The following is a 71,867-nucleotide window of genomic DNA, read 5'->3' as shown; positions in this document are numbered from 1 at the left end:
ATACCGTGACAAAGACGCGTCTGACACGCTGAGAAATGTGGAGTTATGTCCCAGGTGATCACACTCCTGAGAGGGATGACCTCCCCCAAACAACAGTCGCATCTCATTAAATAGTATTATTACATATAGGTGCTGCAATGCATGCTGTTTACAGGAAATGTCAGCGCTGTCTTGCTAATGACATTAAGGCTTTGTAGGCGGTGGCTAATTTAGGACAAAGGCAGTTTAGGACGAAGGGCTGAGTAGATCTCCCGCTGTGGCTACACCCTGTACTCTGGGTCAGGGCACGCTGTCCCATAAGCCACTGCTCACAATGCATCAAACCAGATAATAGAGCGACGTTACAGACCTTGTTTTTTTTTTCTTTTAAATAAGAGGGCACTGATAAGAAATAACTGCCTTTAGTTTAGTTTAATTATGCCTGAAGTTAGCATCAGTGGGCAGGGTCTACTTCCTGGACTATTTTGCTCCATGACAGTCATGATCACAACTTCTCCAAGGAAAGACCTTCGTGACAGGTGGTCTAACAAGTAGCTTTCATTTCAGGGATACACACTTCCTTACTGTGCTGGTAAATCCCTGCGAGGCCTGCTGTGGAGACGTTTAAGCCTTTCAATAGTGCACAGCCTCATCCCTTAAGTAACGCTAAAGGATTGTTTGGCATCTGAAGATGTGATAGTGTGAAAAGTGGGTTAGACTAAGACAAGCAGTCTACCAGGAAGCTACGTCATATGAAACGTTTGCAAATGTGAAACGGCAATAAAATGTGCAGCGACGTTGGTTCAGATGAATGTGAAAAAGCACTCCACAGTCTGATTCTTTAGTAACAAATTCTTTTTTATTACAACATTTCACGGTTTTCCATTTCTGGTAATGGTTTGTGGCAGAGTAACATGACTGCTGGAACTCCAAAGAATTTTGATCTACTGTTGAAAGCAAACACATGGAATCAATTACCGGTGTATTATCTTTTCTTTTTTTTTTTTACCTTTTCCTCATTTGAGACAATTCAGAGACAGATTGCAACACAAAAGCTATCCCGAATCACTCTGACAAAAGGGTGTTACAATTTAACCGTAAATAAGGTCCATTTGAGCATCTCGCAGAACTAGATGGAATCCGTTACACTTTTTATCCTCGTGTACATACAAAAGAAAAAAAAACATGGTGGCAGACAACAGTATCAATTTTTGGGGCATTTACATTTGGCCAGCGTACAAACAAAGTTGTGCATTTCCGAAAATTAGAAGACGAAAAAACAATAAAAACAAAAAAAAGCTTGACGCCTCAGCTTTGGCGCAAAAGCAGCCACACAGGAAGTTGGGTGTCGGTGGTGAGACGTTGACGAGCTTCCACGCAGGCCACGCCCCGTTCCCTTAGGCCTCTCTGCTGCACGTCTATGTTGGTAGCTGAGGTGGTGTTGAAGAGGAGACGTGCACCTTCTGCAGCCCCCTCCGCCTCAGACAAATCCTCCTCATCTCCCCCCGACGCACGGGACGAGCATGAAGGTGCTTCAGGTGGTGTTCGCTGAGGGGACGGGGCCCGACCGCCCGGGGTGAAGGCGTCATCCGTCCACAGGCTGTGCAGCGTGGTTATTGTTGTCGTTTCATAATTTCGGTTACAAAGTTATACAGCTAAAAGAAGTGACTGAAAACAAGGCAATGCGGGAGGAGGAGGAGGAGGAGGTGGGGGGGTGGGGTTGTACAGTGCATGATGGGAGGGAGGGGCTTCACGACTCCGTTGCCTTCTCCTGTTCGATGGCTGTGGAGGAGGAGAGAGGGAAGGAGATGTTAGAAAAACCTACTGTGCCGAGCTCCTTTTTCTACACAGGTGTTGGTAAACAGGAAAAATGTGACATAATGCAGCCCCCTCCACCCTCCACCCCCACCCCGTCCCACCGCCCCTGACTGCAGGAATTTGAGCCTTACTTTCTTTTGTAGGCAGGGGATTCTTCTCCTGCGTCTCTGTCTTCTTCAGCTTGGTCTTGTCGAAGGTGGTCACTTCTGAAATGTCGGGTTTGTCACTCATTGTTGCAGATGGTCTGTGAGATCCGAGAGAGAGCAGACACTTAAAAACATGCCAAATAAAATGTGTTAAAGCTGCAACAACCGGCCAGGCTCAGCGGTTACATAAAGATGCAGCAATAATGTGTATTTAGAAGGCTTCTACAGTGTTCATGTATTAAAAGAGCCCTGGAGCATGCGCTTCACACAGACTTTTTATCAGTGGAAGGGCGTTGCCTAAAACCTCAGCGGCCAGAAATCAGTTGTTCAGTTTAACTACATGCGCAACCGCAGACTACTTTTCCCTCTAATGTGCGCGGATGCGTCCTGCCTCCTTTTGTTCGCCTGCGGCTCTGCCCTGCGTGATGTGACTGCCATCCATGCCGTTATTCAACACGCAGCCCGGGATGTTACACACAGGGGGGGGGGGGCAGGCTGCTCCAGACAATGCAGCCAGTCCGAGGCGTCCAAACCCGACATTTACATAACAATAGGAGTTCCCATGCTGGGCAGCGCGAGACAGAAAGAAATATGAAAAAAATGATGCAAATGTGCAGATATTCTTTAAAAATAACATTGGAGGAATAAATCTGGAGGCAGCATATTGATTTATGAGTCCACGCGGGGGCTTTCCACATGGAGGCTGTGCAACATCCGCAAATTCACTTGTCACGTACTTCTCCCCTGGGGTGCAATCTGAAGGAACCACCGCCCAGATTGGCGCTGTGCACATTCATCTTGCTCTTTAAAATCCAAGTTCAACTCCACAATTTCAAAATAGACTCAGAAACAGGGCGTGCTCGGAGGCTAACAAAGCGCGTTAACGCATCCTGAAAATAACGGAACCAGGCGCAGGAAGCTCGACCACAAACGGCAACAAAGGAAACAGATATGAAGACAAAGACATGCCTCACATGCTTCCCCTGCTGTCACTCTACACCCTGATATGAGCTTTTCAAACACTAAAACGAGCTGCTTTCACTTAAATGCCCACATTATCCTCTCTTTTGTCCCTGGTAGTCTGTTTGGCACATCTTCATCAGCGCCTGGATCACACTCCTCACATTCACCTCAGTTCTTCTCTCTAGCTGCAGTCAAGAAAGCTGAATAAAGTCAGTGAAATGATTTGTTGAATGGGGCTTACCAGAGAGGCGGCTGTTGGCTGGAAGGTCTCTGTTCAGTGCGTTGCAGCAGTAGTGGCGCGTCTTTGCGCAAGCATTAGATATAGTCAGAAATATGCTAATGACATCTGACATCACCAGTCCCCGTCCTCCGTGTCCCCCTGCTGGAGAGGCCCAAACCCTGCACCCTCATGCTGAAACCAAACACTGAACCCCCTGAAAGGAGCCTCATATTATCACCTCCCGGAGGAGAGAAAGCACAATAAATCCATGTTCTGTGTTTCTATGCTCTACAGTATCCATGTGGTGCTGAGTGGTTCACTCCACCTCCGCTGTTATCACTGTTTTATGTCAGCATGGTGTCCCTCCACCTCTGTTTACCACCACTACAGCTGTTTTACTTAAAAGACACCATCAGTTCAACTGCATTTCATCTAAAAACCACTCTGTAGTGACTTCAATGGCACATTGTTCCTCCTCATTACTTTTATCTGTCTGCAGCAGCTCTGGCTGCTCAGTAATGCAGAAAGGGCTCCCCCTGGTGGCGGGTTAACATGCAACATCATGAGAGCGTCAACATTTCATCCCTGAATATCTCAGATTCTCCAAGTACTTCATCATTTTACATTTTTACTACCCACAAGCTCTCAAGAATGTACATTTTCTTTCAGTTTCAGGCAAGGTGTTCATGACCTTTGACCTCAGATGAGCGAATGGCATCAATAAAACCATGACGTAAGAGGTCACAAACAAAGCACTGTTTTCGTTTTTTATGTAAAAATTTATTCTAAAAAGTTACTCCAGCTGTCAGATAAATACAGTGGGAAAAGTAGAAGTGTGAAGCAGCAGAAAATGGAAATATTCAAGTAAAGTACAAGTACCTGAAAACTTAGTTATGTACAATTTTTATATTTTACTTTAAAAGTCCACTTCCTGGAATTTTTCCAGAGGTTTCAGCCACATCTTTTATTTTGTTTAGTTTTGTTCCAGAGCCATCTGGATTTATTCATTTATTCATCATGTACCTAATAAAGGAAACTCCACTAATTTAAGGCATAAACATCACTAGTCATAATTAATGCTAATCAACCTGTAAAAACAGCTGTGTAACGTCGTCTGTGGCTCCGGAGCCGCTTTCTGAAGGAAATAACCCTGATGATGTCACAGTGATGTCATCGAGTTGGGCTCAGACACTAAACATTTTCAAAGACAGTCCATGTGACAGACTGGGGATGTAGAGTTTGAAGGATGTTGGCATTGACCTTGTGCAGAGATGTTATTCAGTTGCATTATGGGAAGTGTAGGACGCAGCATTATTGGCGACACAAGGAAAGCAAAGGCAGTGCATCTGTACGCCATTGTCAAAGCTTTATTGTCAAAGAAACAGCTTGAAGTGTTACATATATATATATAAAAAAAAAAATATCACACTTTTCCACCCAACTTTTTTTAATCCACCAACAGGCAAACAGTGAAACCTGCCTCATTCGAACGCAAGTGACCCATTACAGCTGTGATGACAATTACACCATTTCTGTGACAAATCACGTTTTAAATCTTAACACTATCATTAAGCTTCAGGCTCAATTTGCTTTCATGACCTTTTGGAACATGGGTGAAGCACCCACTACACCTCGTATCAGACACTTCCAATCAACAACAGACCCGTCAGAGTTTGGAGAGCAGTCACTTGATTTCATAGCTTTTTTAGCACAATTATAAGTAGTGAAGGAGAGGGTTGACAGCAGCTTCGTGTGGGAGACACTGCAGAGGTAAGACACATCAGCACATTCATGAGGCTCATTAGAAAAACCCTGAAAAAGTGAGTAAACTAAATGTTCCCTATTTTTACTCAACACGTTTCCACTTGGTGCAGCTTTTAAAACTACTGTATGTGGCCTGATGATAGCGGTAAGCATAAACTATTACAGTCAATACAGCATTAGCTAGTTAAGGGTTAGGCTATATTATCTTTTAGCAGCTGTTAAAGCAAACACTTGAGGGGGAAAGGTGCACATCTTTTCACATTTTTTACCATCTTTTATTACTTTGTGAAGCAGAACGGGTCAAAATATTTCTAATCATATAAACTAGTGGAATGCTTAATTTAAAGAGTATGTGGTACAAATAATGTTAATGGACCCTTTGGTTAAAGTGAAGGCCAGGCCTCAGGAGTTCAAGGTTGGCAAGACTGAAACTGAAAAAAGAGAAGAAGAAAAAAAGAGAGATACTCATAAATACAAAGTTGGTCTTCAGAGAAGGAAGTGATCTTCGCTCTGTCTCCTGGGTGAAAATGTCAGAGAAAATGTGTGGACGTGACCTTTAAGCAGTCACATGGGGTTGGCCAAAGAAAACCATCGGGCTCTTTTTTTTTTCCCGAGCCTTTCTGGAGAATATGTGGCAAAAAGTGCCAGCCGAGTGGCCTGACGAGGGGGAGAGGGGGGGCCGCCCCCTCTCGTTCTTTACAAAGGTACGTGGCTGAAGAGGTAGGACACTGACTCGCCGTTGTGGGTTCTCCTGATCGCCTCCGCCAGGATCATGGAGATGTCGATGACCTGGAGCAAACAAGTCAACAACAATTAAACAAAAAAGGGAACTAGTTTCAACCCTGTAGAAACGAATACTTAAACCACTTGATGTCACTATTGTTGTCATGGTTACATTTTGTATGTAAAGTACATTTAAGACTATAATCGTTATGGGAGACAAACTACAAAGTACCGGCCATTCACAGTGATACATCAAATAAACACGTAGCTGCTGAAGTGTTTTACAGCCCTGAAAACGAACGCATGGCACATATTCAAGTGTGTTTCTGTGAGACGTTCACCTGTATTTTCGGGCACGCCTTCATCTTCTCTTCCTGTGGGATGGTGTTGGTCACCACCACGGCCTCGAACGGGGCGCTGTTGATGCGAGAGATGGCCGGACCGGAGAAAATGCCGTGCGTGAGGATGGCGTAGACCTTCACGGCACCAGCATCGATCAGCCTGAAGGAGAAACAACAAACATGTAAAATTAATGTATTTTCTTTCTTCTTTTCAAGCTTTCTTTCTTTAATGGATGAAAAGATGTTACCCAAAGTCTGCACACAATTTAAATTCAGATAAACGCTCGTCTCCTTCACAACTGAACAGACTGACAGGATTGAAATGACACTGACTTGTCGGCAGCGTGGCAGATGGTGCCACAGGTGTCGGCCATGTCGTCCACCAGGATGGCCACGCGGTCCTTGACGTCACCCACCAGCACCATGCGGTCCACTTCGTTAGCCTTCTTCCTCTCTTTGTGGATGAGGGCAAAGTCCACGTTCAGACGGTCCGCGATGGACGTCACGCTGGACAGAGGACAGGTGGAGAGACCCAGTCAGTATGCAGAGCCATTTAACACCTCATCTCCTGGAATCGAGTAATCTCACAGCATCTTACCGTTTTGCTCCGCCGGCATCTGGAGACACAATGATACAGTTTTTCCACTCTGGAATATTTTCTCTGATCCACTGCAGAACAGCGGGCTCTGCATAAAGGTTGTCTACAGCGATGTCGAAAAAGCCCTTTAACAAAAACAACAGAGGCTGATGAACTAAACAAAACTAGACACCTTAAACAATATGAAAACATTACACCGCCTTCAGGTTGAGATTACTTTTCCTATTTGAAACAAATCACGACTAACTTCAATTATGAGTACAGTCCCTTTATTCCTTCATCAAAGGATCCTGGTCTGTGGTGTTCATTAAAACAGAAGCTATCTTAGCAACGTTGTACTAACCTGGATCTGTGAGGCGTGGAGGTCCATGGTGATGATGTGGTCGGCGCCGGCCACAGACAACATGTTTGCCACCAGCTTGGCTGATATGGGTGCTCGACTCTGGGACAAGCATCAAGACACAGTCGCTTGAGTTGAGTAAGTAAGAAGAAAATGTTAACTTAAGAAGTTTTCCTTTTTCTTTTTTTAATGCGTCCTTTTTGTGTCAACTTGTAGTGCATATCAACTGATTTAAACTCTCCGTCACTTAAGGTCTCTAAAATTCGTCTATATACGACATTGAAAAGTAAAAACACCGCCAGGCTGCTCTGTCCTACTCAAGGACATTTTGTCAGGACTTGTAGCCGCTGGCCAAACTTTACCTGCGACCTTTCCATTACGGTCAGCCACTCTAAAAAAAAAAATCTAGGCCTCGCTGTCGCCGCAGGCTAAAGCAAACACAGCGTAGATGTACACGTCAGGCACCGGACTTCAGGCCGTGTTGACAAAACACTCGACTACCTGGAGACGACGGCGGAGCTTTGCTTGAGAAAATTGAGGCCGACGAGACGCTCACTGCAACAGGATAAACGGAGGAGGTGTGAACCGAGTCAAGAGATCAGACTTAACGTGATTAGATCAATTATTTGAAACACATGCAGCTCAGTAAAAAGTCATTGTGCACTCCAACAAATACGTTTAAAAAAAATCTTTTTTGAACCGTTTTACAGTAAATTGAAAGGACGTGAGGGCCATTTTATGCTCATTTTCCAGTTTGAAATCCCACATTTGTTTAGTGAAAGACTATAATCAAACAATAATGACTCTACAGCTTGAGATAAACCGTCCTGCAGGAGGCCTGGCTGTCTGAAAACTCCCCCGTAACCCTCAACATGTGGATGAGGTAAACCCAAGTGTTCACAGAGCTTTGACCCTCACATGTTACACTCTCATGTGAGTAAAAAAACGTATTGCATAACAGGCGCTTGTGTGCAGGCAGAGAGAAAGCAAAGAGGAGTAACAGGAGAGGAGGATAATAATTCCCTCCAGGTGCTCACTGGTTGAAAACCGCAGCTCTCTCGTTGCTCCTCGTGGACCTGACCTGTTGTCGTAGTTACACAAAAACAGAGGCAACACGAGATAATGATTTACAAGATAAGCAGGTTTGCGTGAACCAGTTTCTCGGCCTGCTGGAATGTCTGATGTGTCAATTTCAGATTATCCGACAGCAGCAAAAGGCTCAAATTGTGCAGTAACACGTGACTGAATGCTCTCATCAATACCTGCAGCGCTGCGGGGGAAATACTAACTTTCATCACTCATTTTAAGGTGGAGCCACTTTACTTTAATCCCTCTCCTATTTAGCATTTATAAGCAGTATATAAACATTTAATACATGAGCTATAACAAACTGTAATGTAGATGTAAGGACATTTTAAGTGTTAATTAATGTCATTATCTGTTTATACAGCAACCCACAGGAGTTATAGTTGACAAATACATGAATACACTTATATCTGCTTACAAGTAAAATACTGTGTGTTATATATCATTTATTACATGTTTACATACCATTTTATAAATGCTAATAGGGGAGGTAAATACTAGCATACTTGTAGTGTGTGTTGTAGTGTGTGTGTGTGTGTGTGTGTGTGTGTGTCTGTCTCTACCTTGTCCTTCTTGTCCTGCCGGGCGTAGGGGAAGCAGGGGATGACGGCGGTGACGCGGGACGAGGAGGCAATCTTGCAGGCATTGATCATAATTAGCAGCTCCATTAGGTTGTCGTTAATTTCGCCACAGCCGCTCTGCACGATGTACACGTCCTCGCCGCGCACGCTTTCCCCGATTTCCACACTGTTTGGACAACAAGACGGGAAACGTGTCAGCTTTGGAGCTCGGACTCAAGAGCAAAGTGACTTGAGTGAGTCATGAGTGACTTCAACAAACCTTCATTGACAAGCAACAACAGAAAGACCATCATATTGAAATCGCTTTCTAACATTTTGCAATAATCCTGTCCAGATTCAAACGTCATGCCGTTTATCTTATGATCATTAAGCTCCAATGATACATTCATGAGCAGTGAGTGTTCACCCACTCAGCTTTGACTCTCTACAAAGTTATGTATGACAGTGCTGCCTTGAACTTTAAGAAACAAGTTTGGGCCGAGTCCCTCTGCTCATCTGAGGATTAGAGATGCCACGGTGAGGAATAATTCTGACGTACTGATGACATGCTTAATATTTTACAAATTAAGAGTTTATTTGATGAACGAGGGTGGTTATATGCAAAAATGAACTAAATGGGTTTTGTTTCAATTTTTTAAAAAAGCAAAACAACGGTGGGCAAGTAAAGTAATCTGTGTATAATCGGTGTATGCCCGAACACCATGCAACACCGGTGACACTATCACAACAAGCCTCACACACACAGTCAACCTGCCACAGACAGCATGTGTGTGAGAAACATTCCTCTGTGGGGCATGACCAGGTCCCTCCAGCCCCGAGTCATGTGATCACTGGACATGTACAGTTGTAAAGAGTGAGAGTCGGCCGGTCACAAGGGGCCTGTGTTTTTTTTTTTTTTAAAGAGAGGCCAGCTCTTACATATCAGCCTGGACCTGCCAGTAAAGGTAGGGAATCGCTGTGAATAAAGGCTGCCACAAAAAGACAAATATAATCAACTAATAGTTTCAGCTCCATCCACAACAACCAAACAACAAATACCAAGACAACACCTTTAAATAGCTTACTTTGAGTGCTTCCTTTTAAAAACACAAGCAGCCGCACAAGAACTCTGCCATAATAAAATAGTTTAAAATTATTATATAAATCAGGGACTCTCTGTTTGGTCAGTACCAAGAAAGTATTAAGGTTCAATACCTAGCCCTAACATCAGCTAACATTTTATTATAGAGCTGAAATGATTAGTCAATTAATCGATCTACAAAATCTGCAAACATTTTCATAACCTATTTATTTAATTATAATACATTTTAATTTAGACAAATGGTCGGATAAAACAAGCAATCTGAAGACATCACCTAAGTTTTGTGTATAATTAATAAACTTAATGATTAATCGAGAAAATAATCTGCATATCAAACTAAAAATAAAAGTTAATTGCCGCTGATTCATATGAGCACAGACTGTATTACATTATTACATAGTATATATTGCTCTGTAAATCAGTAATGGAAGTCTGCTGGTAACCTCAAACACTTCCTTCATGCCAGAGGAGAGAAGACCACAGCTCTGCATCGACTTCGACACAGAAATCTGGCAGAAACAGCAAAAATGTGCAAACTGTATGTTCAGGCATTCAGGATGAACAGCCACCACCTCGAGCAAAACATTTCCTGCCACAGATGCTAAAATTAAACAGCAGTCGAGGTGGCACAATGCTGGAAGGTGACTTCTTCCATACATAGAAAGACAAACAGAGGAGCCACATCATGGACATATCAACAATGCATCCTGAATATACTGTTTATCAGAGTGTTTTCAACCGTCCTGTTCTTTGATTATAATGTTGCATATAAACAATAAATTTGTATCACCGCCTTAAACTAGAGCAATTATGCTCAGACACATTACAAGTCAGTGTCAATAAAAAAAAGTATATTATAAAAGTAGTATTTGGACGCACAAAGTCTTCCCGCGGTTTAATTCCCAAGAATCCACTCCATCTGCGTTGGTCTTTGACCAAGTCACCTGGCACAACCTGTGTCGGAGCTGTGAGAAGAGCTGTCATTAGCGTACCGCTCTCACCTCCCCGTTTGTCTGCGAGGATGAGAAAATAATCTTTGTTTTGCACTTTGTGTCGTCCAAACAGCTGTGTTCCCTAGAGAGAAGCCTCAGCACGGATAATCAGAGTTTTCCCTGGATTTTAGAGTTGTGGGTGGAAACATCACCAGCAGAGAGGGTCTTACAGGGGATAAAGGGGGTCAGGACACCTTTTCCAGCTCCGACCCTGATTAATCAAGGAAACTGTAGCGTTGCAGCACACTCTTTAGTTCTCATGAAAAGAAAAGATTACCAAACATATGCTGTTCGGTGGATGCTTTTATCCAGAGTGCATTACAATGCAGTGAGTGACCCCAGCGGGAATAAAAACCAACTCAAGTTAATGCTGTGTTCACTGAGCCACAGGATCACAAAACACATTAATGCAGCGCATGGCTTCCTATTACTGAATGAAAAGAGAATAAAATGCACTTAGAGGAGATGGTTGGAAAGCCGAATGGCCACAAATACATTAAAGTATATGCTGAGTTTAAAGCTGCATCGGACAAACAGTGTTGTGGTGGGTTCAGGTCAAAAAAGACAAGCAAACAGGTCATGAAGTCAAAAGGTCATCATGCAGGAGGGTTCAAACAAGTTGCACGACCTTAGCAAACTCTGTTTGAGGCGATAAAGTAATAAAAGTCCCTCATAATGCTAATATTAAACGAGGCTGGCTGCTAGCGTGCAGACAGTGATTCGACTAATGGTCAACTTGGCTTTGGAAATGAGTTCAAATGAACTGCATGTGATTTAAGCACTGGGGAGGTAACTAACTTTCCGATCAAATCAGGCAGTCATAAGAGCTACCTATCAGTAACTTTATTCTTATCTAACTGGAGAGCTGCTGCAAGTTATCTTCTTAGTTTAGAGACAACATCTGGCATTTAATACCTCTGTTTAAGTGACTGCTGTGGTTGTAGTTGTTTGTTTTGTTGTGTCAAACCCTGTCATATGCTTGTAAGCCATATTATTGTTTGCTAACGTAAATTAATGTTAAACGACAGTAAGCTAACCAGCATCCATTATCGGACACGGTATTCCCCGATTGTCGTGCTATTTTTACGGCAGAAACTGGACAACAATGGTGTCTGAACCAGTGTTTAAGTAGATGTACCAATGTCTGTATCAATTTTTAATCACATCCACAGGTTTCAGGGCTGAAGCTAGCTAACAGTACCCAGCTAGCTAGGTGAAGGCGTTAAGGTGTCACGTCAAATTTGGTAGACCCGTAACAACCTGTTCCCACTTCAAAACGAGCAGCTTTATAGCTCAGATTTAACATTTTAACGGAGCAATAAAACAAGCACCCCTTCCTTATCGTGTGTGGGGTTATTCTACATAGTTTAGACTCACAGAATGGGCTCGGGGGAACACTTTGCAACACGTACGAAATTTGGCCCGACACCTCAAGTGCCTCCTCCGTAATCACCCATCACACGGGAAACAGACGCACCGTTAGCGTCGTTAGCAAGATACGCAGCGAACAAAACATAACGTTGCGTAACTTCACAGCTACTCTGGTTCTGCCAGTTTGGGTCGGTTTAAACGGTTACACAAACCAGGCACGTGTGCTAATCAAAAACTCAATGAAAATAATAATGGGCTAGCAAAGCCGTCCGATAAAGGACACACTGGAGTTAGCTTGCTATAAGCTTGCTAGCCTGGTGTGTTTACATGTGGCTAGCTAGTCACGTGTAGCTGCCCGCTGAATAGTAAACTATTGTTAGCTTCAAGCTAACCTACCCACATGTGATACCGAGGCTGAAGCAACACGAACAGCTATCCGCTCTACCGACAAAAAATCTGCAGCTAATGCTTTAAACGTGAAGCTGTCAAAAGCCGAGCGAACAATAAGCGTCGTATACAGATTAAAAATCTACTCGCCATGTCTCCTGGTTGCTGAACTTCTTCGTTATCACTTTCCCCAGCTCCAGTCCCAGCCGATCAGCCACTTTCTGGGACAGGTCGTGGTGGGAGCTCCCGCTAAAAAGCACGATGTTAGGCATGTCCGAAAACCCGCTGCAGCTTTGTCGAGAAAAGACAAGAAAGAAGAGTAAAGAAAACACGAGAGGCTTCCCCACTTAAGGGTTATGAAAATGGGAAAATTAGCTTGCTAATGTTGTAGCCTTGGCATTGCACTGGTGCAGCAGTGGGGACAGTGGGCAGAGAGGAAATATCAGGTCAGTATTTGCATGGTAAAAGGGAAGTGCCCTCCCCTCATTGGACAGTGTAGTAGTCCACTGACACATGTACACTTATTACGCTGCTGCTTTGTTTACTAAACACACAAACGCACATTTCTGAGATTAACACACGATTCATCTATTTTAAATAAAACCCCACTTATATAAATGTGCTTTTGATTGACTCTTTTATATATTTTATGTAATTGTACCTGATGATGCTCTATTTTATTCTTTTATGTTGTATTTTTTTGTATTGTAAGTCTTATTTTACTTCACTATTTTTGTTTTTGTAAAGCACTTTGTATTGCTATGTGCGCCATATAAATAGTTTATTACTGTTTTAATATTATATGAGCAACGATTGGCTTGTTAAAAACCCCCCAAAGTAATTTAGTGAATATTGTTATTAATTACTCATTAGACAACTATTATTAGAGAAACAGGCATATATTAGCTTTCTTTTTTAAATTGGTCCATTCATTAATTCTCATAATATTGTCATCTTTTATTCATGTGACCCTGTACATGTGATGCCAATATTTTCGTCTTCTATGTATTCTTCTTCCCCCTCCCCCTTTCAGTGTAATTATATCCTTTTATTTCTTTAGGCATTTTTTAATTGAAAAAAACCCCCAACAAATTCTTTCTTTCCAGCTTCTTAAAAAACACTTTTGCTGGTTTTCTGAGTCTTCTATGATGATAAACGAAATATCTTTGGGTTTTGGACAGTTGGTCGAACAAAACAAGCTGTTTGACTATTTCAACTTTGGCTTCTGGAGGTAATAATGGGAATTTTTATGCCATTTTGTGACATTTTAGAGACCAAAGAATTCTTCATTTGAGGAGGAAGGAGGTCACCTGATAGCTGCTGCTTTGGACTTTGACTAAATCCAGTGTGCACACTTGTGATATTGGGTCTTGTAATTAGATTTTCCACTCAGCGAGAAGTCAGCTGAGACTTGGTGCCTCTCGTATGTCTTCGTTTCAGTGGTGACATACTTTGCACTATCATTGCTGTCATGTGCTGGGTGGATAATGTACTTTCTCTTATTCTCAGCTGTTCTGTCTTCCTAAATACATTTCAGGAATTCAACTACAAGCAGCACTATTGATTATTTACACTTGGGTTGCGCTAACATGGACTTTGAGTATTCATTTGATAAAAGCAAAAATGCAGCAAAAAAAAAAAGCTTCCTCAGGTTTTCTGTCGCTCTGATAATCTGATTTTGCATCATCAGTTAGATAATCTGAAGTTCTGCCATCCTGTCAGGGATTAAGAAGAGATAACACACTTTAAATGTCTTCACAAGCGATAAGAAAATCTATTAATAGTGAGTGTATCTGGTGAATTGATTTTGTCCAGACGGCTTGTTATTGATGTGAAGAATACCTGCAATAGCACCAAAGGTTCCCCAATCCTGACCTTTTTTTAATCCAATAAAGAGAAACCACACAACCGCAGATTCTTGTATTTTTCAGAAATATATTTTATAGATGATGTCAGAGATGAAATGTCCAAAGCGTAGGTCCCAAAGAAAGATAACATTTTTCATCAATAGAGACAAACAACAAACAAAAAATAACTTTTTTTATCCATTTACATGTAAACCGAGAATTGCTCTTGAGCCACAGTGGTTATATATATAGAACTGGCCGAGGTGGATGTGACAATCAAAACGACGATGCCCTTTTTCAAAACCTTTTCTCAGCCGATATCTGTCATTTCTCTACCGTTACAGTGCCCGTTCAAAGATCTTTGAAAGAGGAACATTCTTTGGGAGAGTCTTTTTAAGGTATGAATGTAGCAGGTTTGGCAGAGCGTGTTTCTCTTTAGCACAGTCCGTACATGTTGTAAGTGCTGAATCATGTTAAAATCACTTATTGGAAACGATATTCAATAAGAACAATATCAAATGTTTCTCAGTGGAGTCATTTGGACAAAGTCTTTTGAATTGTTTGCACACCAGAGAGGAAGAAAACCGTCCTGCCTGGTGCTCTTGGGAGTTGCCATGGGAGGTTTTTTCTTTTTTAAGTCCTCCAGTGTTCTTCTTCTATTGTGCAAATACATTTTTGTTACATAGACAAGCAGGCATGCTGACTCACAAACCATGCAAAGAGTTAAAGTTGGCGCGAGCAGACGGCGGAAAAAGAAAGAGTAGTATTAAAAGTTTCTACAAAAAAATAAAAAAGAAAGACAAATTAAACGAGTAACAAGTGGAATGTTTTGTTAGACATGGAAAAATATCAACTTAATCTCAAATTGTACAAATTTCTAAAATGATATCAACTTAAAATAAACATGATAGTCGTCTTTAATCAGGTGTTCAACAAAGCAGCTGACAGATGGGGGTTAATTTAACTGTAATTTGATCTACTACTGGTGTCAGATCAGTTGAATTTGAGCAGGGAAAGGGAAGAAGGAGACACTGATGTTGCGGACAGTCAAACATGATAGTGCAACACATGCTCAGAGAGAGAGATTTAAAAATGATCGGCTGATGTTTTCCATCCAAAACTAGTTTAAATTCCACTTTTCTTTTGACATCTGTGTCCCCTCCTTTTCTTTTCCCACCCAGTTAAACTCAGCTAGCTACATAAAACGGCCTCTCAACCTCTTTTTGGGTGTGCTGTCACAGTCGAAAGGTAAGTGCATATCACCCATGCGACAAGAGGAGGATGTATCAATTAGGCAACAAAGTGATCAGATGTTTTACTCTGGAGTTGTGAGAAAGTCAATTGCAGTGCCGCGTGAAAACAGTGCAGTCGATGACGTGTTAAATATGCTGCTTTTTTTAAAAGTTCATGGAGTAATATCATACACCATACTGTTTTTCGCTCACAATATCATAGCTGTCATTAGTTAGAGTACATTTATAAATTTTCCATATACAAATCTCCTATAAACAGTACATGTTATAAATACACAATTGATGAAAATGCAGAAAGGCCGAGAGAGCCGTAGAAAGAAAGAAAGGAAGGAAGGAAGTGTTGCTCCTTATTTTTGATAAATACAAGAAAGAAAGAAAGAAAGAAAGAAAGTTTTGACCAAGAGGTGACAAGAGTACTAAGTATGTGAATGGCAGCCCTATAACTATCCAGAAAACGGATAAAAACACAGAACAAAATCTATGGATGAAAAAAGTTAGAAAAATAATCTTATACAATAAAAAATAAAAAGTGGACACGCTTACCAAACACATTTCTGATATTGAAAAATTGACAACTTGATGTGGAAATCATACATGTAGATACAAACAGGCAATACTCAGATTACTGCCTCTCAAAATATATTCAATTCAATATACATGACTAATGTTGAGCTCACACTAGCAACCAAGGTAGCTGCCAACCGGCGAAGCATGGGTGCCCGACTGGCACAGAAATGCTCACTTGATCTGTGAAGGATTAAATCAGTAAACATTGAACTGGGTGTTGGGAGCCTTATCTGAAAGGGCCAATACAAGAAATGTTTGTCGCCTTGCCAGTTAAGTGGAGTGAAAGTACTACTGTATATGCAAACTCATGCTTTGGCTTTTCTTGCTTGGCTTTCTCTTTTGGATAACATTCAAAAATCTTGCAAAAATGTCTGGTCTCTCTGCTCAAACGCATGCTTTACAAAGCGATGACTTCAGTTAAAGGGAAGCTACATCAAAGGCTAAACCTTTTTGAGAGTTTTCAATCTTAATTTCCTTGTTTGAAGGTCTCCATGTTTGCACCGATTTTTCTACTGAAGCTGGCAACTACCTTTACAAAGCGTTTTTTCTTTTTTACAGAAAAATAGATCCATCCAAAAGTAAAGTAACTCTTCAAGAGAGGCTGTGAGAGACATAAATGTTGTCTTCGTCACGTTCCAAGTAAACATGCTGAAAGATTGTTTGCTTTATTTTTGTCATTCTCGTCCCCGAGAGGGCCGGAAAACTCTCCGTCTCCCTCCCTCGCGCCGACTCCTCAGCGAGAAAAAAATCTTTTAGACTTAAGGCAATCTTGTCCTGAACAATCCTGAAATCCAGCGGACCCTCACCAAGGCACTCCTCTCACTCGTCAACCTTCAACAACAGGCTGCTCCGGCGAGGCGACAGTCTCGTCATCAAATCTTTGTAAAAGCCTACTCAAACTTCGGCCAAGCAAAGTCCACAGTGAACGCATCTTGTAAAATATTCTCAGTTGCCGCGACGCCCTTGTTTTGCAGGGAAAAATAGTTGAGAAAAGAGAAAAGAAAAGTCCCGAGCTGCGTTTGACAGCTGGGATCGTCTGCTGTCCCTGGTGTCCATACTGTCTGTGTTCAGAAGGCAGCTGTGTAAAGCACCGTATGTTTCTGCAGTGTTATCACACCTTTCTACGGCGAGACCTGATCTCGCCCCAGCTCCAAATACACTCGCCCGCTGCCTTGGTCACTTGGTTAGCTGCTGTGGGCTAACGTGTGGGTGCGAAGACTGACAGAAAAAAAGTGTGTCTCTGAGAGTGTCTCTGAGCGAGCGCCGCCAAGCAACGCTGTTATGTTTAATTATTTTTTTCCCCAATTCAGTCCTCTGTCTCCTGATTGGCTCCCTACTCTTGAGGCTGAGCCCACCCCCTCTCCCTCGTTTTGGCCGAGGGGCCGCCAATCAAGGTGACTGACGTGGTGAGTGGGGTTAGGGGGACTAAATGAAGGGATCAGTCGAGACTCTTTGCAGCTCAAAGAGGCGTTCTCCGGAGAGGTCAATGGTAACAGTGCGACACCCTCATGTTTCCCTCCGTTACAGTGGTTCCTCCTCTTCCATGGGTTCCTCCTCCGGCCTATGAAGACATACAAATAATATATTTAAAACATGTTATTTTCACCTTTTTAACTAATAAATCCCTAATGGATGATTGCTATAGACTTGACTTTAATCAGATATATAGATGCAAACTGTCAGCAGTGATTTGGGATCCTTTACCTTTGATCCATGGCGTTGGTGTTGGCCACAGAGAGAGAGGCCATGGCACTGACGGCCTCAGCCTCCTCCGAGTCTCCTCGTTTGGCCTCCAGCAGGGAAAGTCCCAGCCGCGGCGAGTAGCGGTGCACCGAGCGCCAGTACTTACCTGAGAGCAGGAGAGGAATAAGAAATAAGAGACAGCAGATGTGACATGTTCAAAATGTCACAGACAGACATATAGTAGATTTGCACCTTAAGAGATAATTGTCTCTTTGGGATTGTTTAACCAGAGCAAAGAAAAATTGACAATAGATTTTGTGTGTTGTAATGTCTTGTACTGTTTAAAGTGTATTCATTATCTTGTCAAGTTTCCTGACCGTTTAACAGTGACACTGAAGTATATTGTTTTTGTTTTACAGTTGGAAAAATGCAAAAAGCTTTCTATAATCCTTCGTTGCGTCCATCTGTGTGTGTTAGTGGTGTGAGTTTGTGTAACTGAACTCACTGTGAGTCTCTAAAACTTTCTCCAGAGAGCGAACAGCGTTGGGGTTGGGCCTCTGCTCGAGGACGGCCTTCGGCAGAGCGTCCAGCTGCACGGGACAAAAACACACACAGAAAATGTAAACACGAGTATGGAACTGGCTGCATTTACAACTTTCCACAAGGGGTTGACCTGGAAACGATGTGCCATGTAACATCAGTTCATTCCACTCCCAGTCCATATTCCAACTTGACTGGACCTCAGATGAGTGACACTATCAATGCCTGATGAATCCACCCAAAATTCACCACAAAACACTGTTTATCAAGGCTTCCTCATGTTAATTCCACGACTGCTTTCATGTTTTATAAGAGGTTTCATTAAAGTCACACATGTGGAAGAAGAAGGAGATGAACTTACAGCTCAGGTTATGATACATTTGCATGGAATTAGTGCAGCTTTGTCCTCAAACTAATATATTTAGTTTTTATGCATTACATTGCCAAGACATCGGATTAAAACAGGATTAAAATGAATGAAACCTGTAGTTATTAAAATGAATTCACATCCACAGGTAGATCTGAAATAATGGAATAGCAGAACCTAAAGCCTCATTCAATACTTAACATGCCGCCTCTTTGATACAACATGAGGGCCATTAATTAGGATTCAGATCCTGTGTGTTGTCAGAGTGACCTCCTTACCTCCTGGCCTAGCAGGGCGGCCACGCAGGCCTCAGAGGCGTCGCAGATGGCGGTGAGGTCGTGACCCCCCTCCAGAGCCAGGACCACCCGGCCTCCAGCGAGGGTCATCAGCTGCCTGGTCAGATAGCCAAAACCTGAAGAAAAGGTTACAGACAGGGGGTGAAGGAATGTAAATGAATCTGTGGTGTGCAGCAGTTGAATTTAATTTACATTTAAATAGTTTGTCAGAAAGAAACAATGTTCTACTTTGTCAATGACCAACAAAAGCGCACATGTCTGCGTGAGATAAGAAACACACTTCAGATAATCTTGTACTCACATTTGGACGTCAAAGTGTAGCCGCCCAGTGGTGGAGGGTGTCCCTCCACAGCGTCGAAGCCAGAGGAGACCAGCACGATGTCCGGAGCAAACTCATTGGCTATGGGCATCACAACTGACCTGAGAGTGGGAGGGTGGATTATAAAGATTATACAGAATAACGCCCAATGTTTCAATGTGAATGTGGAAGATACTCAAACAGCACAAACTATTAAATCAGTCATTTAATTAACCTGCAAACTTTTCCTCCTTAATCCACTTCAAACAATTAATGAATCGTTTTGTTCTATTAATCCTTTATCTCATTTTCAAGCATAAAAAACAAACTAATTATGTAACGTTTGTTGCTTTTATCTGTCCTATGAGCTCATACATTCAATATCTTTTGGGTTTTATAAGGTTGTTCGGAGAAAACAAGATATTTTATGGCATCACTTTGAGCTTTAGGAAATTGTGATGGGCTTTTTTCACTGTTTCCAGACATTTTATAGACAATTAATCAGTTAATTGAGAAGAAATTATATATAATAAACGTTAGTTTTGCAGCCCTAGAAACGGAGAACAAACTAACATTTCCTATAGGATTTTCTTTCCTTTCAACACTTAGATTAGATTTAATTTATTTAGTGTGATTTGATGATGTTGTATCTGGTACCTGAAGGCAGCCAGGTACTCCACGTCTCCCATGGGAGGATCGAGGCCTCCGGTGAAGGCAACATTGACGTTGAACCCGACTCCGGGCCCACTGCCCACCTGCAGAGAGAAGCACATGTGTGACTCACATTCATGCTCCCCCTCTCACATTAAGACATTAACATTACTTGATCATTAAAAAGTGCTTTAGTAGGAGAACACACGAAGTAAAACAAATTACACACTATGACCTTCATTGTTATTTATTTTTCACTGAACAGAAGAAATCCAAATTCTGTCATGTATGAAAACTGATTCCTGTGCAAACTGTCTCCCACGATGCACTGGGAATGTTTTGTTCAAATCTGGTGACATTTAATTAGGTTACACGCTCACCTCGTCAGGTGCTCCACTTCCAGGGAAGAAGTTGCCGTCGTCATAGCGATGAATAGACAGGTAAAGGACGTTGGGGTCGTCGTAGAAGGCTTGCTGGGTGCCATTGCCATGGTGAACGTCCTGAGGTTAGAGGGCACACACATGATATCATCACAAAGTCCTCTTTAAATCCTGCTCAAACTAATTACATGACGTTCCTGCTACATGATGGAGACGTGGTCACTAAAGAGACTGACCCAGTCCACGATGAGGATCTTGTTGACGTTGAGTCTCTGCTGCAGCAGTTTGGCTGCGATGGCCACAGAGTTGAAGTAGCAGAAACCCCTGAAACAGCAGCAAAGAGAGGGAGGGCTGAGTCGTCCTGCTTGTCATGACATTCAGCAGAGCCAAAGCACTTTCCTGCTCCATCTTCATGTTTTTATAGCACATTTTAAACACGTTGTGAGGAGGATATGAAAAATAAATAAAGCCGTCTTGAAACAGCTGGCAGATTAAAGGCACTTTATGTGCAAATAAACTCAATGGTTTATGTAATTTCTATTCCAGATGAGCCTGTTCCAACGCTGGTATTTGTATATGCATAGATTAAGTGTCTCCAGCTGAGTGTGGTGACGGCTGTGGCCTTACATGGGAGTGCTTTCCTCTGCGTGGTGTCCAGGAGGGCGGACCACAGCGAAACCATTCTGGAGAGACGGACAGGAGCGACAGGAGTCTGTTAGCCACAGCGCTACTGATCACCACTCAGTGTTTCCTCTGTGTTCACTAAGTAGTGGCGAGCCACCGCTAAAACACTGAAATTTAGCCAAATACACACTCGGAACACAAAGAGGGGTGGCTGTAATGTTTAGAAATGCAGCTTCTGAATGGGAAACAATCCAAGATAAAGCACTTAAAGTGTTACAGTCTTACTGTGAGCTGTAGTGTGGTTATCCTGACCAGCAGGTTAGGGTTACAACACTCAGTTTAACATAACATTTCAGTGACTTTTAAGGTCTTTTGTTAGTAAAAGAATCTACAAATCTAATCTAATAAATCGAATAAACTGATACAGTACTCGACAGATAAATGGAAAAATAGTTGCAGTCTTAGACTGAAGAAGACAATAAATCCTGCTGGAATCATATGAAATGTCCTACTTTTAAACAAATCGACTTCAGGTAATGTAGTTAGATATACATTTTCAAAGCCTGTGGGAACCCCATAATGTCTTTAAGATGATGAAGAAGTGTCTCTTTCTTCTTGTCGATGTGAGAAAGAAAGATAAGAGGAGGTGAGAGTGAATGAGTGTGTTCACAGTTACCTTCAGCTCTCCAGTAGCCACTTTGAAAACAAGCTCCACCACCGAGCCGGCAGCGAGACGAGCTGCACTGGAGGAGTGCACCTCGTTCCAAATGGTGTCGCTGTCCACCTAGAAACACAACACACAGCGTCTCAGAGCTAAATCCACAATATGGAAAGAAAGAGAGTGAAAAGTCACTGATACGAAGTGTAGAGTTTTGTGTCTGAGCATTTAAACCAACTAATAAAGCTGCAGGTTTGCTGCTCTCTTTGTTTTACAACACTGTGTCTATGTTTGAAAGGTGCAATACAAAGAAACCTGCCATGTCTTTCCACAATGATAATGACTTCTGTAAATCGGATCATTTTTTAAACATTATTAGATTATTATTAGATAGATTGCATCATTTCAGACACAACATTGTATCCTGGTGTTTTAATTCATCCTATGAATGTGAGTGTTACTTACCCCCACCCCTCCACACGGTAGCCGTACGAACATGGGAGTGATTGAACCTGGAAATAAACATTAAATTAAGAACACAGTAAGAGAGTAAATATCAGCAGTGAAGTTATTCTAATGCTGTGTACGTGTGTGTGTGTGTGTGTGTGTGTGTGTGTGTGTGTGTGTGTGTGTGAGCTTACAATCAAGTTTCTGTCGGAGTGGGTTGGTTCCGTACAGCAGGACGTGGGCTTCAGAGTGAACCGTCTGCAGCTCTTCCAGAGTGGCCTTCCTCCCACGGATACACTACACACACACACACACACACACACACAGGGATACAACTCTCTTATATTCAGTTCACAACTTTGTGTGAAGTTCACTGTGCGGTCTTTTCCACTTGTAACATACCTCACACTGCGCTCTGAGTCCGGTCTCCTGCAGCCGAGACCAAATGCTCTGAATCCGGCCTGCGTGCTCCGGGTGACTGTTGGTGTTTCCACACATACACTGGTGCTTCTGCATTAGAGAGTCGTACACCAGGCCTGAGGAAACACACAGAAACACACACTCATGAACAATTCAACGATTAATCAACTAGTCAATTGACAGAAAATGTTTCTGCGACTATTTTTATAATCGATTATTCGTCATTTTCTCTTGCAAAAATGCCAAATATTATTATATATTAAATATTTCCAGTAAAAATACAGCTTTATTTTCTGTTTTGCTTCACAATCTACAGAATCTGATAGCTATTTGTTAAAGGTTCAAATTTGAGGAGAAGAAACATGCAGCAGAAGAAGAAGCTTCTTCCTGTTTCTAGTTAGCTCTCACATTGTTTCTGAATACACATTAATATCAAAACAGTGACTGAAATTAAACTTTACAGCCTGATATTCTCATTCTGATGCTTCTTTCCCAAAATTTTCACTGCAGTTTGGAACTGAGTGGGAGTAAAGTAGGCCAAACTGTTAAAGATAAAAATATCTTCAGCTATGGTGCATAAACGCAAAAACTGCCACAATATGGTGATAACACTTCAATACGAATACAATAGTCTGTTGCTGCGAGGAGCTTCATTCTTCTCAGCTCCCTTTGTCATTCTCATCTTTGTTTAAAGAGTCAGATGTCTGAGAGGAAGAGAAAGTGGGAGAGAAAAGGTTTTGGCAAGATGAGCTCCTCTCGCTCGATTATTACTGCTACCAGATGGAGGCCGGAACCATTACACCGTTTTCTGGCCAAATCACCTGCTTTTTGGATGGAACTTTCTCTTTTCACTCCCCTGTGCATTAGGAAGGAAGCGAAAATCAAAGCCAAAAACTTCTTAACTGAATGCTTGAGGCAGACCAGGGTGAGGCTACAATTGTGGAAATAAAAAATACTGGCAGCTTGGCAGCGGTAAAAGATTTGAAAGTTACACATGAATTGGTGCAACGGCTGACAGAAAACAGACTCAAAAACTATGAGCTACAGCGAAGTAGATGAGAGGAAAACATCAATGGCAGAGGGTGGCGATGCCGACCTGTGGTGAAACGAGGTTTGACGGGAGGATCGGGGGCTGGGACGCTGATTGGGAAGGAGGAAGCTGAGGCCGGAGACGACTGGGCCCTGGACAGCGGGCGGTGTCCTGGGAAGGAGATTGACAAGCCGGCAGCCTCCATGGAGGCCTGATAGTTTCTCAGCTGATGAATCCGCTGCTGCTCCAACAACAGGGCCTGCTACTCTCACACACACACACACACACACACACACACACACACACACACACAAACACAGAGAAAACAGATAAATAAAGATGAATCCTACAGTTGTCTCGGTGATTGTTTAGTGACAATTGCTTCTACATTTTCCATATTGCAAGTACAACTTATGGCCAAAAGATGGCAGCCAAAACAAATGATACAGCTTTGATTTACCCTCAGCTTTTAATTACAGAGATGTCATAGGAAAAAAAGCACTTTCACAGCCCAAATTACATGTTTGTGTCTGTTTTTTGGAGTCTTCTCCTCTCCAGGACTTCCCCAGGAACACCTACAATACATCACTGCCAAGTAGAGTCAAAATCAATTCTCCGAAACTTCATATTGATTGTCTCGGCCTACGTTGTTTTACAGCTGAAGACTTTGTTCCCCCTTCCTCTACCTGTCTGAAGAGCAGCTCCTGCTCCGCCTGCCTCTCCCGCTCCCTCTCCATGTGCTGCTGCAGCACCTCCTCCTGCAGCTCCTGCTGGTCGGGGGGCTCCTGCTTGATGGTGATCCCCGGCAACAGAGCGCCTCCGTCCTGGTGCTCCCTCAGCTCCTCCTCCGTCTCCTCGGGGTGGCTCTGGTGCTGACGGCCCACGGGGGACTCGCTGGGCTTGGCCATCATCTGTGGGAAAACACAGGGGGGGAAGGAGGGAGGGAGGAGGGTGATGATGCTGCGATGTGAAATTTATTTCACAATCAAACAGCAGGATGTGACAAATCCCCTCCAACGTGTGAGGCTGCATTCAGACAAACGGGCACGCTCTCCCCCTGAATCAAATTCCTGGCAAATCGCTCCTTTCTCTGGAGCATTCTTCTTTTAACAAGCTTAATTTGGATTACTCAGTCAGATTGGTGTCTTGCTCATTTCAAATCTATCCGTTGTAATTGAATGTGAGTGGCCGCTCTGCCGACTGTACTCAGGGGCAAAATGTGTCTCGTCGAACAGAAACATTCCCCACTCCCCGTTGAGCTGCTTTTCATCGACTCATTCTGGGGCCTGCTGTTAACCGAGTAGTGATTCAGTTGTCTATTCATTCACTTTCGCTGACGTGAACCATTCAGCGTGCCATTCAAGGCTGCAGAGTACTCACCTCCACAGTGTGTGTCAGTGTTTATGATGTGAAGAGCGAGAAAGAGAAGTGTTTGCTGGAAGTCGAGAGACAGAGAGAGAGAGAGAGAGAGAGAAAGAGATAGAGAGAGAGAGAGAGAGAGAGAGAGAGGGCTACAGCTACAGGTGTGTGTGTGTGTGTGTGTGTGTGTGTGTGTGTGTTTCCCAGAGCTGTAAGCTCGTGGGTCCCCTGGCACAAAGCTGACACAGCATTGACGTCAGAGCATTCACCAGCTCTCATCCACCCTACCCCTCCTCCTCCTCTTGTTCTTGTCTTCTTTGCGACTAAACAAACTTCTCTACCCCCCCACCCCCATTTTTCACCTCTTCCCTCGACCCCGCCGCCCTCCCTCTGCTCTACTTTCCCAGAAACCTCCTCTTTATCTGGTCCTTTCCATACCGATCACAAATGCAGTGAGTATCTGTTGATACACCAGGAATCTTAAATTAATCTGAGTATCAGCTATCCTAAGTATTAAGTACATTATTTGTTCTTGTATCACAATCTTTGAATTGATCACATTTAGGGCTGCAACTAATGATCTGTTGATTCATTTTTAGACTAGTTTTAGACTTTTTAGAATCTATCAAGATTCTGTCCAAACCCCCTGTAAAACCACAGCTTCTCGTTTCAAGTTAGACAACATAGATACATGATGTTACTTAGTACTTTACAGGTGCTGGTAGGGAGATTTCATCACCTTCGGACAGAGCCAGGCTAGCTGTTCATATTTATCGTACAGACATGAGAGTGGTGTCAATCTTCTCATCTAACTCTCTGCAAGAAAGCGAATAAACAAATTCCCCAAAAATGTTGAACTAGTCCTTTAAATCGGAGACTGTCTTGACAGAAGAAACAGTCAGATCGGTGCATTCCCTCGTTTGACAGTCTAAAATTTTGTTCAATTCATAATAATATAATATAAACATGGAAACAGAGAATGCTTTTCATTTTTGCTTGATTAATGACTTAAACAATTGCTCACTTGATCAGAATTGTTTTCTGTCAATCAAGTATGTAATGAATTGACTAAATTGACAAAACTACTCACATTATAGAATTTAGGGGAAAAAAACTCCCTCTTGTATTTTCATTCATTTAAGAAAATAAAACTATGTTGAGTGGACATTTTCATTTTTGTCCTGACAAAACTCCTGCAGAATCCATCCTTGGCGTGCCAGAGGCTGTTATAGAGATGTTTGTGTGAAAAGCTGCCACTGGAGAGCTCTGAAACATATGGAGGGAGTGAGAGAGAGCAGAGCAGAGTAGGGGAGGCGGAGGAGGAGGAGAGGAAATCCCTTGTTTCATCCACCCACCTCTCCTCCAGCGAGTACTCTGCTCGAATAGGTAAAGCCATCCAGAGCAGCGGCTGCTCGCTTCCTCCCTGACCATATAAGTAAAAGGCTTCCGCTCTGTTGCCATGGCAGCGCATAGTTACCTCGCAGTCCGTGGCAACTGTCTCGGCCACAATCACAGAGACGTGGATACAAACATTCACACAAACACTCTGTTATACATGTTAACCCATACCTGCCTCCGCCTACTCATACACAAAAATACTACAGAAAGAGAAAGAAATCAAGGACTTCACACAATGCTAACATGTGATTGGCTGCGTTACTGACTGCCGCCTACACAAACAACTACACTACAGCTCCTGAGCTGGCCCACGCTGGCTTATAGCCCTAATTAATTATCAGTTCATTTGAATGTGATCTGTGGCCATCACCTGGCTTCATCAGTACAGAGAGCAAACTGCTTATAACGTGTTGTATAACAATAATAATGATAACATGTACAACTTGCTGTACAAAAAAAAGCATAATTTGCATTCAAAATCAAGTGTCTCCACCCCTCACCTTGTTGAGGTGGAGCTGCTGCTGCTGGAACTGCTGCTTGTGCTTCTCCAGGAACTGCTGGTGCTGCTGCTGGACCACCAGCTGCTGCAGGGCCAGGGCTTGGGCATGAGCCTGTGCGGCGCTCCCCTGGGGCAGAGGGGCCGACTGGGTCCGCCCCAGGGGCCGGTGCTGCCGCTGCAGCTTGGCCATGGATGCTGCTGACGACATAGACAGGCCACTCACACCTTGGACACAAACAAGGAATACTTTAGTTCGTGAAACCCAAGAGTGCAAACTCATATCCATTAGGAGAGCTTTCTTCATAAGTCGTCTGGGAGAGAGCTCACTTCTCCATGAAACAAGAACAGAGAATGCATTGTTTCTGTGTGCTTGAAGATGTATGTTCGACACAAAGGCTTTCATTTTCTGCACTTCGTCTGTGCTATATAGTGACAGTACTGTTTAAACACAAAGCATCCCACGTCATATCAGGAAGCATCCCACGTCATATAAGGAACCTCACTGACCGCTCAGCTCCGTTTTAACTGTAAGATGTTATCTGGCGTTTCAGATTGGGTAAGGTAGATCTTGCTAAACTGGTGGTGTCATGCAGCTGTTTAGGAAAGCTTAAGTGCTCAATGGTGAGTGTTTTGATGATGACTTGACTTGCTGCCACTCCAAAAACCCTGACCTTATCAAGTATTTAGACTAGGTGTCATAATGATGCATGGGTCTGTGTCTACAAGGCCTATTTTGGTTGCTACCAGAACAGCCGCCATGTTTTTCCACATTTAGTTTAGTGAATTGCGTGGTCGTCCAGTCAGGGAGTGAATGAAGTGAAAGCAGCTGATGTACAACCTGCTTTCAGTGACTTCAAATCTCAAGCAAAGGTCTTTTCCAGAAGACACTGAAGAAGACCCTGTCCTTTAGATTGATAAACTATAAGATGAGATAAGATAAAATATTTGATGTGTTCTCATCAACAAATGGATTCCTAATTTCACTCTTATTGGTGTTGGACCTAAGATTAGTCAGCAGATGTATTTGTGAACCAAATAAAAACTGCCATCTGTGCTGCCATACTGCGATTCTTCTATTGTGATGATACGAGCCGGGAAAAGTGAACAGCTTAGTCCATTTACAGTGTATCATGAGTGAAGGAAGTAAAAACAGACTCGATCGAGCCTGGGAAATGATCTGAGAAACTTGATTACTGTGAAAATATCAGAGAAAATGACTTGACTATGAGAGTGTTTTCAAATTGTTTCTGAAAGAGCTTGCTGATGCATGGCCACCACATGGCACAGTAGCGTTAGGAAGAGTTAGCGAGAGGTAGAAGCTGATATGAAACAGCAAAGCGCATGCTACTTGGCCTTTTTGATGGCTAAAAACATGATTGTCCAAGAGCTGAGAAGTAAATGACTGCATCTGGGCTGTAAAAAATCACTCTCTGCTCCTGGCCTGTGTGTGGGTGTGCACACGTCCTTGTCTGGACATTTTTTAGTGCGTGGATACACACATACATGCGTCTGTATGTGCGTCATTGCCCATTCACTGCCCCGCTCAAAATAGCAGCAAAATGGTAGTCAATGAATGAGCTGATGGGAAAGGGCGCACAATGCAACCATGTCACACTCTCATAGCACACGCTGACATATGAAAGGAGCTCATTAGTTTGAGCAAATGAATGGACGTCTGTCAGTGTGAGGGGGCACAGTGTACCACAGACACACATATGTGTGGTGATGCTTTCTCTTTTTTTTGTGTTTCAGGAGAAAAACTGAATAATACTTTTAGTCAGAGTTGCGTTTGGAGACTTTTGTTTTTCCTCTCATGACCATCAACTTGACTAAAACTACTACCACTAATAGATCTACTGTCTCTGCATTCATCACTATTAATCACTACTAGCTTTAGTAAAACTTCTATTACTGCTCCTACCTGTCACCAGGGGGCTCTGTGCCGGGCTCTGCTCCATGAGCACCATGTGTTGAAGCAGTGGACTGTGCGCACCGTGCCCGCCTGTTCCCGCTCCGGCCTCGGCCAGGTAGGGGGTCAAGTGGCCACCGGAGAGGAAGGGAGGGCTGAGGGAGAGGGCCGGCTGCAGACCTCCATCCTGCTGGGCCGAGGTCACCTTGAAAAGAGGGAGAGTGGGGAAGGTGATTTTGAATAAATGGTCACAGACAGCACAGATAAACAAATTCACAGATAAATAGATGCACAGCCAGTCTGCAAGCAATTTCGCCAGCTTGGTGGCAATTTCCTCCTTACATTGGAAGCAGCAGTGGCCGTGGCAGTGGCGGGCAGCCCGAGGGTAATGTTGGGTAAGGATGGCGAAGTGTAGAGGGACAGCTGGTTAACGGAGCCCCGCTCAGCACCGCTGCACAGCCTCTGGGCCAGACACGCCTGGGAAGCACATTCAAATGATTTATCTGTATTTGCATCATGAAAAAAGAACAGCACAGGGGCAAACACTGCAGCAGGAGATGTCCTCACATGGGGAAAGAGCTTCGTTTGCACCCTACTGGCGATATAAAATTGTCACGGCCACAAGCCTCCTCCACACTGCCTGAGTGCCCTTAATGGCTGCCACAAATAGTATCTTGCCAGCTCCTCGGCTGTCTTCCTCCTCTGCAGACCATCATCTGACATCCCTCACTCAGACCCTTTGTACATGCTATAGGCTGCTAGGTTATAAAAGCTAATAACTAGCACTCACACAAAACAGCAGATCTACTCTGACAGCAAAAGGCTGCATAATTCGTTAATAATTTAGGTTTATGTGGATTGTGTATATTTTTTCAGTTTTAATTTTGTGCCTATGAGGGTTCATCTCATACTGAGGCTGTCTATAGCTATAGCTTGATACATAACCTTTCAATGTAGTAAAGGTTTGATGCTAAAAATGCACTGGAGTGACTTGTTACTTGCTGTATGTGTGTGTGTGTTACCTCCGTGTTGTTGGAGACTGACATAGTGATGCCGTTCTCATTGGGGATGTTGTTGGAGCTGTTATTCGGGGAGCTTGGTCCTGAGCCGGGGGCGCTGCTACACGCAGAGTCTGAAACGCACACAAACACAAATCAAATACATACAAGAAAACACAGCAGCCTAAAAATAAAACATTTTGATCACCAGACAGCTGTGTGTGTGTGCCTCACCTGCCATGTCGAGTGAGCGTTTCTTGGCGGAGGTGATGGGGCTGTCTCGGCGCCGCAGCAGTGGACTGCTCCTCCGCTCGCTCACCTTCTGCTTCAGCCTGGAGCGCAGCTTCAGGTTCGGCTCGGAGGCTGAAAGACGGATGGAGAGAGAAGAACCAAACATTATGGTTCATTCATTCATCCATTCATTCATGGTCTGAATGCTGAACTGCTACAGTCTATGGTGGAGCTAAGAGGTTGAAGCAGGAACAAAATGTCGACACTTTATTGTATCTTCTTTTTTATTGATGATTCCTGAATGGAAAGGATCAGTTTTGAGTGAACATCTCCAACAAAGCTAAATGTAGTCTCAGATAATGATTTTTAATGACACCTGTGTCTGATTATCTGTTGAACTTATAACAAGGTGTGTCACCGGTTCTTGTTGCAGCCTGAGAAAGGACAAAAACTGCTGTTATTTGTGTGAATAAATTACTCTCTGTAGAAATTAAAGTCAGGAGTTTACTCTCATGCATAGACCCTTGAACGTTGGTGTGCCATTTCAACTATTTAACTACAATTTCGCTATCTACTTCTGGTAACTTGGTGATTTTTGTGTCTCCAGCTCAGACGCCAACACCTCTGTTAAGCCTCCTGGATGTTAAACAGATAACTGGCAGCTGTGCAGCTTTGGACAAATCAATCAAAAGGGTGGGAGAGTTACCTGAGCTACAGTCTCACAGGCTTTCAGCTTAAACTGGGAGCTCCACACATTGATCTGTCGTGCAGCGCTTTCCACACAGCTGCTCTATTACAAAACCTGTTTGGTAGACAAACTGTTACATGCTGCTATTCATTTACTGTACAATTCCTCCCTCCCATTTAAATGCTTTCTGAACACACCACATTCTGATCCATTTTCCCAACGACATTGCAGCTAAAAAGCAATTAGCTCCAATTTGGGAGCAATGTCTGATTGCCTACCTAAAGGCCTTTTGGTCTTTTGTGTTCACTGTCACAGACTTGTGAATGGAGACAGGGAGAAGGGAACGGCATGTCACCTTGGCTCCAGCCATGGAGGCTAATGCTCTGTTTACTCTGCCCTGCCAATCAGCAGCCGCGGATAATTTCACTATTCATTATCCAATTTTTAATTATCAAAGGAGAGCTAAATCCAAATGCGGTACACCACTAACCCAGATTATGACATAACCAGATTAATCTGCTACTATATTTCTTACTTTGAACTGAGGGTACAGCTACTTTCCCTGCATCAAACCTCCCTGAAAAATCCTTTTAGGAAACATTCATCAAAAATGAACTTGTTTCCATTCACAGTGTCAGGTAAAAATAAATGTGTCGAAAAGACTGAAGTGTGAACTATGAAGTGTGAAGGTACAGTAGCACAAAGTGGGAGAGAAAGCTCAGTCCAGATGGAGTCAAACCAATTAATGTTGGTGGGAGTCTGTGGAGCCAATTTACTACAAATCAGGATTTCTGAGGTTCCCTGTCCCTGAATTTGATTTTTAAATCTTTGGAAACAATGAAGATGAAAGTATTCTAGGTCAACAGTGTATGAGACATTTTTGCCCAACAAAGCCAAAACGCAGTACTGACTTTTTGACATGTGTTTTACCATATTATGCCAATTTTGCCATTTGCAGGTACTACAAAAGAGAGGTAAAAACAAACCGCAGCTGGCCTTAGCGGCTCAATTTAATCATAACAGAGAAAAAGTGACAGATAAACAAGCCCTGCTAAAAGCTAAGTAACTTAGCTTAGGTGCTGTTTAGGTTGTCCAAATATAAAGTATAGTATCTGCTGTTATCTGACAATGACTTTTTTCTTATTATTTTTAATATTCCCCCTAAAAGGCATTAAATTAAAGTTTTACAACTTTTATAGTTGTTACACACTTTTAGCTAAGTAGCCTTCAAACGTCAGACCCTTTTTTCTTAACTTCACTGTTTCTATAGTTGTTGCTGTCTGCTTTTGTATAATCAAAAATGAAAGCTTCAAGTTTGATAGCAAAGTTTTTATGAGACATCATCCTTAATTCACTGTCTGTCCACTCTGGGCAGAGAATAAAAGATGAGACAAATGTCTCCTAGATTCTTATAAAGAAAATGATGAATCTGACTTTCTAAAGTGATTTTGTCTTAATATTTTAAAGAAGAAACTTAGTACTATATCTCTGGTCATGATCAAGGCAGAATATCACAACATCATAATCTTGCTCTCACTACACAAAAGCTATTAGACATTTCATTTAGAGTTTCTAAGACTACTGACAGGACACATTTTCTCAAGATTTAAACTGACGGTCTGTTAAACTAAGCAAAGTGGGCTGCGCTGGAAAGGACAGTAATTAGCCTGTTGAAGTAGAGCAATTGGGTTTGTGGTTCCTACTTTAGCAGAGTGAAAACAAATTTTAAAAGGCAAATGATCCAGTATGACAGCACCCCAAATAATCACAGCAAAGGTATAGTCAAAGCCAAGAGGAATCGATGGGGAAAATGTCAATACCTGAGAAAACAACATAACGTGGTGCTTACAAAAATGCAACCGGTAATATACAAGGTTGTGTTTAGGGAAGAAAATCAGGTAACAGTAGGATCCATCTTACTTCTTTAATTCTCTGAGCTTTGGAAATCATTGCATAGAATAATTTCCATTTAAGTAGATTAAGGTAGCTAGTTTCAAGAATAGTCTACATGACTTGCATGAATATTATTGCAGTTTATAATTGGTGCTGCATAGCCTTAACACAACATACGACCATGATATCAGCGCACAGATGGTGCATTGTCGCCATGTTAAAATGGGCCTCACAATGGAGGTGAAAGGTTGTGTGAGTGAGTGACATCCTGGGGAAGCTGTTCAGTCTGATTTTCAACCAACACCATGTATTGTACAGTATCAGTCTGCCTATGTGCTATTGTATCCATGTGAAGGACGGGTTGCCCCAGTTAGGCTACAAAAAAACACATTGGCTCATCAGTGAAAAGACGGGAACAGCATGCCTTGCTCTGCCTCTATCAAAGGGCACAGTTAGTCAGAGGGCCTCAAACTTTCCCACCCCATCTACATCTTTCTGACGCATTCATGTGTATGTGAGAATATATTCTAGACAAGGCATATTGTATGTTCATGTGATGCTCTCTCACCCCTAAATGTGTACTGTATAATAAGAGTTGATGATTTTAAAGGCTTCTGTTTGGCTGAGGAGGCGCCTCTTGTCACGCAACTCTTTTTCCACATTTAGATAATCACTCGTGTTTTATTAAAGGCATTAAATGTTATAATCCTGAAGATTTACATGAAATCAAACCCCAGACCTATTCAAGGTCTGCATTACTTCAGTGTATTTATTCTCTGTAATTACCACTCTATACAGTAGTATTCAGTGTTAGTGGTGGAGTCCGCCAGTCCTGTGCTAGATTCATATTGCCAACCTACGCACAAGGGATTTAAAGGAAATGATACAGCAGCACATAATTTGTTTGTAATTCGGTCTCATTGATATCAGCCTCACTGTTTACTGTTCACCCAACATTTCCTACAGGTGCTAGTTCACATTAAAAACATTCAACAAGTAGTGTTGTGTTTGCTCTTACCACCAGTACACACCAAATCAACCAGGACTATATCATTATAACTTTATATATATATAGATATATATATAGATATATCGGTCATAAACGATTTTTAGCGTCATGTGTTGTACTGTAATTGTGCAGAGGATAAGAGTATCAGCTGCACTAAAGGTCACACAAAAGAGCGCTGTTGCTTCCTTTGACCGTTGCTGGGAGCCCTGGGTGCCAGTCCTCTACTTTATGGCCAGGCGGTGAAATAAAAGAGCCTCTAACCTCTCCCGAGCTGGCATTACCATAAGTAAACCCCGCAAAGCACGTCATCGCTGTGCGCAAATATCAGGGTGGCACAGGTTCTCTCCTCTCTCGGCTGCTGAGCACAATCCTCAGCCTTGATTAGAAATCAAGGGACGGACTGACACTCCAGGGACGATCTTTTCACTCGCCGCCATCTTCCCGCCTTTTTTTCTTTCTCTACATGAAGCAAGTTTTTGGGAACGTGGCATCATCGTGCCACTTGCTGGATTTAGTTTAAATCCTGCTCGCCAACTCCCATGTTCTGTCCTCTCATCTTCTATTGCTATGCTTTTAAAAAGAAACCAATGCTCCCTCCATCCTCCACCTCAAATGTTTTTCTTGACAAAAAAAAGTGTCTTGAGGTATTTTAAATGGTCAGTGAAGCCACCGAAAGCTTCTCCACTCTCATCTTCCTCTCTCCATCTTCCTGATTATCACTGTTCCTTCTCTACTCATTATCTCTCCTTCCCCCCTTTTCACTCTCCTACTTCTCCTCCTTTCTTCCTTTCTTCCTCTCTTCCTCCCTCTCTTCTTCTTCTTCTCCTCTCCCAGGGTGGAATGTGGCTGTGTGGGCCAGTGTCAACTGTGGTCTATCTGCTGTCGTAGCCAGCAGCCCGAAGGCTCAGAGTCAACAGGGCTGGAGCGCTGGCTGTAGCTGCCGCCTGCCGCCGCGCTAAGTGAATAATTGCACTGTAAGACGACCGCTGCTTCACGGCTACACCACCACACACACCACTTACACTTTACACACACACACACAAAGCTGTACACACACACACACCTGACAAAAACACAGTGCAAACAGCTGGTTTTACTCTGCAAAGGCTTCTGTACGTTGAGCACTGCACCCCTTAGATTGCAGGCCACAGGAAAACATTTTTCCAGTGGTGCCTTCTGCAGCGTTTTAGCTGCTCTAATGACTTCTGACAAGATTTGTCACCCATTTAAAAGAAAACATGCTGCTCTATGCAGAGTTACAGTTACTGCTTGAAGCAGCAGTGTTCCTGGGTTCAAGTGTACTCTTTTAATAACCTTTATTTATACATAGCACATTTCCAAAAACAAGATTACAAAGTACTTGACAGATAAAGGACAATAAGACAACAGTAACAGTGAAAGCAAAACGAATTAAAAGCCAATTTAAAATCAATTATTAAGTGCTAAAATTTCAAAGTCATTGTATTTACCCTGCTGTGTTTTGTGCAAGCTGAAGGTGATCAGTTAATTACAGCAAATAATTATAAGAAATGTTCTCAAATTCAAAAAACAACCAAAAGCATTTAACATAAAAAATGATTGGACTTAGAAAATGTTGACTCTCTAAGACAGGTCACGAGTGAGTAAACACAGGAGAGGTCTGATGGGTTTACTGTGTGTGTGTGTGTGTGTGTGTGTGTGTGTGTGTGTGTATTATCAGCATAATGGTGAAAAGAAATATTGCAATTGTGAATCACTTGACCCAGAGGTATCATGCAGATTGAAAACAATAAAGGGCCAAGAATAGAGCCCTGGGGAACCCCAAAAGTAATTGTTGCACTGCTCGAGGAGATGTTCCCAACTGACATAGCCCTCAAACAGGAGCCAGTCAGTTTTAATATGCAATTATCAAACAAATTACAGGCAGCAGAAAGGTCCAGCAACACAATACAGTGCAACAGCGAATGTCGCAGGTGATCTCAAAGAACCTCAAATATGAAAGGACCTGGGCTAAATGTATACTTCTCTCTCTAAACTCCAGGTTAAAAACAGCAATTTTGATATAAATCTTTGATTATTAACACAGTCAGTCTCAAGATCAAGTTTCTTTAGGCGTTGCTGAACAACAGCTGATTTACTCAACCCCTGAGGAAAAGGAACAATTAAAAACTAATAAAATGTCAGGTTCTAAAATGGTAAAAACCTCTCTCACTCTATTGAACTCTTACTCTATTGAACTCTCACTCTATTGAACTCTTGAACCACCTACGCTTATACTCTCTCTAACACTCTCATGTGGGGGATGCTGGGAGACCCTGACAGCCTAATGTGGCTGTGATTAATGGTGCAGAGCTCTGATGCCATCTAAATTATGCTAGACGTGAGTCTGCATAGCAGCTACTGGACGTTACAGTTGCAAGTGTGTGTGTGTGTGTGTGTGTGTGTAATCCTCTCTAAACATGAGCCTGCATAGAAGCAAATAGACAGCTCTGCACTGCCAAAAGTAATTGTGTAAACGTGTGTGTGTGTGTGTGTGTGATGTACCAGTCTTTCGCAGTGGGAAGTCATCCCGGGGGTTGTAGACACCCAGCACAGGGTGGTTGTAGGTGGACACACCAGTCTGTGGAGGCGAGCTCTGGTCCAGAGAGCTGTGCTGGGTTTTGCTACAGAACAAAAACACAAACACACACAATGTTAAAGGTGCTGCCAAGATCCCAAAATCATGTGAAGCAAGGCCAAACACTCAAAACTCAGTGGACATGTGACTGAAGTAGTAATCTAAACAAAGTAACTAACTTCATGGCTGTCAAAGATCTGTATGATTAACGCATCATCCAAATCCCTTGGCAAGGCCTGCTGACATGTGCTGCCATCTGTTCACTGCCTACAGAATAAGGTGGTGTTTGTAGGCAAAGTTAAGCCGAGTTGGCTCCAGATCAAATGCATGTTCCTGACAAACGGATGTACACACTCATCCCTTCCAAAACATTGGGGAGAGAACGGCATAGAAAAGTAGAGACAGGCAGATATAGAAAGTTTGTATCGCCTTGAGCTGCTGAAAGTCAACGCTTGTGGGTGTTTTGTTGGGTCACACGTCAAGATTATGTAACTTTATTTATTTGGTTATGTATTTGCATTTTATGGTTTCAGTGCTTTTATTTTGTCAAAATGAAATGCATAATCAGGGAGAACATAACTTTGTCCAGCGCTCAACTACAATGTTAAAATATTTTAGGGTTGTGTCAGGTTAGTACTCAAGCACTTTATACTTGTTCTTGACTACAACTCAAAGGGAAATATTGTCTATATATAGACTATAACTATAACTATAGTTACTAGTTTCTGTTTTTCTTTTTTTGCATATTATTTTTCATTCAAAATATATTATTACAATTTATGTTATTCTTTTTTTCAAGAAACAGACACTGATTTCTAGAACGTTTTTGTAGTTGATTTTAATTAAAAGTACTGCACTGCAAAATAAGGTTTTAGGACTCAATTACAGACAAAAAACTATATTTATAATACTGAGGTTCGGCCTAACACTTCATAAAGTTGTTAAAATCACCTCCACCACGACCACCAACAACAAAGATTCTCCACCATTACAAACCAGGAAGACCAATAATCTCAATTAGGCAAGCAGCATAAGGTTGCGTAAAACTTTAATTCTCAAACTGCAAAAGTAGGAAATGATTTAATGACTGGGAGAGATTTTATTCACAAATTTGACTGGCGTGTCTATTTGTATTTTAAATTCTGGGGTTTGGTCATCATATTTCCAGCCATGTACATGTACATGGTAACTCACAGACAATGAAATAATGTGGTAGGTGACTACCAGAGCGGGCAAAGAGGAAACAGCAAGTGTACACACCTGCAAAGGGCTCCAGAGATGCTACAATAAACACTCGAGGCTGAGCCTTGAGAGCCCCTATCATCAGGTTCCAATATCCTGCTCTCACATGTATGTGTGTGAGTGTGCATCTTTGTTTTATAACCCTGCTCGATCCATCTCTCAGTCAGGCTCATAAAGTGTGGCAGGTGAGGAAGAGGGGAAGCTCGGTGACAGATTAAGACACAATCCAATACATTATTCATCTGCTGTCAGAGAGAGAATTGCCATCCAAACTTGTAAGGATCTGCAATTAGTTTCTACTGCATTCTACTGCCTACAATCTTAACAAATAATTGGAATATAAATATAATTGTTTTCCAGCTTGCAAACTGATAGGAGTGATAGTGATTTATCAGTGTGAGACAGGTGATGATGTCAAAACATGCCATGAAGTCTTTCCTTTACTGTATATTGCAAACCACTAGCTGAGTTACCCAGGTCAAATCTAAATGCATCTTCAACTTTTCTTATCAGACTCTATTTATTAAAGCAATAACGGTTCCTCACCGGTACCAGTAGGGAGCGTCATTGGGGAGGCCTCCTTGGTTGAGGCTTCGCTGGGCCAGGGCCTTCTTCTTGTTCAGGACAAACTCCTGGAGCCGCATCTTCACCTCAGTGCTGGCCACGGCACCTAAGGAGTGAAGATATAGAAGGAATTGAGATAAACACCAACTTGCAAAAAAATCTAACAAAAAATCTTCTAGATGACTTGACATCATTTTATACACATTTCCCCCAAAAAGGAAAGAGTTTTGGTTTCCAGACAGAATTTGACTGCACAGCATGAGTTTGTAATGACTGACCCACCAGTGGTTCAGTAAGGGTTAAGAGGTTTTTAATGACTTAACAGAAATGTGGACAACTTTTGGGGGCACTTTTGCCTTTATTACAAAGAGGACAGAGCTGACTGGAAATGAAGAGGTATAATGGTATAATATCAATTTAAAGTTGATTTGTTAAATTAAAAGTCTTCCAGAGGAGTGGGATTTTGAAACAAGAATGCAGGAAAAATAAATGAAAACGATGCAAAATGCAAGTACACATGAGAGCAAACACACTGAGCAGTCCTTCTCTTTCACACACACTCGACAGGCATGGACGCAGCCCCGATCTGTAACCACTTTCCATATAGTGTGTAAACTGCTCTCAAGGACTCCTGTCCACTCACTTTCAATGAACTGTTGAGAGACATCCAGCAGGCAGCGGTAATAACTTGGCTTTGCCCCCGCCAAGGCCACCGGCTAATACAGCTCGTTTACCACAGCAAATACACAGGTTCTCCAAGTAAAATGCAAATACACAGACGCAAAACACACACACACACACACACACACACACACACACCCACTCGCATGCACAAAAACACACAAACACACTCTGTGAATACTGATCTCAACGGTCCTTTCAACCTTGTGGCGTTTTGAATGAGAAGTTCTTGCTAAGTGGTTCAGACCCCTGGCAGATGCGACCAAACCGGCTGACTTTCTCAAAATGGGAAACTAAACTTTTTATCAGGTCCCAAAGACTTTTACTACTATTCAGACAGCAGTAATTTATACGTGATTTCTATGTTTTGACAAAATCATCACTTCTTGTGAAGCATCTTTTCTTGTTAGAGGAATTTAGTACAGTAATCTACAGTAATTTCTCCAACAGCCGTTATTCTCTTATTTTCTTCCCTCCAATGTGTGAATACATGTTGCACAGAAGGTGAGAGAAAACAAAAAACCTTACAATCTACATGAGGTGTCAAACTGAGCTGCATTTTCAAGATTCAATTTCAACTACCAATGTGGTTTTGTGTGATTTTTGTACTTAAAATATGTTATACTATCAGATATGTGTAAAAAAACAGGTTTGAGCTGTTCCAAATGATTTCTGGTGGACAAACTCAGGATTTATAGCGGTGCGTCTCAGTTCCCCATCATGTTTCAGTGGTGCATCTGCAACTTACTCTCTTGTCCCCTCTCCTTGTTCTTCAGCAGCAGCAGTTTCTGCTCCCTCTGCTGTTTCTCCAGCTCCTGCTCCAGACGGTGGTTCTCCATCTTCCTCTGGTGCTCCAGCAGCTCCTGCTGGTGCTTCAACGCCAGGAGCTCTTGTTGCTGCTGCATGGAGAAACATCAGAATCATGTCAGCAAAAACTTCACAATCCAATGCCTGCTGCCTCATATTTGAGAGACAGTGTGGAAGATAATTGCTCGATAAATGCTTAAAACTGCATGTTATTAGCACACAAAGCAATATATTTAAACTTTGCCACTTCTTAAGTCCTCGTAATTGCAAGATGAGATACCGTCACTTAATATTTTCTGTTTTCTATTCTCGTCTTTACATCAACATCTATTTACATTCCATCTGAAATAATTAAGTTGACAGCTGTTTGAAGCAATAAAATAAAACCTTTGCAATTCTATGAAAACCCCAGGCCACAAGCTTAAGCCCTTAAACAATTTAACTGGGGATGAGGCTTTAGCAAGATGCATAATCCAATCTGCTCCCTTCCTCATCACTCCAGCAAAGAGAGAGAAGAGCATCTGTTAAATGCTCTAAATGTAAAAACCTGTCCTCCTGTCCTCAGGCCTTTATACTGAAGGAACAAGCCCGACTATGGCTTGACAGTTTGTCCTGTATCCAAAAGGTCAAAAATAAAAGCCCAAATGTGCTCACACACACCTCCCCGTCACACTGGAGTGTCCTTGAATGAGACCCAGAACTCACAGTGAGTCACTGTGGATAAGAGCATCAATTAAATGCTACAAATGCATACTGAAGCCAGCTTTCACCTACTTCAGAGCCATAATACATTTCTTCGACCTAAGGCACCAAATCAAGAGTCCCAATTACTCTTTAATGTTTCTGTAATATACAATAAATAGGCAAGCCGTCTGTGCATGACCTCTCTCTAACATGCAGAGGAATCGACACTCCCTCTTCTGCCCTCTTCTTCCTCCTATCGTCACGCACCCAATGGTAATATTTCATCAGTTTACTGTAACTGCATGTAATCAACTTCTGGTGGCAATTTTTAAACACTGACACCCAGTAGCTGGGACATGCTCTTGTGTTTACCATGAGGGGAAATCAAATGTTTGAGACAACTCTGAATAAATAGGCGTCTGAAGGTGAGAGGAAGGTGAGGCGGGGCTCGTGAGAAAAGCACATAGGCTCTCTGGCCCGCTTCCAGCCCGGAGCCGCGATCCGTTTTTGCCTTTCAATCATCGTTGGGGATCGGGGATTGAGTGGGTGGGAAGGCTCAAAGTAACCTCCCACCCACATACACACACAAACACACACACCAAAAACCCCTGTGGCTCAAAAGACCAGAGATGTACACACAGTTTTCACAGAGTTTCCCTTTTGACTAATACTGTGAAGAGCTTCAGGATAGCTCTCACTTTATGAGAGTTCCCTGTTGTCTACAAGCAAGAAATGTGTGTGTTTGCAATTCAAGTGAGTGTGTGTATATGCAAGTGTGTGCATGCAGTTGTGTGTGTTGCTGCCCCTAACGTGGAAGCAAACTGGGCATGCGTGTGACTGTGTGTTTGCTGACATTTGAGAGGATGTGTATGTTTTAATGCCTGGATGTCTGTGTGTGTGTGTGTGTGTGTGTGTGTGTGTGTGTGTGTACAGGGGCTGTGAATGGGACTGATTGAGGCCGGGCCTCCCTGCTCAGGCTGTGCGTCACTGGCCTCCACCTGAGTAGTCCTGCAGCCCCACCACAGGCCAGACGGCCCTCCAGGCAGCATCACTCATCCCTCAACATCACAAAACGACTCAACAGAGGGGACTCAGCGATTCATTACAGATGGTCTGCAGAAGTGCTGACAAAGTTGATGATATCAAACTCAATAAGACAATAAGGATGACAGGAAGAAATGAAGGAAGAGAAGATGGAAGAGAAGAAAGAAAGAAGAAAGGAGCAAAGACAGTAAGAATCAAGTTTCACATGAGGAATTACAATCATTACATTCAAACTAATGTAATCCTGCACATTGCAATCTAATCTCCTGCCCCCACAATCCATTTTTAGACATTTTATTCAAAGCCCTGAAAAAATAAGTAGTTCAGCTGTATCTGCGTGTATTACAATTCACTTTACAGCAGTAATATTCTAAAAAGGAACAAACAGTGGAATAATTTTATATGACATTTCAGCCCCACAGGAGCTCTCCGGTGCTCTCAGGGGCCCTGATGTATTAAAGCTTCGGAGAGTGGGCGTGCTGATCTAGATTCACTTTGTATTTCCAGGTCACTACGATATGGGCGTGTGATCCTAGCTTGATCTGTTATATGTCGTGTACTGCTCGACGTGTGAAGCAAGTTGGGCTCAAAGTGCCAGTTTGTTAATGTTCCCAAAAACAAATAGTGTCCACTGAAAGAGTCAAACATTCAGTCAAACATCTGAAACATGCTCCTTCTGAACATACAGTGTGTATTACTGGATGCTGATATTTAAAGTAAGGCTACAACAGGGCTGGTGCACACAGGTTTAGTTATGTAACACACCACCAGTTTTCTGGATCTAAGCACATCCTTATATTGCTGTTATCCATCCCTGAAGTTGAAGCAAATGAAGCCAAAGTGGCTCCTTGTTCTGTGCTCCCACTTTAAAGCTGACAGAGCGGCTCTCTGTTGGTGAGTTTAGTCTGTTAATGAAGAATCCTGTGGCAGACTAAATGAAGAGCTGCCTCTGCTTTGTTTAGTAAAGTTTTAAGTAGGTTTGGGCTACAAGCCTGCTGGTTTGATTTTGGATTGTTGCCACTTGGAGGAGTTAAATAAAAACTTTCTCCTGTTCTTTAGTGCAGGTTTAATCATATTTGTTTATGTGCATTGTTGGCTGGTCTACAGCTTTAATGATTGATGATGCTATCTCTCCTTGAAAATAGAGGCAGAATTTACTCAATATACTCAATCTTTGAGGAGGCTGATAATAATCTGACTAAAAAAACATTTGGCCCTGAATCTCAGTTATATCTCAAAGCCTAGTTAAAAGTATAGAGGTATTCCTCCTCTGTTTAAAAACATATTCAGGATAAAAACAGATTGTGTGATTTAGGAGAGGTGTAAAGTGAGTGAATTGTACATACTATGATGATTTAAGAAGGTACATTTTAAATGAAAGGACGAACAAAATGTGGTTTGGTGTACTAACGATCAACAATAGGAATGGTTGTGTAAGTTAGATGCGTTTAGGTTGCGGTTACTTGAGCATTGCATTTTGTTCACATCAACAAGACCACCCCTTCAGAAATGTAAAAGATTTACCTTAATGTGCTCCTGGAGCTGGGCCTCGTGCTGGCGGGACAGCTGCTCGTGCTGCCGCTGGAACTCCGCGATGAGGATCTGCCGCTGGATCTGCTGCTTCTGCTTCAGGGTCAGCAGCTCCTGCTGCAGCTGCTGCTCGCGCACCGAGGGCGTTCCTCCCAGCGACCCCGGGCCGGACGACTGCTGACCGGGCGGGGAGAGCGAGGACACCTGCTGCTGCTGCTGTTGCTGCTGGTGATGGTCCACACGCAGGTCCATGGGGATGGCAGCTGGAGGGAGACGCAGGGGCAGCGCCGAGTTGATGTCCACTGTACAGACGAAGAGAGGCAGAGAGGATGTTGGAACAGAGTTGCAACCATACAGGACACTCTGTGGATACTGATGGCCATGTCCACCAAACTACTGTGTGTGTGAGTATTAGCTCCTGGCGTACTTTTAGCAACACCAAAAGTAGTGAAATAAAGCACAGAGTTTTCATACAATCATTTAGTAACTTTGTTGATATTAGTGTGTTTCACTCACTCAACAAAGGGTTACTGATGAATAAAGTCCCACTGTATGCCACTGGGTCTTTACCTCTACACCTGCACATTGTGATTGAGCCATATATGGTCCTGTGTATGTTCTGAGATGTTGGATCAACCCGCTGCCTATTAAATGCAGTTATAAGCTACAAAGAAAAATGCAGAGAGGAGACGGGAATAAAACATACTGTGAAGTTAAAAATGACTGTGAGATGTTCCTGTGCGTCACATTGATCCTACAAGACACACAGTGTTTACGTAGTTAGTTGGTACCACTGCAAGGAGAGACATTTTGCAGGTGAATGGGATTATATCAAAGCTCTTCAAAATGTTATTTAATGCGTATGCCTGCTCAAGGATGCAGAACTGAGCATTACAAAAAGATACCTGTTGGCACCAGACTGCAGCAATATCTGGCATCAGTATCAGCTTCAATTCTGAAGCATCAAAGGGTTTCAAAGGAGATTCAAAGCTTTGTGATTTTAATTAATACGCTTTCACATTTTTTGAAGGAAATACATCGCTGTATATATTTAGAAGCACTATAGTGTGTACATATAACATTAATTACTTATTTTTATTTTAATACAGTACAAGGGCAAATGATTAAAGCTGCAATCAAAACAGTGATATTAGAGTGATAGATCAAATTAGCAGATTTTCACAACATGATGCAACATGATTGATGCCTGTAATTGAGAAGTATTGATTGTTATCTGACCAGCAATCCCAAACAAAAGGTCTAAATCTTTAATATCTGTCAATAGTAAACAATCCTCCATTTTTGAAATCATACCAGATAAAGGAGTGTTTTTCAATAGCTAACCCTGACCTCTGACCTCCTTGTGAAAGAGGTGATAACAGAATCATCTTGTGGGAATCTATAAAGCTTCACATTACTTTAAAAAAATCTGTAGCAATGAAAAAGTAACATTGATTTCTTTTTTTCCCTCATCTCCTCTGTATACACAAAAAACCTGCTGCGCACACACAACCTATGACTGATGCTGCAGTTACACATGAAGCCCGGCGACATCTGACAAAGATTGCATTGACCCGGCGAGGTGCAGACCTTGAGCGGGGCCAGCCACCCACAAATCACTGCACAGGAAGCCTTCCAATCACGCGGCTTCCTACCCATTAAATCTGAATAAATAGGAGTCCATTGGCTGATTATTTGCCTACATGTTTACTGAGAGCGCGGCGAGAGCCAGAGATACTTGTCTGGAACTTTGTGTTAATAAAGAGGCAAACACGCCATCACTGGCACACTTAACAGAGGGTTACGGAGCCACACACGTGCCCAAACAAACCCACAGATACACTTATACAGACACTTACATGAAAATGATCCAGCGGCAAATTTATACTTGGGCTGCACTGTGCCTAAAACCTGGAGAGATTTCTCATGATTATTTTAGGATGTCACACTTTCACTCAATCCTTGGACAAAGCCACACAAATTGAGGTGTGAAAATACCTTCAATGATCATAAATACACTTTACTGGTCAAATAGTCACTCAGTCCCACTATGACAAAATGATTTGAGGGATGTCTAACAAAAAATAGACACATCTCTCTTGCTAGAAGCATCTTTATTGGAAAATTCTTTTCATTTCCACTCCAATTGTTGGGCCCTGACACAGACACACTCTCTTTAGATCTGGTCTGTGATAAATCATTCTCTGAGACATGCCACGTTTGAAAAATAAAGCCGTAAAGCATTCATAGAAGATCCTTGCAGACATAAGCTTTGAAAGAGCCCCTTTCTTCTTCTGAACATCATCTTTAGCGCAGATTAACTGTAATTGTGCATCCAAACAAGTTTCACTTTCCATTAAAGCCATATGGCACCTTTAAAAACTCCACTTCCTCTTTTGTGTTTTCGTGCAGCAGGTGAAACGTACCCCCACGGATATTGTCATCCATGCCATAGGAGAACAGAGCAACAACATGCAATGGGTCCTTGAGGACTGCCGTCATGTGGGGGATGACAACAACATATGAGTCAGTAGTCGGCACTGTCTTATAATCTGCTTACAATGGCTCCAAAGTGAATATTAGTCTATTTGTTTCAACCCGCAGGACATGAGGTTTGACATTTCCCCGTCATTCCTTCTCACCTCAGTTCCCTTTGTTTTTGCTCTTCCACTTTTCATTTCCGTCCATGAAAAGGAGCTACAAGCTTTATGCCATTTGTGAATCTGACTAACAAGGTACCCAATATTTAATTAAAAACAGTGACGCCCTCACTTTTGGCTGTTCTCTGGCGACAACGGTTACAGTTTGGCAGTTGATGAGACGAGAAGGGAAGGAGGGAGGGGGCTTGTTAGTAAAGACTAACTCCTACAATAGTGAATCATTCTGAAGAGAAAGTTTGCATCAAAAAACGAAACAAATCATCAAAATTACAGAAAACTTCTTTTTTACAGTGAGATTTTGTTTTGAGCTTCTTGCAGTTGTGTCACCTGAATGTGTTTGAGTCACTTTGCAGTTTGAGATCCTGAGTCAATGTCTTCCTGACTATTAAGGAGTCTTGGCTGAAGGCTAAAAGTAGCAGGAACTCCATATGAAGGCTTCGGGGTCAGTTTCAAGCTGACGTCAAAGGTAAACCTGCACTGTGACCGGTGGAAAAAGGCCTATTTATTTCTTATCTAATATTAGTTTTAGAAAGTATAGAAGGAAGCCAATTATTTCATGTCAGAGGTATTAGAAAGATAGGACAGGAGAGACGTGATTATGACTGAAAATGTTGCCGCTCCAATCTTGACTGATGCAAATCCATAACTAAAACACACAAACGCGTGCACACACACTCTCCACGTACAAAATGTTCCTCTACGGATATTGAGTCCCTCACACAACACAAACAGCCTTGTGCACTTATTGATGGTGACGCATGCAAATGCACAAACACACCTCGGATGGCGTCTCTGCCACACCGGCAGCGCTAATTGCTCACCACACAAAAGAGGGAGATACAGAGACAGCGAGAGAGAGAGAGAGAGAGAGAGAGAGGTGGGAATCGGTGCTGTCGTTAAACGTACCCATCAGTGCTCTCCTCCTCCTCTTTTCAGCAGCCTCCTCTCTCCGTCCTCTCCTCCTTTATCACTGCACCTCCTCCCTTCCTCCTTCAGTCTATTACAGGGAATGACAGCGCGCTCCCTTTCCTGTTCATCTGACTTCTTCTTCTTCTTGCTCTCCCCCTCTGTCACTTTTTGCTCTTCGCTCATCCCCTCTCCTCTTTAACCTGATGGGCGTCTCTCTCTCCTCTCTCTCTGTCTCTCCTCCCCTTGTCCCTCGCTTGCCCAGTGGTGACATCACAGGGCAGTCTCAGGCATGCAGCCTGTTTATTCTGCAGCCCTCTGCTTTTCCAGGAACCAACGTCACACACACACACACACACACACACACAGAGCACTCTCTCTCTCCTTACCCTCACTGCTCTCTTCCCTGCTCGACCTGCTTTCCTTGCTTGTAAGGCCAAGGAAAACCCTCCACGCAGGTTGTAGTGCATTGAATATCTCTGTCTCTGTCTCTCACTCTCTTGCAGGCGTCCCATTCGGCTGCATGTCTCCTTTGCCCCCCCCCCTACTTATAATAACCATCTCTCTCTCTTTCTCTCCCGTGCAGTTTTAATACTGTGTGCTCAAATTCCTGGCCAGGAATTCGCCTGCATTTCCCAAACAAATAAAACCACAAAATGGTTTCAGGTGAAGCCGAGCAAGGACTTTCCCCACAGGGAGGCTGTCCAGATATTTAAATACTGGAGGAACATAATAAAATTTGATTAGTGTTAGATAATTGATTGTTATTGTTTCTTTTTAGACAATTATGTCTTGTCTCACTTTCATCTCAGAATTTCTATTTTCTATTTCTATATATCTATTTTAAGTCTTTCATGCAACAGTTTTTATAATCAGTGTTTTGCTGCAAAGACTTCAAGAAAACCTTCAGGAGGTTCAGCTATCTGTGAGACAAAATGTAGTCTAGATAATACAATTACATATTATATTTTTTGGCGAGAAGCATGCTGCCTTCACATTTTTACAGAGGGGTACAGAGGACTGATGGAGAGAATCGTCACATGGTCCAACGACAATCACCTGAAGCTCAATATCAACAAAATCAATGAGCTTGTGGTGGACTACAGGATGAACAGGAGGCCCCCTGTCCTGGTTATCATCCAGGGAGAGGAAGTGAAGAGGGGGGACTCATACAAGTACCTTGGGGTCTAAATCAACAAAAAATTACAGGACATTATAATGTCGCAAAGTTGACCTTTGACCTTAAGGGTAACAAATGTCATCGCTTCACATCATTTGTGTGAAATCTTTAGCATATGAATTCTTGAGTTATGGCCAAAAACGTGTTTTGTGAGGTCACAGTGAACTTGACCTTAGACCACCAAAATCGAATCAGTTCATCATTGAGTCCAAGTTTGTGCGAAATTTGAAGAGATTCCCACACAGCGTTCCTGAGAACAGGATGGACGGACATAATGCCTCCGGTCTATCACCGGCACGGAGGCATAACAACATTCATGGCCAATGAGAAGCCTATCAGACTGATTTGGCTGCAACTTGACAAAGATAAACTCTGATATCAGCACATCTTTGTATACAAGACATGACGTCAAACACGTACCTCAGTTTACTGATGTGGGCCAGATACAAGACAATATGGGGGCACTCAGAGAACATCAAAACAAAGAGAAACGTGCCGTCTCAGGGGAGATGCTTCCAGGAGTCTTATACAACTGACAACATTACCTGGATCAAGAGCAAAGACTCTAATGTTTTCTGAAGCCTGAAGGGAAATAGAGTAAAGTTCCTATTCTCTTCTTTCCTTTGAGCATTTAAAAGTTTCCTTAAGTTTGATATGGAACTTTTTTAAGCATGAGTGGGAATCTCCACCACAGTTGCATATAATTTATGATTTGAGCATCGCGGCGCATAAGTGTCTCTCTACCAGTGTGCAATTATGGCATCACTACAGGTTATTTCACTCTTCCAAAGCTTTTTTCTGCTTAAGCTTCATCTCTGAACCTTTATTCCGTCATCACCATCCCTTTGAGCAGGTTCCTCTTCTCACTACCCTCCATCCTGCTTCTTCTTGCCCTTTTCTCCAGCCCTGCTCTGCGTCCTTCTCCGCTCAGTAGCTCCCTCCCACCTTTCTGCCCTCCATCTCCCCACAACAAATCACAATCTGTTTACAACCCCTCGGGCGCACTCCACAACTCTTCTGGCTCCAATTGCAGATCTATTTATACCAGACAATGCAGAGGGCTGGCGTCTCTGATTTGAGACTCGGTTTGCCGAGTGTATATCCCACGGTCTGACTGCCTGAGCTCCACACTCGTTAGGCTTAATAGATGTCATACTGAGCCGAGCAGAGCTGTTTAGAGCGGCCTCAGTGAAATGTAGCCCAGATCTCTTTTTTTTTTTTTTTTAAACCATGCAAAGAGATGACAAAGAAGAGGAGATATTCTGCACAGGGTTTCACAGTGAATTTAGCGGCAGGGAGAGATGAGAGGCAACAAGTAGCACATCTGTTGATGGTGGAAAATAGCTGCGGTCGGCTTACTGATTGGTCTCTGAGGGTGGGTTGGGTGAGCATCAGCCTATGTTACTTTCTCCCGCTGACTCTCTCAGATGCTGAGTTTTGCCTCCATGCAAGCTCAGACTCTTGGAGATGATAAGAGCTTTTCCTGGTTATGAACCTGCAGCAAAACTGATTGTCTGATTGCCAAAATGGCACTGTGACCTCTTAAGAAGCCAGACAGAGCTCTGACAAGGAAGGGAAAGGAACAGGGAGGGCGTGACGGAGGGACGTGTCAAGGTGCAGTGAGTCTTGTTCTGCCAAAAGCGAGCTCCGACTTGTCGCGGTCTCAATGACATCATACAACAGTCTGCAGCACCGCAGCTTATGAGGAAGGAGATGGGTGAATGCAAGGCAGAGACACAACACGTGAGACATAGAGGGGGACGACATGTGAAGGTTGAGGTGTGGTACGTGCAGGAACGTGTTCCGTTCCATGAGTATATACTGGATATTTGAAGCATGCTTGGCCTTCGTGAGAGGTGAGCCCAGTAGCCAAGCACCATTTCCAATCTTGAATCTATGCAGCAAGATGACCATGTCCCATCCAAATACCACATACTGTTTATGGCTGAAACTTTTCATTATCAATTAATCTGTTGATTCACTTTTTCAAGTTCTAAACATTCCCTTGTTCCAGCTTGTCACTTGTGAGGATGTGCTTTTCTTTGTCTTATGTCTTTTGATTTTTGGGCTGTTGGTCAGACAAAATATCCAACTCGAGGACCTTGGGTTAAAGGAAATTGTGATTTGTTTTTCACAATTTTGTGACGTTTTATGGACTTACTACAAAGCTCTTGCACTCCAGAAAGACCAAACAATTAATCGATCAATCAAGAACATTATCACCCTAAATTTTTGAGTGAAAAAGTCTGAGCAACAGCCCAAAAACATTACATTTGACAGAAAAAAACAAGCAAATCTTGACACCTAAGAAGCTAGATGTGGATGTTTTGCATTTTTACTTGATAAATGAGTTCAATGCTTCAATGATTCAATCAATCAATTCCTTGACAAGCCTTTAAGGCTTCTCCTTCCTTGTCAAGAGGTCAAGTTAATGGTTAAATAAATCATGACACAAGTTCAAAAAGGCATAGTCATTTAAAACAACCAACACTACTTTGTGTGAAACCAAACTCAGGTGTTTAGTTTGAGTCATGAGGCTCCCTGCAGGTGCAGCCACCACTGCTTTGCATCCCAAAAGAAAGTGCTGCATGTTGTGTGCTTAAATGCATCCAGCAGGATCTGATTACATAAAGATTAGATGACAAAGTATTCAGGACTTTAACGATGCAACAATTGCATTTTGCATTTTCTATGCGGAAACCATTCCAGGCTGTGGTGGACGGATGCTACAGAGTGCAATACAAATGCTGTTAGACAGGTGCACTCTCCTCATCCTGTGAGGAACAGATCCAAACAGTCCGGGTCACACGGGCTACCAACGTGGAGGCCCCAGCAGCTCTGTATCCAAGACAACAGATTTTGAGAATATCCGATGAAGTCACTCCAGTGAATTTCAATATTTTATCAGCCTAGCCGGAGGCACGCAGAAAATAACCCCGACAACACCATGAGAGCACATGTGAGTAAGGTTTGGGACAAGAGAAAGATACTTTGGGTCAAAGCAAAGAGGAAACCAAGTAGTTATTTATTTGTTCTTCCAAAGCAACAGGCTGGCTGAGCCCCCGCTGCTGGAGTGTTTAACAGTACCTACTGTACCTGCTGACTGCTGCTCTGTGAAAGCACAGAAACAGAGAGCAAAAGAGCAGCATGGGGAGTAAATTATGAATCACACTTCTACTATTTTCATTAGCTTTTGAGGCAAAAATCTAAATTGTACTCTGTGGTGAAATATGAAATCACAGAACAGTTCAGACTTCCTCATTATGGAATTAGATAATGCATTATGCATATATTACCTCAGACTCATTTCTCCTTCAGATTACCTCATCTCCATCTGTGCCCCTTTCATTTCTGTACTCTTGCCTCCCTCTATACTGCTTCATCTCTGCTCCTTCCTCCTTCATTTTCACTCGAGGTAGAAACAGCTGTTGTAAATACAGTACAAAACTTAGTGATGTTTTGACTGTGTCCTAGCAAAAGGAGGCAGAGTGCTTGGAGCAAATGGGGATCCAGAGACGGAAAGCTATGCTTTCAAAAAAGGTAGCTCTGATTTGTTCTGGGACTATCAAACTGTCTCAGAAACTTGCAGCAAACACATCACCAAGATGCACAATTGCTTGTTTTGCTGTATATTTTTGGCAGCCGTTCCTCTCGAGATATCTGACAACAATTTCACATAAGCTCACAAACAGAGCGCCTACATTCGGGCGGCTGTACTTCCATTCAACAAAATGGCACTGTGAGATAACGGCATAAATATTACGTACAAGAGTGAGCATGGACTCTTCTCCAGACTTATAGAAACATATCAACTATCAACTAGATGAACCATATTTGTGAGTTACAATTGTCACAATAGTTAAAGTGAGGACACTTTCACAATCACGACAATTGAACACATCCTGGGAAGAACACCTATGCATGCAAAGTCGCACAGGCTGTGGTTAATAGTGAAATCACGTAGGTGCACACACACACACACACACACAAACAGGCTTTGGTTTACAGAAGCTCATGCAAACACACACACAAACAAACACACACACATACACACACACACACACACACACACACACAGCGTCCAACCTGTTGGGATGTGGTTGAGCGCCGATGTCTTCAGAACCTCCAGCGGCTGCTCCTTTCCCAGGATCCCCTCTGTGGGAGAGAGAGCACACTCCGCTTCAAATATGGTCCGCAACATTGAGGCAAGCTTCCAGCAACAATCCCTCTAATCAGGCAGTTAAGACCACTGTCCAAGCGAGCAGGCTTCAGGTCATCTGCAAAGCTGCAAGCACATGCCACGCAACCGCTACCGCCACCTGAGCAACTGCCCGATCCATGACCAGTGAAGGAGCGAGCTGTGAATTTGCAGAGATGCTTGGCTGCAGAGGTGCTCTAAAATAAGCTTGGAATCCGAGGGATACCGGGGGAGCAGCCTTCATCAGCTCCTGTGTGCTCGTGTGTGAGTTCAGTGTGCGAGAGGAGGGATGTTGGGGCTCGACTGATACTGCCTGTGCTCAGCATAGCAAATGTGGCTGGCAGCAGCAGCAGAGAGGGATGAGGGGGGGGATGGAGAGGAGGAGAGGGAGGGAGAGAGGTAAAAATAGCTCACCCTTTTGTGTATAACAGCACATGCGGCGCACGCACACACAACGCACACACATGCAGACACAAAGACACAGTGCGCTCCTCTCCTGTGTTTGTGTGTGCATGCATGCGTGTCCGTGGGTGTGTGTGTGTGTGTGTGTGTGTGCGAAGTGTGTAGGCTGTAATTATAGTGGCAACATGAAAAGGCTTTTGTAGCTGCCGAGCCCTGGGAAGACATGGCTATAAAAAGCAGAGCGACAGAGAGGGGTGGTGGAGGAGGAGGATGCATTGGGGGAGAGGGGGAAGATAGAGGTAAGGAGGGGAGAGAAGAGAGGGAGGCGAGGAGGATGAGGATGATGGAGGAAAAACAACGAAACGGCGCAAAATGGGAGGAGAGAGAAAAGGATGGAATTGACATGCATCGCAACTGCACACAAATCTGTGACTACTGGCACACACGTTCTCTATATATGTATGTATTTTTAGTAATCATAAGCACCTGATCCATATATATTCTGAGCACTAGGCTTTAAGACATCTGAGGCGCACAAACATGCAATTATTCCTTTGGATGGGAGATGAAAAGCCATGTAAAATCCCTTTGGAGGAATAAAAGAGAAGAAAACAGGCAAACGTCTCACTGTGCACGATCTATTTCTGGAATTCTCTCTGGACCAGACTAGCACACACACACACACACACACACACACACACACACACACACACACACACTTAATTAGCCATGAAGCTGGAGGATGCATCGTGCGCTGATTATGTGTGTGTGTATTCGTCTCGCACCACCTTGTATGAATGGCTGCACCCCTGATGCACCAATCCCTGTGAGAACTTGGGTGTGGACTCAAACATCACGTTTGGTCCTGTTCAAACGAATCTCAACACACATGTTTATTTACCTAAATCCTCTCGCCAGTGGCTGCCAGATATTGTCGCCTGATGTATTATGATAAAAGAAACAACCTCAAAACAGGTGCGAATCAAATTCTAAAACTGTTGTGAGACACGGGGCGCAGGCCAAATCTGCAGTCTCGTATACACACAGTGTCAGACTTGTATGAAAAAGGTGAGGAAATACAGCGAGAGCAGACAGGTGGTCACGCCGCCTCTCACGTCCCTGCCTCAGATCCACATCAGTGATAGTTGATATCTCTTGACGAGCCTATTCAAATGACGCTTTCGGATTTTGCAATGGAAATTAGGTGCATCTGCGTGTGATGACACCTGTGGCTTGCCGAAATCCTACGCCGGTTTTTGCACACATTGCTGGTCGCAGCTTTACATCCCCAACTAAAGTGTGGGGAATTACGAGGATGGATGTCTTTGTCTGTGGTTAGTTAGACAAAGTGCACACGTTTTCAGTCCAAACCGCACAGTTGATACCTGAGACGCACGTGAGGGAGCACAGGTGTTTGGAAACATGCACACATCTGTAAGAGTCAAAGTAGGAGACAGAGAGAGACAACGGGGACGTAATGAAGCAACAAACATCTACAACCACCACACACTTGCAGAGGAGAAGGGCCCTATACCTTGGCAACAGGGTCCATCAATCTTGAATGTAGCCTAGTTACCCAGCAGTCCCCCTCCTCCCTCCAGCTCCCTCTTCCCTCCTTCTCTTTCTTTCTTTCTCTCCTCTCTTCTTGGTCCCACTGGGCAAGCATCGGGAGACGAGGAGCTATAAATAGCCTCGGCTAGCCTCAGGCACAGAGTCAGTCAACTCAAGCTAATGCAGCTACCGCTCATCGAAAACATGCATGTTATGATCTGCGCTGTAAATGAGGAGGGATGCGGGAGTGATGAGCTAACCGAATGGTGGAGAGCTCTGTCCGCTACATTGCTAAATGTAGTTTTCTGACATTATGGAGAGGCAGGCGAGCTTGACCCCGGACTGCGTGCTGTATGTTGACAGAGGCCTTTGTTATGTAGTAGAAATGAGATGTCTGTCTGTGCCTCTGTGGCATTCACAAAGAGAGACAGTGACAGAGGGAAAGAGAGGAAGGATGCTCCAGCCTCATTACATTCAGTGCACTTCCGTTCTGGCTGCTTCGTCCAGGGTGACTCCAGTGAGCAAGGTGAACCAGACAGGAACAATACGATTAATCAAACACGCCTCTCCTTGAAGAGCCTTTTCCTCTGGGTCGCAAATTTGCTTCCCGAGGGCACTGGCTGACGTCATGGCGACTGATAAAAGAGAATGGGTGACCCCTGTGTGAGCCGCCACCAGTTTGTATCCCGTGAACAGTCGGAAACAACCATCTGACCCTCATTTCATGCTGGTAGAGTCGGAAAACACAGCGGTAATGCAATTTGGCAAGGCATGTAAGTTCTTCTTTGTGCTTCTCGGTGAATGCTGTCATTTGATATAAAATCACACATTAGCTGGGAATTGGTTATTAGACTGCGGGTGTCTGTTGCACGTCCAAAACGCATTTAAGTCATGAGGTCAGTAGACCAATGAAGAGACCAAAAACTCAAACTGCAGAGATGCTGAAGCTAGAAATGAACTAAATCACAAAAACTAACATGCATAAGAGTAAGCTTCAGACTCAGTGTTGGTTTTTCAGTGTCAGCATTGCCTGCAATGCCTGCGTTAAATCTGAAGTTCCGATTTATGAATTTAATACGACTGTGACTGTTGGATAAGGATTTGTATGTGATTTATTGGCTCAATTAAAATTTAAGGAGTGCAAGTTTAAAACTACTACTCAAAAAGCTTCAGCTTGATTGAGAGAGAAAGGTCAAAGCAAACTGGAGAACCTGCAGAGAAGCTGACACCTTTGGTTTGTTTGGTTGGATTTTAAATAGATTTTAATATAAATAATAAACAGCTCAACTGAAATACAACAATCAGATTCATGACGTGATTTTCAGATTTTCCTGCACTAAATCAGCAATAATAATGGCCTTTTCTGTGTTAATTCTTGATAAGATTTTGGTGTCCAATAAATGATACATGCTGGTAGTGATCATGCAACATAATTAAACAATGCCACAACACTATGTAGAGGGTGTCGTGACACACCAGGTCCAAAGCTCTTAGATATCAATGGCAGAAAAGTGAAGGGTGTTTCCCTGACTTTTTCCCAGTGCATTCTGGGATAGACTGCCCCCTGCAGTGTAGCAATTATTAGATATAGAAAATGGATACAAGCATGAATTATTGAACTGACTTGCACACACCACTTCTCACATACACTATCTCTCTTTATCCAGAGCGGTTTTCATATATTTAGTGTTTATTTGCACACAGTCGAGTGTTAATGGACGTCCATGATGGTGCCACACATGGTTGCTAGGAGATCTGTGATGCAACTGTAAAGCTGTAGCTGGGCCTAATGCCTTACAACAACAAACACCCACAATATGTGAGATGACAGTTGCTCTGCAGCTACTATGCATACAGAGTAACAGGTGCACCATTTAACATTTGGTATATTTTTCGTGACTTTTTCTAGTGTTCATATGTTTCAAGTCCCAACAATGGTCATACTTTGATCCGCTTGCGTAACACTGGTATTTCCTGGATGCCTAGGCCAGACGTCCATGCTTCGTCGCAAACACTGTGGAGCACAATGTCAAAAGGCACAAGGATAGGGCTCTGAGGCGGCAGTGTAAACCGTAATTGCTGCTGACAGCTCGTTGGCAGAACACAGTGTATCCCGTTTCTCAGCTGGGACGAGACAAAAGACATGGGGACAAAAGATGCGTCCCGTTCCTTTCATTAGCTCGTGTTCCCTCTCTGCTGTCTCTGTCCTAATACCAATTAAAAACACAGCTTTTTTAATGTACCAAGACATCCACCCTGTACAAAGGCCATGATTAGGTGTTTGTTTTTGAAGGGGGATGGGTGCAGCGGGACGAGATGGGTGCCGCGCTCCATTTGCACAAGGACAAAGCAGAGCTTGTGTGTGTAGGGGGTCGGCGGTTGCAAAGAAGACCCCTCCTGGGTTTGTTCTGGGATGGACTGTTAGTCATGTTCAGCCAAGTTGGTGGCACATGGAGGGACAGAACTGACGAACTGTCTGGCTGGCAGGAACCTCATCTCTGTTCACCAGGTTCGGCAAGGGAGGGAGGGTGCGGCATTGTGGGAACACGCCGCTGAAGTGCATTTTGCAATCTACCACAATTTCGTAATTTGGTTTTGTAGGATAGAAACAACATGTCAGCACAAGTGGACGGCAGACAAACGTGACAATAAGGCTTGAAATTACCCGAGATCAGGCTCATGCTCGTATCGCACTGACCGGTACACAAAAGATGCAGCGGTTGTGTTATGCATGCGCTCGTCCCGTGCTCCATTTTTGGCTGCACGACACATGGCAACAAAGTGCTCAGTCGTGAAGAGGAGAATCAACACGGGAGACCAAAAATAATGATTGTTTGTTCGCCATGCATGCACGTGCGCATATCTGGTGTGTGTGTGTGTGTGTGTTTCTAAAAATAGACTCAGGGATAAGCCGGGCCCTCTTTATTGCAGCGAAAACTTTTAACCCCTTCACCCCTGGATTTAAGCAGTGTGATTGCATGCATTTGGAGAAGCGGATGAAAAGGGGTCACTGAACGGGTCAAGAGTGGAGGGTAGGATGACGGAAATGTAGATTTAATGCATGAACCATCGATTCACTTGGCCTTATATTCACATCTGTATAGACTTAAGCTTTTACTTCTATTTAACTTTATATTGAACTTTTGAGAAGAGGATTGATTAGGAAGCTTCTTCTCAACAGTAATATATCTGATATAAGCCCAGGGAAACCACAGCCTTACTGTGGCAGCTCTACTGGACCAGTTAGGAATTATGTGTCCTGCTCAAGGGCACCTCAGTTTCCTCACTTTCTCTGACTGGAGGAAGGGAAAATGCTTCTCATTCACTTTTTCCATTTACCAGCCAGTACAAGCCAGTGATCCAGTCCCAAGTCTGTTCCTTAAATCTTTATGCCACTGCTGCCCCGTTAATAGTATCTGGCAGGTGTAATAAAAAGCAAATCCATAATATAGACTTATAGCCATCCAGAGATCTGTGTGCGTACTGTACTGCAGTGTTTATCAAAGACAGGGGTGAGATCCAAAGATGTACAAAAATGGGCAAATTATTCTGGAGAGATTAGCACACAATGCTGCAAAAATCACAAGGCACAAAACATGAACTTTGAAGTAAAAATGAATGAGGGAAACCTTCTTTCTCCCCCTGCCTTGTACGAGAAGGCAAAATACAAGACTGGCAGCAGCAGGGTAGTGATGGTGCAGGAGCCTGAGTTTTATTAGAGCCTGCCCTAATAAACCTACAAGATTAGTTTTTGGCCACGACAACAATTACCTTGAAAGTATGAGACCCAGAGAGAGAGGACTAGACACGACCTCCGGGTTTTTATATCAACACTTCAGATGGGATCGTGACAACACAGCAGGAGCAGAGACTTCAATCCCATGTATTTGTGAGTACATACATGCTTGGACTGTACAGTACATCACAGCGTTCTGTGTCCCTTGTGTCAATTGTCCCACACCAGCAAGGGAAAACACCCTACACCAGGGTATATACATGCGTGTCACTACCTTGTCTGTAGCACTGTTTACGTCAGCAGCAGTCCCTTGTCATTCCTGCCAAAACTCCCGACTGACCAGATAGTAAAAGTGCACTAACAATTACACACAAATACAATCTCCAGCAGACCCAGTGTCAAATTAGGATTCAGAAAAAAAGGTTATGATACAAGAAAAGTTCGACATTTTGAGAAATACACGCCACAATTCACTTTCTTGCCGAGAGTTAGATGAGAACATCGATACCACTCGAGTCTGTACGGTTCATAGTTACATTTAGAGCTAGGAGACAGTTAGCTTACCGTCTGATTTTGTTACCTTTGGACAGACAGACTAGCTGTTTCCCCCTGTTTCCAGGTTGCAGTGGCTTCCATTTGATACTAATCTCATGTCTGTAGGGTAAAATTAAAGCCACTGCTAGCAGCCTGGAATTAAAAACATGTGGCCATACAAGCTTTACTGTCACCTCATACTGTATCTTGATTTAGGGCATGTTATGATGGCAGCTTGTTTAAAACTAAGCTGACACTGCATTTGTGTTTAGAAAGTAAAGAAACTGCAAGAAATTAAGAAATAATCATGGAAACCGGCAGGTGTACAAACAGAACTGTGTAGACTCTTAAAACAATGGTTTTCCCTTTTAACCAGTGTCCATAAATCTAATCTAAATCTAATGCAAACAACAACTTGACTAGTTTGTATAAGACATAAATCTGTATATGCAAAGCAACAAATCTACCGCCGCCTGAGGCCTGAAGAGACTTATCTAATCTTAGGTCAATCTCCTGACCCTACTCATTAGTGTTTATTTTATTTTCTTCTCAGTTTTTGTTGTGTTTCAGGGCTGTATAAACCTGGGAACTGTTGCACTTGTAACCTAGATACTGCTGAGCCTTCGAGGAAAGGAGCACTGTGTCAAGTTCACCGGTTCAGAGCCATAAAAGGTGCTCACGCCCACACAGACCCTGCAAATAAATCAGTAAAAATCTAATCTGAACACAGTTTCTATCCTGCTGTAGACATGCTTTTGATAGTGGACTGTGTTCATTTTTAATTTTTGCATATAACAATGTAAAGTTCAAACCTCTCATTCACAAATACTCACTTACTGTACCTGGCACTTATTTACCAACCACTTACGGGCCTCTCTCTGTGTGTGTGTGTGTGTGTGTGTGTGTGTGTGTGTGTGTGTGTGTGTATGACTCATGTGCAGACCCAGTGCTTGCTCCAGTGGTAAACACTGCTGACTTCCCTGGAAAGCGGGTGTGCTTCTGACTAAGACACAAACAAATCGTTACCAGCTAGTGGCATCACCTTCCCTCTTTAATAAGACACTGTAACACCTGAGGAGGCCGGCTGCTCTTTCTAAACTTATGTTTCCATTTTCACTCACAGCTCATCCTGCCTGTATCAATTTCACAATGAAGCATCTGAGATGAGGCAGGTGTCTGCTTAGTTTATACTGGTGGTAAAAGACTGTCATGTGATGAATATGGACCAATCCTTCCAAGAACTATGGGGAGATAATGACACTGTAAATACAATTATTTACATATATCTACATATATATCTATCTTATATTTCCCTGTAAATATGAGCAATTAAAACAAGCAAAAGATATTCCTTCATGTGGTGTTTTAGAGACAATGGTGGAGAGAACTGTCTAATGTGTTGCTCCACAATCTCCCATTGCTGTTAAATTAGGTTGAGATCTGGCTGTAGCATATGACTCAAATTATTTTTATACTTATTAAACCATTAGTGACTCGTGTATGGAAGCATTTGCATTAATCATGTTTGATTCTCACAAATTTATTCAGCTTTTTCCTTTAATTTGTCACCCATCTGTACATTATACATTGGTCTCTAACAGAGGATCACCTTCGTTTTCGTCATTTTCTCCTGAATGTGATCTAAATACACAGACGCATGTGGTTTAGGTAGTCTCCCTCTTTATCTGGATAGAGGACAACCCGGGAACTGATAAGGGTGCTTGGAAATTGACCACAACCACAGAGGGGCCCCAGAGAATCATGGGAAAGAAGCGAACACTTTTGATGATGAACCCCGAGTTCAGACATGTCTGAATAAAGGATAATGTACAGCAAATTAACCTTTAAAGGGTCAATGAATCACAAACCAAAAGACAAAAACATACTGACTTAAAATTACAGGGCCGTAACCACGGAAACATAAACAAACTTGCTATTTAGTCTCTTACCTGCTATGATTTGAGCTCTCAAAATAAATGAAAATTGTATTTGTTTTCTGGGTTCTGATTGGTTCACTGAGTGGACAGAGCCTAATAATTTTGGCAAGCAGGTGGCGCTAGTGAATTATCATGCTTCTGTTTTGAATCTGTGTGCATGCTGCAGCATGCTTGAGTTTTTATTGAATGATTTGTATTCCATATTTAGCCTGACTGCTTTTGACAAGTGCAATTCATCCTGAGCGTGACATTTACAGAAACCGCCCTGTCCAACCAAACACGGTCAACATGTTAGCTCATTGCTAAGCACAAGTGTAAAACAAATGTCGCCAGCTAAGGTGGTAAAGCTTTCAGTACACAGAGTAATCACTCCTGTGCAAACAAAAAAAAGACTGATGTGAAGGCCTTATCAGCCTGACCCCCTTTTGTTCTGGGAAATATAAACCCGACAAAGCGTTTTACATTTCACTTTTCTAGGAAGAGATTTATGGTAAATGATATTTAATCTAAAAATCCCACTGCTGCCATAATAAAGAAAATGAGTAAGTCCAGGATCAAAAACGTGCGTGCTAGTAAGCTCATTTACAGATTACAAAAATGGCACACAAGCAGGCCGGCACACACGCACACTCGCAAACACCCGCCTGTGCTGCTGCATGAGGGTGAGCATGTGGACACACACACACACACACACACACTGAAGGCTTTACTTAGAGGGCTGGTACATGATTGGAAATAAGTGCAAAGCAAGCTCAGAAAAAAAGTTGGCAGCTTTGGATCGCACTGCAAACACAAGAGTACAACAAAGCCGTGGATCTGAAAGTCTCATTGTTCACCCCAAGAACAAAGCCAATGTTGTTTAAATGCACAAATATATAAAATTCAACTTAACAGTGGCAGCAGCAGACAACCCTGAGTCAACCGGAAGCCACAGGATCAATTTCCTTGCTTTGATCTCTCAAAAGAACAATCATAACAGAGAAATCAAACTGATTGTATCTTAAAACAGAACAAATTCCTTACCCTGCACATTCTCACTTCTATAAACATCACTGCCATAAATATTTCAGTGAAAAAAGAAGCCACAGGACAAGCCTGACAAGCACCACAACGCCATTTTTTCACATTTTATGTCTTTAAATGTCTCTTGGCTGCTTGTTTCTGTCATTCTCCGTGCACCGACATCCAACAAGTGTGTCTCTAAGCTGTCATTCAAACAAGAGAAGCAACACCTCAAATTGACGCCCACACTTGGCAGCACTCTGAGGACCGAGATCGTCTCCTCTGAAGGCTCTTCAGAGGAAAACAAGACAGTGAGAAACAGCAGCTGCAGGTATGAATCGTCTCTCCCGGACTCACAAAAGATCACAGCTATTTTTGTTTTGGTGAGAGGTGAGTTAACGCGGGTGAGGAGGCAGATCCTATGTAGCCCTGTTTGGCCCTCTAGTGGGAGGCAAACTGTGGAGAGGAGAGGTAGAGGAGGGCAGGGTGGGAAATTAAAAACGGCTAAATCTTATTATATTTTGACAGGAGCTGGTTAGTTTATCCGCTCTATCAGCTGCTGCAGCCCCTGGCCAGAAAACAGTGAAGTTTCCTGCCTTGGCTGTGTTCAGATCTGGGCATTGATTCAATATCACTGTTTGACTTCTTCCAACAGAATTGTATTGTGATAAAATAATGATGGGGGTATCATTTTGGAATATTTTCGAAAATTAAAGCAATTATTGAACTGTAAAAAGACTGCATGGCGAGTTTAATTTCAGGGTCTTTTTGCCGATTTTACACATGAAGTTCAATCGAGTCGTCGAAGTCTCATGAAAGATGCTACTGAGTTGCATTATGGGAAATGTAGGATCCAGTGTTTCTGGAGTTTGACCCAGATTAGGAACTAAAAGTCAGGATATCTTCTAGCTTCTACTGCTTCAATTTTGACAATTTCTTAATCCATCTCTTGTGAGTACCCTTTATGGAATTACTAAACCAGTTAAGTATCCCTTTAAACTTCATGATGTACACCACTAAATTTCACTGCATTAGTGGTCTGTTCACAAACAAAATATTTATTCAAATTTATCACAAAATGAGCTCAAAAATAAATTTGGTGGAGGACTATGAGAGTGACCATGGCTCACTCACATGATGAATTTTCTTTTTTCGAAAAACTTCTAATTTCTAAACCACAAAAAGAGCCCCAAGACAAACAAGGGAAAATTTATTGGAAAATGAAGCGCTTCATCATATTCATCTGTATGTTATCATTTATTTCAAGATGAACACAGCTCTGACCATTGAACATTGCATATATTAGCGTTAATCACTGTCAAAATAATTTCTTAGGATTCGCAGGGCATTAATTTTGCCAGCCCTGTTTGTAGAGGAGAAGAGTGAACGTATGGAGGAATTAGAATTGGCTGTCTAGTGATAACTGTTGAGCCGCACTAATCTGAGGTTGATCTAACAATATAATGCGCTTGGCCCTACTTGGAGACGAGGAAAGCCAGTCGACACCACAGCTAGATGTCTTCTCTGGATGGGACCACTTATACAGCATTCACATGTGCACCAGAGTACTAAATATATGCTCCACCCTCTATGATATGTTCAGATATGTCAGTGATGGAGATGTTGGAGGGCTGAGGGCACCGGCTGAGGCTGCAGCTCGTACATATCCCTCGGGGCACGGTGGTTACCTCAGCTTTGGTATTTATAGTGCACACACTCCCAGGTGTACAAAGTAAACACTGTCGACACTGTCAGGTACACACACACACACACACAACCAGGGCAGAAAGCTAACCTTTTCATCTGCCAGCTGCTTACCGAATAATTCATCAGCTCGCTAAAACACAATCCACGCTTCTAAACTGAGCTTGATTAGGTGTCAAAGAGGAAAGTAGACTCTCTTAATGAGCCGGTGTTATGGACTTTTTCTCTCGCCCTCTGGAGCTCATTCATATTGAATCAAGCCAATTAACAGTCGTAAAACCAGATTAAAATGTTTTATTGCGCTTTAGCGAGCCGCGATGTGTCTGTGTTCAAAATCAAATGTTCACATACATCAATATGGCAGATGTAGCAGCAGAGACATTTCCCTTAATGTGACTGTATTGAGGAGCTAAATTCTCATTACTCCACACATGACAGTTACAAATTTTGTTGAGGGGTCCCCACGCGTTTCAGCAGCAGTGATGGATTGGTGTTTTCGTCAGTGCATAGGCTAGATAGATACCATAAAACTTCATCAACTGTCTGCCTTTCTGTCACTTTTAAAACTACAGTCCCTATAACATTGGTATTTGTGCACTCAATCACAAATGACTTTTTTGATCATTTTTGTGCCGACATATTACAAGTATTTGAAGTTTCCCCTAGAATTTAAACCATCCTGGATGCAAGAAAGCTTCATGAAAAGTCAGTCCTAAATATCATCTGGAAGGTCACAGACTTGAAATTACCCCAAAAAGCTGTTAAGTCAAATTGTGATATTATAACTTTATTATGTGTTATTAGCAAAAGTGAGTAAACTTCTATTTTCACCTTGTACAAAAACAAATTCATGATGCCAGACAAGGAAACAAGAAGTATAGTGGTAATAACATCTTACCTTGGTGGCTGTGTGATGTCATCGCTGACAGGTGGGTCGGGTGGGTGTCCACGCAGTGCGACAGGTGAGCACCCGGCTCGGTGTAAGCACTGCAGAACAGATGTGTTTGTGCAAGTGCAGATGTGATTTACAGGGTGGCAATCAGGAGGCTGTTATCCTGCCAAAACTGTGGCTGTCTGGGAGTGTGTGTGTGTGCGTGTGTGTGTGTGTGTGTATTTGAATGTGTGTGTTCAGGCTGATCCAACACTCTGGACGGTCCCTCAAGAATCCCTCAAGGCTGGAAACAGGAAGCAGACTTCCAGCAGCAGCAGCCAATCCCCATGAGGCTTTTGATTTGGCTACTCCAAGCAGAGCTGCAGCTCGCCGTCTAGCACCGGTACCAACCTATCAGAGAGGATAAAAAGGAACACGTCACAACTTTTTGACTGATTTCTGATGTTTTCATCAGTTATTCATCAGATTTTTGCAAATTGTTATTTACATTTGTTTGGAATCCTCACCCAAACAAAAACATCAACACGTCAGAGCATCATATCAACAAGAATACTCTGTCGGGTCGGTCCTGGCACAGATACTGACCATATTAAGCGGGTCAGGTATCGGCCATGACCGATCTACATTAAACACAGTTTCTTCATCAGTTTTATTACAAAATTCAGTGTTTTTATGAGTTGAGGGACGGGGAGTGAAAAAGCTGGATAGGTGCATCCCTCTCACACACACATACAGCTCATTTTTATTTATAATATTGATCTTTCAGAGGGAACTGTTGACTGAAGTCTTGGATTCCACTTACAGTCTAAAACTGATATGGCTTGATCATCTGTAATTGTTAAAAGTTTTATGTCCATCAAAGCAATTATATTTCAATTTTAAACAATCTCAGCCTGCAACTATAGATTATTAGGATAATAATAAACTAAGGATAATTGTTTGGCCTATAAAGTGTCAGAAAACAATGAAAAATGTCCGTCACAAGTTACAAGCAGGATGCCAGACAGCCATTAGCAACAAGTTAGATTAGTTTGACATCGAATCCTTTACAAACAGGTAAATTTGACCTTTTAACAAACATGGCAGACATGCTTCCTCTTGGTCGTGGCAAAGTAAATTTGCTCTCTCCTTTGCCAGCAAGGTTAAGAAGCTACTTCTTTTGCTTCCAAATGTCAGATGACTACATGAATATGATAAGTGATTTAATAGCAAGACTCAAAATGAAACCTAGCTACTTTTTAAAGTAAAATACTGTTGCCATGAAGATCCAAGACCGCCGTCGAATACTCAATAAGACCTCAAGTTCGACCTCATGCTTACACCGCAAAAAGCTGTAAACCAATCGGGCAATAAATTGCTTGTCCCGGACATAGTTTCTTTTTGACTCGGGCGCTCCAAGATTAAGAAAAAATATGGAAAAAGTATGATGTATTACTTTCACTGTAGAAATGGGTGGAACAATCCCGTTAGTCTCATGAACTTGTGAATTTTAGAGAGCAGAAACATTTGATTCTTTTATTTGTTTTGGGGATAAGTGATCTTTTCTTTGTTTTTGGGAGTATCTGATTGGTCTTTTTGCTGTTTCTGGAAATAAATGATTGTTCTTTTCTTTGTTTTCGGAGAGTAGCCTGAATTCCCAGAGCCTGGAGCAGGAGTGTCAGATGTAATCACGGCTTGAGCCCAAAGCATCAAGTCGACTTTACCACCACAAATAGAAGGGGTAAAACTGCCCGAGGGCGAGGTGGGTGGGGGGCGGTGGAGGCATGGGGGTAGTGTGCATGTTCACGCCCTTGTGTGTGTGTGTTGGCAGAGGTCTCAGAGGTCCTCTGAAGCAGGATGGATGCATGTGTGTGTGTGTGTGTGTGTGCATTAAGGGGGGTGGGTCTCAAGACAAGAGGGCCAGACAGTGCAGCCGCAGGACAAATTGCCCCAAAAAAAGTCGGTCACTGCACAGTGCACGCACACTTGCGCTTTGTGATGGTAAAGCAAGGCAAGGAGGGGCAAGCGAGAACGTGTGTGTCACAGGGAGTAGCTGACACTCCAGGGGGGCTTCATGCAACACCATTCTCCCAGGGCATCTCATCTGTCGGGAGGGGTATTCATGTGTGTGTGTGTGTGTGTGTGTGTGTGTGTGTCCTAGGCCATTGTCCCTTAACAGAGCTTGCTTGATGCAGGGTGACAGATCTGGGGAGACAAGCCCTGAAGCCCAAAGTGAAGAAATAACAAAAAACAGACCTGGAAAATCTTATGGTTATGGTGAAAAATTACACCAAAATTAGCAAACCCTAATCCAAATAGCATTAATCAACATCCAATAAGCATAACCAATAAGCATTTATTGTGACACTAGCTGCTATAAACGCCTGTCACAACGCCTGCACTCGTGTCCAAACTCAAACTCCCTCACATATCTAACGACAAAATACACCATTTATGACTAATATGTCCTGCAACAAACCGTTCCGTGTGCTTAATGGCACTTTAAACCAGCCCTAATATGCTGCTTTGATGTTGCTTTAACGGCTCCAACAACCCGTACGCCCCCATTCACAAAAAAAAAGATTGACGCATGCAGAGAATTACCACCGCCCATCCCGAACCATTCACACACACTCAAACACACACTTACGCAGGCCTGTACCTACATTTTACGCATTTTTCTCGCCAATAACACGGGTATACGGCGACAGAGGCGTGTTGGCACTATGTATATTGCATCAGAGCCTAAGGCTCGGCAGTGGACTAAAAATAGCTCAGCAACAATCGGCATAATAAACATCGCCTGTCCATTCCCCCCCATACTGCCTACACACTTCCCGCCCGCTACAGTGCAACAAACCGTATTAAATGTTTCAGCTAAATGGTCTTAAGATGTGAAATCATTACTACCAGAGGTAGATACGACTCAGGCTCAAAAGCAGCCGTGAAAATACCCGGGAAGCCGAAGCCGAAGCGGAGCAGAGTGGAAACTTCAGCCGGACATTGTTTTGATGAATCCTGTCTGTGCATCGCATCCCTGCCTGAATATCAACATCAAAGCGGCGCAGCTCGGCTACACATTCATCCCGAGAGGACACAAACACACCAACAGCTCACCTACACGGGCCAGGAGGAAGCCAGTCGTCCCAACATGTGTCCCACAGGACTTTTATTTCTCTCCCATGTTAGACTCTGGGGTTTTTCTCAGCGCAGGGGGGGACGAAGAAATTCATCTCCTGACAGATTCCGCCATACTGGATTTTTGTTACAGCCCCAGCGTCACATGGAGCGCCCCTACTTTTACCAGGGGCGGGCTTAGCCTGATGAAAATGTGATTATCTACTAGTATACAGCGTGATGTGTGTGTGTGTGTGTGTGTGTGTGTGTGTGTGTGTGTGTGTGTGTGTGGCGGTTTGGATGAAAGCTTGTAATTATGGCTGTGTCATTAATAAGGAAAAGGTCTCTGGGCGTGTCCTGTATTACACGAAATACCACTGTAATATTCCAATATGCAGTTCCTGAGTGTCTAATGTAGTCATTACTTTGTTTTTAATAACTTTATACTACTTTATGATGTTTTACATCTCCTGTAACTGCTGTATAATATGCATGTAGGAGGGAGGGGAGGGGCTGTAACTCCGTGGTACACAATAATGGGTTTTTAATAACATTTTCCTGCACTATGGCATTTTTATTGACCATGGTATCATTATTACAATCCAGAATATTGTTATAGTCTCTTATAGTGTTTATGTGCAACTCTATAGTGACTTTATGAGACCTTTATCCTGTTTGGTGGTAAATACTCCCACATTGTTCATATTACTCAAAAAAGAAACAAACAAGCTTGAAAAAACACTGATATTAATCTATAGATTGTGGATTAATTCAAGTCAGTGTTAAGGCAAACTGAGAGCAGCAAGAGAGAGCCCATCAACTAAATCAAAATGTCATTAATGAATAAAATTTAGCACATTTCATCTTGTTATTACAGCATTTGTGTTGAAAATACCAATGATAGAAAGCTACTTGCTGCCTGAGATCTATTGCAACATTACTTACCTTCCTTCCATTATTCAACACTTTCCATAACCAGTCGTGGCAAAATGAAACAAACGTTTTTATCCAATTCTTGCTCACTGCAACATGAAACGCCTTCCCCACTGCCTTCTCTAATCTAATACGCTTTTATTTCCATTACTTTATATTTGATTTTGCATCTCAGCAGCAACCCACAGGCAAAACTGCAACACCACTGCCTGGTTTAGCTGACTTGATTACTGTAATATGCTAACCAGTTTCTATATAGGCTCCATCTGCAGGCAGAGACAGTGTTAATATTCACAGAGTGCAGGTAGACGACACAGCTCTGCTGAGTTAAGTCTGGAGCATCACTTGGAATATTTTTGTTATAGTTGAAGGGGAAATATTACCTTTATTTTTTCAAACTCTCATCTACCAGAACAGGTCAGATGATCTGGTATCATTGTATTATCCTTAGACTATTTTTATATTCCTATATCTTATTTCAGTGCTGGATTATCAACTGGATACACTATTGAGTATATAAAAATGGATATGTTTTATTCTATTTTAGCTTATCTTTATCTTCTACTCTTATATTAAATTATATCCTACTAAATGTGTTTTTTATTGCACTGTTTCTTTTATACCTTGCCTTAATGCCTTTTATGTTTTATGTAAAGCACTTTGAACTACCTTGTTATTAAAAAGTAACGTACCATACAAATAAACCTGCCTTGTCCTGTCTTTAACATGTTTATCCATTACTTTAGGTATCTATTTTAACCATTTATCCAGTACTTTTAGATAACTATTCCAACCATGTATCATAGTTAGCTATTTCAACCATTACTTTTAGCTAACAACACTATTTGAGCTGTTTACTTTTAGCTATTTATTTAGAGCATTTCCTATTACTTTAAGCTAACCAATGTTAGCTTAACTGTTCAGACTTTCCTGCTCACTTACTAACAATTTGTCAAAAGTTAATGTTAATTTTTTTTTTTTTTTTTTGTTTGTTTTCAAATTCGCTAACCTAGCTAGTTGAGCTAACTGTTAGCTAACTGTCGCCACAATCTTTCCTCCTAGCAACCCCTTGGCAACGGTAGAAGTAAGTTAACTTAGCTTTCTATCTCATACCATGATTAAAATATCATTATAACGTTAATATTCCCATATTTCATTATCATTTCTATGTGAGAAGGCAAATACCATCTTTTCACTTACCCTCCCCTATCGTTCAGGGGGAGCAGAGGTCAGGGTCCACCAGCCATTCCTGGTGTTGCTCAAGGGCACTTCAGGGGGCAGGTGCTTAGCTGCTTTCTTGAGCCCTGACCTTCCCTCACCACCTTCATTAATGTGAAATGTACTATTTTTAACTCGGTCCCATCTTTGTGCTGGTCCTGCACAACTTACATTTATTAATCGAGGTCGCTCCTCTTTTGGAGTACAGGGGAGGCCCGTTGGGACAGCCGTATCCATAGCAACAGAGGATTACAATTTCTGTGGATGAGAGTACGGAGCGTCGGTTACGTAAGGCGGTCGGTCTTGGAGGCATCTCTGATGTTGTTGTGCTTGAGTAAGCTCTTTAGGACTAAACCCTGCATGGCTGCAGAGCTTCTTCCTCTGTATATTCTGTATATGAACACAAACATAAGATGGATATCTGACAGGCTATCAGCTCCCTTTACAATCATTCTGTTTACATGCTGGACACCGTTTTCATTTTCAACCACTAACAGAAAGAATTCATCCATGTTGTTTCCAGTGTTGAATTAATGTTTGTGAGGACCTACAAAAACCTGGAAAAATAACAAGTAAAAGTATCAATTCCATAATGTAGAAATACTCGGTTACAAGTAAAAGCCATGCATTCAATAGTATTAGTATCACAGTCGCATCAAAATATACTTAAAGTACCAAAAGGTTTAAACTTGTTCTGTCAGGGAGCAAAATTTGGTCTTGAACATCTGTATCTGTATTGTGTGTCTATGGGCTTTTGCTGACGCAAACATGCATTTAAACACTCAAATGTGTGTATACGTGCGTGTGTGTGTGTGTGAGTGTGTCCAGAGCAGTGATGTCAAAGCAGGGATTAGATTGGCTTATATTGCCCAGAGCAGCACATTCGCAATTCAGTGAACATCACACTCGGGTAGCCAAATCGCTGATTATGTTAGTTTAACTATTTTGCATCCAGGGGAGTAACCATCACCTCCTTCTATTTCAGGTTTATATCCAGTGTGGGTAAGTCATCTTATTTGGAGCATGATGCCTTCAAAAGCATCTGTACCAAAGTACCTGACATAGCTCTGGCTAAAAACATAGATCCTGAGTAATGATGTTCCAAAAATACACCATGTTTTTGGCTAGCGGCTGGAAAAGGAACAGCAATCAGGCTAGAAAGTCAACAGGCGTGCGTGTATGGCCTGTGCAAACTACCGCTCTGCTACCACAGCAGACACATCACACACAGGCTGTGGAGCAGACCTCTTGCAATACACACACAACTGGCTGTTAGTGGTTTGAGAAGGGAAGCCGTCATCTCACCCAACACGGGCCCACATGAGTCAGTCGCAGCGTGCAGACAAAGCAGGCAGACCTCAGCGTCATAAAGAAGCTTTGCTTTGCCAGCAAGAAAGAAAACACTTCTAAAACGTCTCACAGTGCGTTTGACAGCATGTGACGGGACTCCAACAGCAGCCTCCAACAATAATCAATGGTATTATGTGAATTAAGCCCTTTTCTTGTACGTTACGTTGTTTATATTTAAAAATGAGACATAAAAATCTTTCCAGGATGCCATGAAACTGGAGCGTTTAAGAAAGAAAAGAGAGCAAAAGGAGCCATAAAGAGTTCTTGTTAAAAAGAAGCAGAGTCAAGGCTTCTTACAGTCGAGCCAGTTAGTCTAAAACTTTCCATCAAAGCTGAGCTGAGCTGCATGGAGTAATTACCTCTCACACACCAACAGCTCCCAGGCCTTATTAATGATACTGTTTGTGTGTGCGTGCACGTGTGTGTGTAAAGGTGCATGTACTGCACACACACACACACACACACACACACACACACACACACACACACACACACAAAGTAGATGAATATGCCTCCATGTCCTGGTCAGGCAGAGTGTTGGTGTGTGTGTGTGTGTGTGTGTGCGCCTATAAAGTAACAGCACCCCAGAGTGTCCTGCTTTTCAGACATAAACCAGCTTGCAGAAGTGATAAACCGAGAAATGTTGTTATGACGGGTCGCTCCTGGTTCTCTGCTGTCCTGATGACGGCAGAGAGAAGCCCACCCAATGTGATGTTCCAGAGTGTCTGGGTAAAAATAGGCAGATTCAAAACTAAGACAAAACCAAAAGTGGAAAGCACCCAGAGCAAAGAAAACCTCCACTAGCAATCCTCCAGCCTGTTGCTACACCCGAAGGCATCATTCCTGTCACCTTTAAATGTATATTAAACATTGATTTCCTGATCATGCAAACACATTTTTACAATTGCAAATCAAGTCCCCGTCTGTGTTATTTGAGTTGTAAATTTGACTAAAATTTGACTGATGTTCGGTATTGGAAGAAGTGCTCAGATTTTTTACTTAAATACAACAATGTAAAAATAGTCCAGTACAAGGAGTAACAAGTACAGCATTTCCCTCTGAAATGTATTGAAGTAGAAAATCTTAACCTCACAAGATATTCTAACAACAGAGGAAAAGACAAACTAAATAACGGAAAGGGGTGAAATAACTTTGCAGCCCATGATGGATGTTTCATTGGATGTTCTGGTTGCTCAGGGGACTGAATCACATGTTCTCTGAGGTCAAACCAGCTCATGATCTCTATTGCATATATGGTATTTCCTGTTACTCCTGACCAGAGACTGTAAATACATTCTGAGCTCCTGACTAGGATTAAACCTGTATATCCGCCTTCCCATTCTCTAATCAGCCATGTTGTCTTTGATGTGACTAGCCAAGTTATATTTTTATCTTTGTGGACATTTTCTGATTTTTATTTATGAATCACACTGCCTTAAGGAGCTGCTAAGCCTACAAGAATTCCCTAAGTCTGGGTTTTAATGGAGACATGTCTCATGATGGTCTAACTGCTGTTTCAAAGGCTTTTTCATGGGAAAACAGTGACTACTTGCCATGTTTTGGTAAGAAAATTAGTTAATTTGATTATTTAGGAAAATAGCTCTTGGATCAGTATTTGCTTCATCCTTCAAAATCAACTGCTCCCCATAATAGTAAAATGTCCCAAAACTTGATTAATATTCCTAAATGAATCTGACAATGTTAAAGGCTTTTAAGTTATGTGAACAGGAGCTGAATGAAGTCCTTTGCTGGCATGACGGCGAGAAAAAAACGCCTGTAGAAACAGATTGATGAAATAAAAGCGGCTGTAACCAGCGTCGTAACTAATGTCATCTAACTTTCCAGCGTGAAAGTTCAACTGCCTCTTCCAGCGTTCCTCATAACTGAACGGAGAGTTTATAAATCTCTCACTCACTGCAGATTTAAAATGTCTAAATAACGTACACCCTGATGTTTCCACATCTCACCACATCATGAGATGGTTG

General features: G+C 42.6%; 3 protein-coding genes across 4 annotated transcripts; all 3 read right to left on the bottom strand.

Moving 5' to 3' along the window:
* Positions 1 to 816: 816 nt before the first annotated feature.
* On the bottom strand, positions 817 to 3,215 carry LOC139306637 (thymosin beta-12). Its single transcript, XM_070930541.1, has 3 exons — positions 3,148 to 3,215; positions 1,929 to 2,041; positions 817 to 1,761 (listed from the first exon to the last, which is right to left on the bottom strand). Exons 2-3 carry the CDS (start codon positions 2,026 to 2,028, stop codon positions 1,730 to 1,732), a joined length of 132 nt encoding a protein of 43 aa, XP_070786642.1. The 5' UTR covers positions 2,029 to 2,041; positions 3,148 to 3,215; the 3' UTR covers positions 817 to 1,729.
* A 1,255-nt stretch (positions 3,216 to 4,470) lies between these two features.
* Positions 4,471 to 12,799, bottom strand: LOC139306651 (ribose-phosphate pyrophosphokinase 2). Of its 2 annotated transcripts, none has more exons than XM_070930560.1 (7): positions 12,541 to 12,799; positions 8,541 to 8,725; positions 6,896 to 7,002; positions 6,553 to 6,677; positions 6,288 to 6,461; positions 5,955 to 6,114; positions 4,471 to 5,679 (listed from the first exon to the last, which is right to left on the bottom strand). In XM_070930560.1, the coding sequence occupies exons 1-7, from the start codon at positions 12,660 to 12,662 to the stop codon at positions 5,587 to 5,589; spliced, it is 966 nt and encodes a 321-aa protein (XP_070786661.1). In that variant the 5' UTR covers positions 12,663 to 12,799; the 3' UTR covers positions 4,471 to 5,586. The 2 variants fall into 2 exon arrangements, with proteins under 2 accessions (XP_070786661.1, XP_070786660.1); XM_070930559.1 differs by having other exon boundaries at positions 6,896 to 6,994; positions 8,542 to 8,725.
* Positions 12,800 to 17,337: 4,538 nt separating this feature from the next.
* Positions 17,338 to 63,378, bottom strand: LOC139306469 (histone deacetylase 4-like). The gene is made up of 26 exons (XM_070930336.1): positions 63,292 to 63,378; positions 51,416 to 51,484; positions 42,578 to 42,885; positions 39,267 to 39,417; positions 37,820 to 37,943; positions 35,959 to 36,077; positions 29,849 to 29,977; positions 29,639 to 29,748; positions 28,971 to 29,093; positions 28,620 to 28,821; positions 26,709 to 26,953; positions 24,138 to 24,362; positions 23,518 to 23,713; positions 22,404 to 22,537; positions 22,187 to 22,298; positions 22,020 to 22,072; positions 21,573 to 21,680; positions 20,900 to 20,955; positions 20,509 to 20,596; positions 20,273 to 20,392; positions 19,899 to 19,996; positions 19,245 to 19,363; positions 18,926 to 19,059; positions 18,246 to 18,330; positions 17,762 to 17,906; positions 17,338 to 17,618 (listed from the first exon to the last, which is right to left on the bottom strand). Exons 1-26 carry the CDS (start codon positions 63,311 to 63,313, stop codon positions 17,579 to 17,581), a joined length of 3,315 nt encoding a protein of 1,104 aa, XP_070786437.1. The 5' UTR covers positions 63,314 to 63,378; the 3' UTR covers positions 17,338 to 17,578.
* Between the last annotated feature and the right edge of the window lie 8,489 nt (positions 63,379 to 71,867).

This window comes from Enoplosus armatus, chromosome 24, assembly GCF_043641665.1.
Source record: "Enoplosus armatus isolate fEnoArm2 chromosome 24, fEnoArm2.hap1, whole genome shotgun sequence".
NCBI lineage: Eukaryota > Metazoa > Chordata > Actinopteri > Centrarchiformes > Enoplosidae > Enoplosus > Enoplosus armatus.
This window is presented reverse-complemented; position numbering and strand designations above follow the sequence as displayed.

Coding starts and splice junctions, on each gene's coding strand:
- LOC139306637 (XM_070930541.1), bottom strand. CDS start 2,028: ATGAGTGACAAACCCGACATTTCAGAAGTGACCACCTTCGACAAGACC. Junction 1,762..1,928: donor TCCCCTGCCTACAAAAGAAA/GTAAGGCTCAAA, acceptor CCTCCTCCACAG/CCATCGAACAGGAGAAGGCA.
- LOC139306651 (XM_070930560.1), bottom strand. CDS start 12,662: ATGCCTAACATCGTGCTTTTTAGCGGGAGCTCCCACCACGACCTGTCC. Junction 6,678..6,895: donor TCCACGCCTCACAGATCCAG/GTTAGTACAACG, acceptor TTTTTGTTAAAG/GGCTTTTTCGACATCGCTGT. Junction 6,115..6,287: donor ATCTGCCACGCTGCCGACAA/GTCAGTGTCATT, acceptor TTTCTCCTTCAG/GCTGATCGATGCTGGTGCCG.
- LOC139306469 (XM_070930336.1), bottom strand. CDS start 63,313: ATGACATCACACAGCCACCAAG. Junction 37,944..39,266: donor CAAGGAGAGGGGACAAGAGA/GTAAGTTGCAGA, acceptor TTCACTCCTTAG/GTGCCGTGGCCAGCACTGAG. Junction 36,078..37,819: donor GACGCTCCCTACTGGTACCG/GTGAGGAACCGT, acceptor TTTGTTCTGTAG/CAAAACCCAGCACAGCTCTC.